The sequence below is a fragment of the Triturus cristatus genome, chromosome 7 (assembly GCF_964204655.1).
Source record: "Triturus cristatus chromosome 7, aTriCri1.1, whole genome shotgun sequence".
NCBI classification, from domain to species: domain Eukaryota; kingdom Metazoa; phylum Chordata; class Amphibia; order Caudata; family Salamandridae; genus Triturus; species Triturus cristatus.
Window position 1 is genome coordinate 1,869,985,882 of NC_140590.1, and position 72,089 is coordinate 1,870,057,970.

Here is a 72,089-nt window from a genome sequence, read left to right on the forward strand (position 1 = left end):
ATGCTGTAGGACAGCCTGTAAGTCATCATTAACAGCCTCACCAGGAGCAGCCTGCTAGCTGCTCAGCCCCTCTCACCAATTGTCATCACTCATCCAGACACACAGGCATTCCACACATAGCTCACACACCAATATTCCACTCAGAACACTCACACAGGCTGAGCAGCTAGGGACAGGATAACATGGGAGAAAAACCATAACATCAGAATACTACATTACCTCTTCCCTATCGAACAGAAGAATTACAAAACAAATGGATAAAACTATAAACATAAAAGAACAGAAATAGTAAATAGTCCACAACCCAAGGATGAAGGAAACACCGCCCTCATCATAAAGTGGAAAATAACTATTTAAATCAGAATCAAAAGCCCAGACCCAGGGATGATGAAAACACCGCATCACAAGAGGGTAAGGAACTACAGACAAGAAGGAAAGATGGATAAAGAATACCCATTCCCCTCCTCTAATAAGGAAAAATAAACATCAAGATGTAAGTTCTCCATGTAAGGAGACTAGTCATGTGGACCAAAGGGACTAAAACCCAATATCCTGCCCCCAGCTAAAACAAGGGATAACAATGTTACGTAATGTACTCTCCATGTAGGGAGACAAGTCATGTAGACTGAAGGTACTAAAACCCAATGTCCTGCCCCCACAATTAACAAGGGACAACCTGTGAAAATGAATATGCTCTCCGTGTGAGGAGGCACACAGGGACAAAACACTGCAACAAAAAAAACGTGTGGCACAAGGTGTCTTACACACACAGGGGACCCACCCCTGCAACAAACAAATACCACACAGCACAAGGTGACTTATGCACGCAGGGAACCCAACCCTGCATCAAAAGTTTATCGTGCGGCACAAGGTGTCTTACACACACAAGGAAAGTATCTCCTTGCAACAACAAAACTCTATAAGATAACCCTCATGTAAGGGTACAGTAGATCATCCATATACCCGCCCTGTGTAGGGGTCACAGAGTGTGAAAAACTATATGGGATTGTTGCCCAAAGCCATCCCTCATGTAAGGGATCAAACTGTAATGGGGCTATAACCCAAACCCCACCCCAGATAAAACTGTGACTGCCAACTAAAAAACACATGGCCACCCAATGTAGGCAAAAGTAAACTGTGGCATCATGACACACGAAAACTTCATTCATAAGTATGAAAAAACATTTCCAATTATAGTGCATTAATAAACTGTGACCCTTCGGTGAGCGATCGCTCGCTCGAACAAATATGCACAGAGCACACCATTTGACAAAACAACACCCCCAGATGAATTACATGAAGCATAAGAAAACATCCTTTAGAGGTACAGGACTGTATGTAACACAAGTTCCGTCGTAAATTTGTGTGAAGAAAGAGGTATCTTTTATCACAAATGTCTCCAGAAAACATCCATTCTGTTGTAAATTTGCATGAAGAATGAAGTATCTGTAAATATCTGCTTTTGGATAGAACAAACCAAGATAAGTGAGCAGAGATAAAATGCAGCCGAACACAGAAATGCAAAATCCTGGCAATGTTCGTTGAACTTTATTGGAAACACAATGTGGTTGGCAAAACGTGCCGGATGAAGGATCTTTGTGGAGTGTAACTCCAAACTCAAAATGGCGGCACGCACAGTGACACCACACCAGATGGCTCCAGGTGTGTTCATGTTAGACAACGTGTAAATGCGGCGCGATGCTTGTGGAAAACGTCACGCGAACATCATAAAACAGGTAAGAGCGCGCTCAGCTTGTGACACTCACCCCTGTTTTTTCAAACTTGCAAAAAGCGGTTGAACTGGCAAAAATGTAATGAAGACTCAAGGAACCCTAATCATAAACGACGATAACAATATCACGTCATTGACCCGCTCTGCGTGCCAACGCCGGACCAGAATTGTAAAAATGCCGAACACTCCCTACAAGAGGATGAGCCAAGTTGTGAAAACACATTTTGTAATGTTTACAGCTGTAGTGCAGTAAACACATCAGTTTGTAGACACAGCAACACAAAAAGCTTCTTTACAAATCTCTCCAGAAACAGGTTGCGAATAGCATGAAAAGAAATAGTGCAGGCGATCCTTCCTTGCGCACACATCCAGATGACAATCACCATGTCCATGAAAATCTTGAAGTGCGCAATGTTCATGTTAGAAATGCCAAATAAAATGTCACAAATTTTGATAGTTACATTTCTTGAAGGTACATTGGTTGAAGCCAGACGTGTCGAACCAACACCACCACATACCAAAATGTAGCAAGTACACACCGCACATGCCTGTCCCCTCCAAAGCACACATCTTATGGAAACGCAGGTTGGCATGGAGGATGACACTCAGCATAGTGTCCATGAAGTAAGAGTGGTGGCATACCTTACATGAAAGCATAGTTCTTGTCGTTGTGTCGGCATGAGATGAGGAACATGTAGTAGCTTCTTCCCAACACATTGTAGAAGGCATCTTTGCTACTTGTACCAACTGTAGAGCGTGGGGTGGTCTCCAACTTGTCGCCAAAATTAATGTAGTAATGATGACACGCTGGTAAGATGTAATCCAAGTAGGTTTATTCAAGTAGGTAAAGAGGTAGTATAAATCTTCAACAGGCCATATCAACAAGTAGATGTATGCTGTAGGACAGCCTGTAAGTCATCATTAACAGCCCCACCAGGAGCAGCCTGCTAGCTGCTCAGCCCCTCTCACCAACTGTCATCACTCATCCAGACACACAGGCATTCCTCACATAGCTCACACACCAACATTCCACTCAGAACACTCACTCGGGCTGAGCAGCTCGGGACAGGATAACATAGGAGAAAAACTATCACATCAGAATACTACACACTGCTCACCACTGCCCGAGAGCTGGACCTCTTGCCCAGGAGCCTAACCAACCCTTCCATCACCCCCTCCTGCCCTTAAACCAGTCACCTTCAGCTTTTCATCGATCAGCAACTGTATACCTGCTACCACCAGTACAAGAGCATCACCTATCCAACCAAGGATGATCAATCGTCACAAAACAACGCACCACAATTTCATCCCCACAATTCCCTTATTTGGAAATGGGTGAATGCAATGCAGGCAGTGAGAGAGATCCAGCCGGATTCTGTTTCCGTCAGTTATATCTGTGGCCAGTCAGGGAACTAGCTGACCTAGTGAATTATGCTTAATTTGTCCCAGTGTCATTTTCAGATACCAGGACACATTTCAGCAACCGCCACACGTTCTCTGATTTCTGGTCGGAGCAGCAACGTGTAGGCAGACAGGGAGCTTTCTTATATTTACTTCCAGATCGGCCGAAAACAAAGGCCTGGTTTAAATGGCCATCAGCTCTTTTTTTGTTCCAGTATCATCCTGGCTGGGAGTGATCTGGAGCCTCACATCTAGATGCCAATGCAATGGAGGGAAACAAAAGCACACACGTTATCACTTCACAAGTACTCTAGATAAACTCTGATTTGGAGGCAGGTTTTTAACTTGTTTACCCCCTTATGTAAGAGATATGGATGTACTGCTAGAATGCAAGATTTATCTGTGTGTTTCAGCAATTACAGAGACTATGATTTAAAGTGCACTTACTAATTTTTTAATGTATTTCTTTAATAGCCTTCCTCATCTCGGTCTAGGATGCCATAAAAGTGCAAAAAAAATCAATGTACAGGAAATTTGACAAAAGACAATAAGTTGTATAGTCCATACTTGTAGACATCATATGTGCATGGTCAGGAGAAACACAAAGGCAAGATTTTAACATGTAAGGCAGTGAGTGGTGTTGTCAGTACTAATAAGGATGGACTCACACCCTGTGTGCAGGATGGGCTTACACCCTGGGTGCAGGAAGGGTTCACAACATGCATGCATGAATGGCTCACACTCTGTGGAGAAGTGTGGCTCACTGGTTAGAGTAGGCAGACCTGGAAGCAGAGGTCAGCCCGGGACCAGGGTTCAATTCCTGTCTTGGCTGGGTCTTGAGTCCATAAATTGTCCATGGACTCGATAATTCTTGCTCCAGTGCATACTCGATTCATGGGTTCACACTCTGCGACTCTGGGCAATAGCTTGCTTAATCTCCACAATGGCCCCTCGCGGCGGGATGCCTGGCTTTCACCTTGTGGATGCCCTGCTGGGTTATCTCACAGGGGAATACCAGGACGGGTTCCCTAAGCAAGCGCTTAGAGACCGGTTGGTGATTTGCGCTATATAAATATCTGTACATTTACATTTACACCCTGCATGCAGCACTGACTCACACCGTGCATGCAGAACTTGCTCACACCCTGCATGCAGCACTGACTCACACGTGCATGTAGCAGCTTTATTTCTAGAGTTACAATTGAAGCCTCAGTAATTCTAATAATTGTTAACATATGTGCCATTTTCACAGAGCATCTGTGCAAAGTGCACAGATTTAGACGCACGCATAATGTGAACAGTTACAATGTCTTCAGCGCCTTGAGACCCTCACGGGTGAGTAGTGCACTTTATAAATGCTCTGATTGATTGATTGATTGATTGATTCAGTGCTTACCAAGCTTTTTAAGAACCACCGCCCAGTTTTTAGAAGGATAAACTTTCCTGACACATCTAGCTTTGATGGACACGAGACAGCAATTGGTTTTAAACTTCACCACCTTAACCAAGCCTTTCGATACTGGACTGTGCCAAAATATTGATCTGTCCATAAAAGTGGCAGATGGTGAATGGTATTGGAGTCTGGAGCTGGAACACTTTTCAGAGTGGGGTGCTGATATGTGGCATCCATTCACAAAAATTACAAGGATTCTGAAAAATCTTTGTGTTGATACCATTGATTTTAGCTAGTTTGAAAACCCTCTGCTGCAGCAGTGTCGTGTAGTTCTTATAAACCCATATAAGATCTGCAGGTTTAGACAACATACACTATAGGATTGGTGTTTAGACTGATTCTAGACACCGCTACCGGGTATGTTTGCCTGTATACCTGCTAGCTCACAGTGCCACTAGAAACTCCTCCTATCAGGGAGAGAATAGTTCTTGGCAACTATCGAACATGACAACCCTGATCCCTCAGGACCGTGGAAACAATGTACTACTTTTCATTCAGTCACTCGTGCTCACTTAGTTTGTCTTAGAGAGATACACTGAACCAACGGTCTGGACGTTTTCCAATAAGCATTTATTAAACAGTCCTTATTCTAGTGTAAATAGATGAGCAGCAACAACCACTAGACAGTAACAGATATAAATGATTAGAAGCGGTATGAAAGTAAAAGGATGATAGAGTTCTACCATCTTGCAATAATCATGAATACATACAAGTATATAAAATACATGATAATAAAAGTGCGTACTCCTTCAATGCCTCCCTAACGAGATGTACCGACGTGTACCTAGCATGGGTGTAGGTGTGAAGCCAAGAATCCCTCTAGGATAAAGTAAACCGCATTACCTGGATTGAGAGACTGTGGGACACCGTCCTGGTCTCGGGTTGGACACCCCACGAGGGATGTAAGCTCACCTCGAGCTGGGGTATCTGCATGCAGGAACCTCAGCGTCTGTGTGTCGGCCTGGAAGTCCTGGTCTCCTCTTTCTGTCTTAGCAAGATGTGATGTATATATACCCATAGGTCTCCCCAGGGGTTCTACCTCGCTGTATTACTGTGTTGGACTTAGGATGACATCGGGAATGAACTTTGTACATAGACATTATACAGGTGATGGTAGTCCTGCTGTGCTTCCAAGAATCCTTATGCATAATGTATGAGGCTTTTACCAGGGAAAATCCCGCGTTCCGCGAGCAGTGTTGCATCTAGGTAAAAGGTCAGTCTCTAAGAACCGTTATGTATGTAATGTAGGGGATAATATAGGTGAAGGGTTATGATGTTACTTGAGCCTATATTAGGGTACCTGTATGTAATATAACAGCAGAACATGGGGTAAGACATCATGTCAATCTTTGTTTTAAATCAAGACAAGTACCAGTCATGTGTTGTGGAATACATCACAAACGCACCCCAAGGGCATTGGAGCACTTTACATGGGCATCAGATTAGATTATACCTGTTAGACCTGGCACCTTGGCGTGGGTCTCCCTTCCCCTTTTTGTCGTTGTGCCTCATGTTTTTGCTGGTGTTAGCTGCTCAGAGCACTGTGCCACTGCCAACCAGTGCCACAGTGCAAGTGCTCCCTGTTGTAAATTGCTGTATTGATTGGATTCCACGATTGGCTTATTTGGTTTACTGTCAGGCCCTAGTACAGTACACCAGGAGTGCCAGGGCTTGTAAATCCAAATGCTGCTGGTGGGCTTGCAGCACTGGCTGTGCCACCCACAGAAGCAGCCTTGTAAAATATGTCTAAGGTCTGCCATTGCAGAGCCTGCGTGCAGTCTGGTACTGTCATGCTGACTGGGCAAGTGCACCCTCTTGCCAGTCCCTAAACCTCCCCTTAACTTCATGTTAGTCACCCCTATGGTAGGACCAAGGGCAGGGTGCATTGTAAGCATAAGGTAGGGCAAGCCCTGATGTGTGTGGCATGTCCTAATAGTGAATTACAGCCATTTTCGTTTTTCACTATTGCAAGGCTACCTGCTCTCCATAGGCCAGAATGGGCTGCTGGAATTATTACACACTATCAGCAGACTCAGAGAACATGGTAGAAATTTGAGTTTAGTATGCCTGAACTCAGAATAAGAAAATGCAACTTTTAGTAAGGTTTATTTTAGTATTCTGTGTTTACAAATACCGCTTTTAGGAAGTTGGTCTTTGCTGCCTAACCATTTCAGCCCGCCTCTGCTAGGATGTGTATCTGCTGTCTGGTTTCTGTGAGTGACAGGGATGTGCATCTGCTGTCTGGTTTCTGTGAATTCCAGGAGACAGGCTGGGCAGCCAGGTGGTGAATAGAGAGATTACATCCAGATGGGTGGGAGGAGTACACCTGGACTCTGAATAAGGCTGTGCCTTTCCACCACAATGCTGGCTCCACCCCCTGGGGAACGTCTGATGTCTCTGCCCTGCACACTGAAAAGAAAAGCCAGAATCCTGTAAACAAAGTACTCCAGAACTGGGCTGAACTGGACAAAGGCCCCCTGGCCTGAAAGGAAAAAAGAATTGCAATATAATTATTGGGACCCTGAGCCCAAGAAATTAGATCCTGCTTTGACAAGAAGAAACCTCTGCCCGACGAGAACGAACTGGGAAATCTGTAAGGAGGAATACTGTCCCTGACCTGGGGGATTGGCCTGCAGTAGTTGCCTTGCTGCTGAAGGAGAGGAGAAAGACTACAACGACTTTATTTTCCAACTTGTGCTTAAAGATCTCCAAGGGCTTGTGAGTGAGCTTGCCCCCTGAACGAAGTCCCGGGACCAGTGGACTTCACCGGTCTTGAGAGGAGCAGCTGAAAAACGCCGTTCTCCCCGTAGCGCTGAAGCAGAGAGAAGTGTGCGCCTCATCAAGGTCGACGCGTACACTGGGAAGCCCGTGCCAAGCTGTCCGGCCCGAACAACGCAACTTTGTGGCCCCCACGAGCAGTAGCTCGCAACGTGAGGGAAGGACTTTGCACCGCACCTCGCTTTCCCCCCCTCCGAACCGCACTACTCAACGCGCACCCTGCCACTGATTACCCGAGCATCAACTCTCAAGGTACGGCTCGTACGCCGCAATGAACAGCAACCGCACCGTCCTCTCAAGCAACGCGACTCTGGGCCTCAACGAGCCGTAGCTCGCTCCGTGAAAGAAGGACATCGCCGCGTGCAACGCTTTTGTTGTCACCGCTTCGTCCGTGACAAACTCTTCCATCTAATGTACTGTGTACGACTCGCACTCCAGGTTTGAGCACATCGGACAGAAGCATCCGCTGCGTGCGTCAGACTCTTTGGGTTCATTTTATCACCTTAAGGGCCGAACCGAGGAACACGAATCGCACAGACTTTTTTTAAGATACGCTTTACACAAGAATTCTTTTTTTGCTCATAGTATTGTGGATACGTCTGTCGTTATATGGTCTTGTGCTAAGCCTGATATAAAATATACTTATTTTTGATAATCCTAGTGTGGAGTCCATTTGTGGTGGGTCACCTGATTACTGTATGAGTTCACTAATGCTTAACCCATAACACCTCTGAAATAAGTCTTGTCTGCTCGCGCCAAGCTACCTAGAGGGTGAGCAGGGGTTATTTTAAGAGGGTAAAGCCCTTATCCTGACTAGAGGAGAGGGTCCCTGCTTGTCACAAGTGCCTACCTGTGCCAACCAGAGACCCCCAATTCTAACAATACCAGATTTGATTCCTTTTATTTTATTTTAAGCACAGAATATTAAGTGATGTGCCAATACCGAGAGTCAAACCTGGCTCCCCAGATCCAACTCAGGGATCACTGACGAAAAATCGAGAAGAAGAATATCGAATTGCCAAAATATCGAAGGAAAAATATAGAATGCCTGTTAGAAGGCGACCTCAGAGGAGCCCGGAGGGGGCCCTGACTATTCTGAGACCAACCCTCGAGGTATCGTAGCCGGGCACTGGCGGGAGACTCCTCAGGGGAGGAATCTCGTATCTAGGATCGTACACTCGGCAACACACCACAAAGAGACACCACACCGGGAGTTCTTAAGAATAAATCTTTATCAGATCGGAGGTGTAGGATCTTTATGATCAGCACGGCAAATATATACAAGTGGAGCGCGGGCTCACAGAGTCTTTGAGGGGGGTAAGAGGTAGCGGGACAGTCTTTGGGGGATATGGATCAAATGCAGGAGCGTACCCGGCGCACAGCTCACAATCCTCGAGCTGGGGGATATGCTTGTCGTCGTGGGGTCCGGCGGGACCAAGAGAGTCTGTGGGAGCCGCGAGTCACTCAGCAGGGCTCAGGTACAAGTTCGGAGGTCTTACGATCTTCAGGGAGCCGCGAGTCACTCAGCAGGACTCAAGCACGAGTTCGGAGGTCTTACGATCTTCAGGGAGCCGCGAGTCACTCAGCAGGGCTCAAGCACAAGTTCGGAGGTCTTACGATCTTCAGGGAGCCGCGAGTCACTCAGCAGGGCTCAGGTGTTTCCAAAGGCGAATCTGCCGGACAGTCCCAGAGCACCCCTTGTAATAGGACGACTCCTCTTTGATGTCCGGAGTCTATGCAGGCAGGGGTCTTGTCACCTGGGGGTCGCTTGTCGGGGTTTCCTGCCATTGTCTTTTGATCCTTTCAGGGCCGGGTTGGGAGGAGTCCCAGACACCCAGCAGGCGTGGAGCCAGCCCTCGGGGAGGCCGGCGGGCCGATCGAAACCCACCTTCCCAGGGAAGCGCAGAGGTGTGATAGAAACTGCTCCTCCCTCTCTCATCCCAAGGGGAGCGCGATGTCCTCCAGCCGGAGTGGCGCCTCTAGGCCAGGGTCGCGCTGGGGCCAGGCAGCCATCTTGGTGCACGGTGTGGCCGAAAGGAGGAAGGCCACGGACGGGAAAGTCTGGGTCGGGTGTGTGTGTTCTGGTGGGAAGGATCGGCTAAGTCGTGGGCTCGGGGGCTGTGTGAGGTGCAGGGGTCAGGTATGGCTATGTCACGAGGGCCGGGTCTAACACGCGTCCCCCCCAGCTGAAAGCCGGAGAGAACTACCCATCCTCTTGGGGGTTCTCTTCGCTGAGGCGGAAGAACCGGGAGAGGCCATCGGCGTTGGCGTGGTCAGTCCCAGGGCGATGTTCCACGGTGAAATCCATCCCCTGGAGGGAGATTGAGCACCGCAGTATCTTGGGGTTTTCTCCTCGCATCTGCATGAGCCATCGCAAGGGGCGATGGTCGGTTTGGACCTTGAAATGGGTGCCGAACAGGTAAGGGTGTAACTTCTTGAGGGCCCAGACTACGGCGAATGCCTCGCGCTCGATGGTGCTCCATCTTTGTTCCCTGGGCAACAGCCTTCGGCTGAGGAAGGCCACGGGCTGGTCTAGGCCTTGGTCATTCACCTGGGACAGGACGGCCCCAATTCCATGCTCGGAGGCGTCCGTTTGGACCACAAACTCCTTGGAGTAGTCGGGGGCCTGGAGAACGGGGGCAGTGCACATGGCCGCTTTCAGGGCCTCGAACGCCTCCTGGCAGGCAGGGGTCCACTGCACTTTCTTGGGCTGTTTCTTAGACGTGAATCCCGTGAGGGGACCGACCAGGCTGCCGTAATTCCGGATGAATATCCGATAGTAGCCCGTGAGGCCCAGAAAGGCTCGGACCTCCGTTTGGGTAGTGGGGGGTTCCCAGGCTAGGATGGTGTCGATTTTGGGCTGTAGAGGAGCGACCTGACCGCTTCCGACCTGGTGCCCCAGGTAGATTACCGAACCTTGCCCAATCTGGCATTTGCTGGCTTTCACGGTGAGGCCTGCCTGGCGCAGGGCGGTTAGCACCCTCCGGAGGTGCTGGAGGTGCTCACTCCATTCGGAACTAAAAACTGCAATATCGTCGAGATATGCAGCGCTGAATTTTTCCAGCCCGGCCAGGACTCTATTTACCAGTCGCTGGAAGGTGGCCGGGGCATTTTTCATCCCGAAGGGCATCACGCGAAAGCGATAGTGCCCATCCGGGTTGGAGAAGGCGGACCGCTCCTTGGATCCTTCTGTGAGCGCAATTTGCCAGTAGCCGCAGGTGAGATCGAAGGTGTTGAGGAACCGAGCAGCCCCGAGTCGGTCAATGAGCTCGTCAGCTCGGGGAATGGGGTGGGCATCGGCTCGGGTGACTTCATTGAGTCCTCGGTAGTCCACGCAGAAGCGGAGCTCTGGGGCGACACCGGGGGCAGCTGCTTTCGGGACCAGGACCACGGGGCTGGCCCAGGGACTGTCTGAGGGTTCGATTACTCCCAAGGTCAACATCTTCGAGACCTCGGCCTGAATGCAGGACCGGACCCGATCAGGGACTCGGTAGGCTCGGTGTTTCACCGGTGGGCTGTCCCCGGTGTCCACGTCATGGACACACCAGTCGGTGACTTTGGGGACCAGGGAGAAGAGGTCAGAAAACTGCCCTAGGAGCTGGCGGCACTCCTCATGTTGCTGGGAAGTGAGGGACGGGGAGAGGTTCACTCCCTCTACGGAGCCGTCCTTCTCTTTGGTGCACAGGAGATCAGGGAGAGGATCCGATTCCTCCTCGGACCCGTCATCAGTGGCCAGTAGGAGGCTCAGCTCTGTCCGCACAAAGTGGGGCTTGAGGCGGTTCACGTGGAGGACCCGGAGGGGGTCCCGTGGTGACTGGACGTCCACCAAGTACGTGACCTGGCTCTTCCGCTCAACCACTTTGAAGGGCCCGGTCCATTTATCCTGGAGGGCGCAGGGTTTCACGGGGGCCATGACCCATACCTGCTGGCCCGGCTGAAACTCGATCAGAGTGGCATTCTGGTCGTACCAGCGCTTAATCTCCTCCTGGCTCGCCTCCAGGTTGGCCTCGGCCATCTCTCGGAACTTCCGAGTTTGGTTTTGGAGGGTCAGGACGTACCGGAACACATCTCGGGGGGGGGGCCTCGGGGCACCGCCTCCCACCCTTCCTTGACCAGGCTGAGGGGCCCCCTGACGGGGTGCTCGTAGAGCAACTCAAAAGGGCTGAACTCCAAGGATTTCTGGGGAACTTCTTGGTAGGCGAATAGGAGGCAGGGGAGCAGGACGTCCCACTTACGCCGGAGGGGCTCTTCCAAGCCCGCGAGCATCCCCTTCAGAGTCCGGTTAAACCGCTCTACCAGGCCGTTCCCTTGGGGGTGGTATGGGGTGGTGACTTTATAGGACACCCCGCATTGTTGCCACAAGGACGTCATGTATCTGGAGATGAAGTTGGTCCCGCGATCGCTCACGACCTCGCGGGGAAAACCCATGCGGGAGAAGATTCCCATCAACGCCCGGCCCACCACGGGGGCTGTGACTGTGCGCAGGGGGATGGCTTCAGGGTATCGGGTGGCATGATCCACCAGGACGAGGATAAAGCGATGCCCTTGGGAGGTTGGGGGGTCCAGAGGCCCCACGATGTCGATCCCGACCCGCTCAAAAGGGGTACTGACGACAGGGAAGGGTTGGAGGGGAGCCTTGCGCTTTCCTCCGCTCTTCCCACTGGCCTGGCACGTGGGACAGGACTTGCAGTGGGCTTCTACATCGGCTTTCATTCTGGGCCAGTAGAAGTGAGTCACGAGGCGACTGTAGGTTTTGTCCTGGCCCAAGTGGCCTGCGAGGGGAACGTCGTGGGCCAAGCCCAGGAGGAGGTTTCGGAAGCTTAGGCTTACCACCAGCACCCGGCCGGATCCTAGCTCCACCGACTTCTGCTCGCTGTACAAAAGGTCATCCTCCCAATACACCCGGTGCGTCCCAGTCTGGTCGCCCGCGGCCTGGCCCTCTGCCTGTTGCCATGGTCTGACCAGGGAAGGACAGGTAGCCTGCTCACGGCAGAACTCCTCTCGGGAGGGGCTCCCCTCGTGGCGCCATTGGGCCAGTTCGGGCAGATCGCCTAACTCGGTGACCTGGGCGGAGTCGGAAGGTGGGGGTTCGTCACTGGCGATCGACCCTTCTTGTGGGGGAATGTGTGGACCCTCGGCGGGGACCATCCTATCTTCAGTGGTCGGGGCGTCGTCGACTTCCCCCAGGGGGGTCAGTCGGGCCGCCATGGATCGGGTGGTGGCGCACACCCACTCAGGGAGGCCCATCATCCCTAGGTGGGTCTTGTGCTCGACTTGTTTCCAGGGGGAACTTTCCAGGTCGTTCCCCAGGAGACAGTCGACTGGCTGGGAGGTTCTCACTGCGACTTTCAGTTTACCGACCACCCCTCCCCCCTCAAAAGGCACCAGGGCTACTTTACACAGACTTTCCGTGTTGTCAGCGGAAATGACTGGGCAAAAGACGTTGGGGAGGACCTGGTCTTCGTGGACTAAATGACTGAGGACACCGGTGATGCTGGCCCCGGTGTCGCGGAGGGCTTCTACTTGGTGGCCATTGATCGTTACGAGCTGCCCATATTTCTTCGTGTTGGAGGGTAGGAGGCTTCCAGGGACCATTTCTCTATCTCCTAAGGATACTAGGGCCATGGCTGCGGGTTCCCACTCTTCGGTCTCCTCAACCTCCTCCCCCAGTGCTACATTGGCTATCTGTCTAGCGGGGGGTGCTGCCTGGGTGGGGTGTGGGGCCATGGGGTATTCAGGGTCGTTAACGTAATGCCCGGGCTTCTGACAACGGAAACAAGTGATGGTCACCCGGTGCCCCCGTCTCAGGGGGGGGGGCGGATACAGCTGGTGGGGGTGCCGGGAAAGGCGGAGATTGCGTCTTCGGGGAACTAGACTGGGACTCTCTCTGCCCTCCCTGTTTTCGCCCCCCTCTCTGGCGGGGTGGTCCCTGACTGGCTCGGGGGTACTCTCCTACAGGGCCCCGGGAGACCCGGGTGTTGGTCCAGTGATCCGCCTCGACAGCCAGCTTTCTCGGATCCGTGAGCTTGCTGTCGAGCAGATGCTGGCGCAGTTCCACAAAGCAGTTTGCAGCCAGGTGTTCCCACAACATAAGGTCTGTTAGTTCTTCCAGGGTGGTTACCTTGTTGCCCTTGATCCACCCATCGAATGCGCGGCTGAAAAAGTTCACATATTCCACCCAGGTGGTACCCGGGATCTTCCTGCAGTCCCGGAACCGCTGGCGGTACATCTCCGGGGTGAGGCCATACCTTGTGAGGAGGGCCTCCTTCATGTGGTCATAGGAGGTCTGCATGGAGGTTGGTAGGTCGAGCAGGGTGTCTCTCCCTTCGCTCAGGAATCGTCCCCACAACCCGGCCCCCCAATCCTTCTGCGGGACCCGATGGGAGGCCATGGCGACCTCGTAGGCCCGGAACCACTGTTGAATGTCATCGTTTTTGTAGTATTCTTTGACCACATCCTTGGGGATGTGGACCTTCTGCTCCGCCGGGGAGGCCGCCCCTCGGTTCCCCGGGGGCCGCGCTTCTTCGCTTTTCGCTTTTAGCTCCATTTCCTTCAAGCTGCGTTCATGTTCCAGTTGAAGTCTCCTTCCTTTGTGTTCCTGTTGGAGTTTCTTCTCTTCTAGTTCTCCTTGCACCCGCATCTGTTCCACTGCTAGCTTTTTCTCGGCTAATTTCAACTCGCCCTCAATTTTGAGTTTGGCTAATTCGAGTTCGTGATGGCGACTTCTTTCTCTGTCTGCGAGATCCTCCGGGGATAGGCCCCCGTCTGGTACGAAGCTTCGCGCCTGGTTGCTGCTGCGTTCTCCTTGGGAGGGTCCAGCTTTGTCGTGGGGCTCCACCGCTCCTTCTGTGCGGGGGGCTCCAGAATCAAGTTTCAAGTTTCAAGTTTATTTTATTATGATAAGGAACTCTTTATGAGGTCCACATAAAACAAGATATACATACAAAACAAAAAATACATAAAATATTATTCCATCACAATTACACGAGACATCTTAATACAGGTCCAAAAAACATTTAAAAAAGTTGTACAGTTTAAAAGCAAACATTTCATTAGGTGGGTTAATCAAGGCTGCCTTAAATGAAGAAGCAGATAATATGTTGAGTTGTAAGCAAATTGGTCTTAACCATCTACGCCTGCAAGACATCAGTGCAGGACAAACAAACATGACGTGATCTAAGTCCTGATCATACAATTGACAAAGATCACAGCATGCCGAATGACCATACCAGCTGGCATGTAGAACTTTCAGCGGAAGCAAATTATGTCTTAATAAGTACACAAGGCGTCTGACGCCATGGGAGATGTTCTGTGGAAATATGGATTTTTCTGATCAGTTATGTCCCCTATCTTGGACCCCAACGGTTTCATGTATGAATCACAAGTACATGTATGTTCCCTCCAGTTCCAGTTATGAAGACGCAAACACATGTGCGTCCACCGTCAACATGTCCTCTTTCAGATCAGCCATGAATGGGCCGGATATTCCATTCCTAAGTACGAAAGGCCACTGGCTTTATATGGTTCACTTATGCCATTTTACAGTCCAGACAAGTAGGCCCTGATTCTGTCATCAAGCTTTTCTTTCTTTCTTCCTCTGAAGCTCCAGTCTGAGCCTGCATCTGTGACCATGAACTTTGTCTCATTCCCTGCGCGGCCCACGAAGCCTGACATCAGCTCGCTGCCTGCCAAGAAACTGTATTTCACCTTCGAAATTATCTGCTCCGCTCCCTGCCCAATGCATTCCTGTCTAGTAGTTTCAGTAAACATTCTTCCAGCTACCAAGCAAAGGCCCGGCTTCTCTGTCTTTATGCAAGTAATTCATAGCCTTATTATTATGGAAGATTTCTGCCCTCGCATCTAGTGTAGACACTTAGACGCTTGTACACGCACTAACAGTCAGTATAGTCAGTATAGAATAAGATTCTATTCTAAGAGACCTCTCTTTTGGATAACATAGTTCTTTAAACATAGGATGTTAGATATGATTTGGGGATTAGGTTGACTTGACCCTCCAGACATCTGTCGCCACATGTAGAGCTAAATGTCAAGTCCCCTTCACCCCCTGGTCGCACGTCAATCATACGTCATGCTGCTGCGCGCGCATCTCCGCCAAATATTTCTGCTGACATTGCGAAATTATTTCATAGGTCCACCCATATGTGACATCACAACCAATGACGTTTCCTTGTTACTCCCAATTACGCCTCCTTCAGCTACGCATGTGAAATGTTATCTTTGCTATCAATTGTTACGCCTCTTGCATTTGCTTCGCTGTAATGCCTATTGTATAAAAGTGATTAATTATCAATAATGTATGTACTTCACTTCCTGAACCTTCGTGGTGATGGAACTTGGAGCAACCGATTCGAATCGTCCATTGGAATAAAGCCCATTCCGAACCTCTAATACCACGGATTCTGCCTCTTATTTATTGAGCTATTTTTATTATGTTCCTGTATCAAATTAAGTCCCGGTAATTAAATTATTTACCACATGAATGGCGCCCGAACAGGGACACTTTCTCATCTCACGCGCCGGCGGTGCGTTGCAGGCCCGGTCTCCTGCCACAGCTGGACGGACAACAACGCGTACCAGCAGGATTTCCTGTATCTCCCTCCGGTTAAGCGGGGGCGACTGAGGCTGCGATCAACACCCAGACGAGGCGGTGAGAAGTGCGAAGTATCCCGACCAGAGCCTAGCTGAGAGAACAAGATCCGAGGTATACAGAGGCCCACCAGGTTTCCGAAGCTCAGAAGTGTCCGAAATTGTCGAGTCGAGTCCAGTCCGGTCCAGTTCAGTTCAGTTCCGTTCCGAGGCCTTCCGTTCCGAGCTACCCGGTGAGTACCATTACTGGGGAGGCGTTCTGGCGTGCACATAAGTTGTGCCGGTCCAGACGGGTTTGGGTACACAAATCCGGTCTGCACTGTTTTAGCAGTGTATCTGTACTGTTTAGCAGTATATCTAGTATATCAAGTATATAAATTCAGAATAATCCAGATAATGCCGACTATTATGTTTAGTGATTAAGTTTTCCTTAGATCATCATCATCATTGTTTGCTCATTTAAATGTTAAATGTTAAATGTGTTAATACGTTCTGCATATTGTGGTATGAATGACTGTTCATTATCGTGTTTATTGTATTAAGTTTGTTCAAAATCAAGTATCAGATCAGTTCTCAATATGCCGCTCTTTTCGAAATTAAGACAGATCACAACTAGAAAAGGGGTACTCGAAGAAGCTGTTCCTATTCCTCCTAGGGACACTCCAGGGTACTTCATGTATCATAAACACGGCTTAGACGCTATATTATTTCTTGATTTATGGGTAGACTACACCAAGGAATTACCAGAAAGTCAGAGATGGCCCGTAGCTGGGACCTGGGATGCAGATTGCATCGTGAAAGTAGAAGAAGAGTTATGGAAAAGGAAAGCCAGACAGTCACAGAAGGACGCCGTTGAGTTATGGCGTAAAGAATCGTATAGACGTACAGAAAAAGCACGTAGACAGGAAGAGAAGAGTAAAGAGAATTCAAATAAAGTCCGAGAAAATCTATTAATTGAAGAAGGTACACGAGTGAAATCAGAACAAGTAGACAGACAAAGAAATGCCCTTATGAAGGGTATGTATCCCCTTCTGGCCGAGGGATTACCTAAGGCTACTCCGGGGATACCAAAAGACTTGCCACCCCCATTATTTCCAATAAAAGTACATCCTAAGGGGCATCCTAGAACCGCAGAAGATGTTTTTCTTTCCTCATATTTAGATGACGCAGTTCCCGAGTATGCTAACCCCGCCCCACATAGACCGTCGGCCGGGGAGGTTCAACGCCAAGATCCTGTATCTGTATCTCTACAACAACAAATCCTGACACAAGTTCCGGCAAGCACACCTGTTTCCACGTCTGTTCCTACAGCTGCTTCTACAGCTGTGCCCACACCTATAGTTGCTGTATCGCGTTCAACGAATCCTTTCACGCCCGATACCCCAGACGGGGCTACCGGAGGTGCTACCAACATTTTTTCTACGCCACCCAGAATAAATAAACTTACTTTTCAAGAGTCAGCACATCCACGTACCCCCAAACTCATAAATGCCCGCACGCTTAAGGAACTTCTTGTAGATTGTAGATATGACCCTGTGCCCGGCAAAGAGGACGAAATGATCATGGCATCATTACGTATCAGACGAGCCGCGGTGTATTTAGGGAAGTTACCAGGAATGACTGTGCATCTAGATAATATATATCATTTTGTCCAAACAGGGCGAGATTCTGAAAGTATTAACAGAGCTATGGAATACCAGAAAGTGGAAATACAGGGGGAACTGTTACGTTTCCTCATAAATTGTGTGATCAGAAATCAAGACCGACCGGGGGTAGACCCGGAAGCAATGCAAATTCTTACCAGATGGAGCCAGAATATATCAGAAGGGAGACATGATAAGCAAAACTGTATAATAGCCATGTGCCGAAAGATCCGTAAAGAAATAGAACGCCTACACGAAGAGAGATTAGCGGTAGACCAGTTCGAACAAAGCGAGGAGGAAGGATCAGGACTGCCCACAGGACAGTCAGAAACCATAGCCTATGTAGGTAGAGGAAGATCTTGTGATAGTACTAGATGTTTTACTGACCCGATACGTCCGATATGTCTAGAAAATAACAGGAATTTCCAAACACCTATAATAAATATAAGGTCCCCCGAGCATTCGTTCCAAGCCGCTGACAAATTACTGCGAGAACGAAGGGGTTATCATTTTCTCGATTCTATGGATGAACAAGAATTAGCCAGGTCAGCCGTTCACTGGGTTGACAGTCCCGGAAAGTATGATGATGATACCGTAACCCACACATTTTTGAACCTCACCCCAGATGAACAGCGTTTAGCTGGGATTTATATGATTCAACAACTTCTTATACTATATAAAAGCCAACATTCAGATCCTGGTCCCTTACCGGATATATTGACTGAATTACTCACGAATAGATGGAGAGGTTCAGGTACTAAGCTAATTAAAGAAATACTAGAATCAAGAAAGCAGTACATTCTTTTTGTATGTCCAGAACATGTCTCACTGCCCATCAAGGAAAGACCGATGTATTACATGGACAGACAGAATCCCTTACGAGAAGTACACCCAATAAAGGGCGAGGACAATCAGTTTAAACGTGTATTTGTATATACGCCCATATCGAAAATAGAATTGTTAGAAATGAAGAAAGTGGTACCCAGTCATGACAAAGACCCAGCGGGTTTCCACCGAGAAATTAAAGACATGTTACTCATGGGAGAGTATACCTATCCCGACATTATGACAATATTAAAGGTATTGATGCCTGCTGGCATTTATGAAAAACTCAAGGAAAAAGAGTGGGAGGTGGGAGACCAAAAGATAGACTGGACAGCATTAGAAAATGAAGAAAAGGCCCGAGGTCCAGGTTCGGGACTTGGGGACAAAACTAAAGCACTACCAGGTTTACTAGTACAGGTACTGCCACGTTTATTAACTACGAAAAAGGAAGACTGGGGTGCAATTTCAGCCTGTAAACAAAAGCAAGATGAAGACACTAGTGATTTCTATGCACGATTTGAAAAATGTTTTGGTATAAATAGTGGCATAAAAGCAAGTAGCGAATCATACCCACATCTGTTTGTGACAAAATTAGTTGAAAATTCCTTACCCCAAGTGAAGAATAGAGTATTAAAATTCGAGAGTACCTGGCAAGGTAATACCCCATCACAAATGTTACAAATGTTACAGTATCATCACAATAGAATTAGAGAGGAACAAGATCATGAACAAAGACGCATGAAAGACACGAAAATGAAAATGCTAGTCTCCCAGACAGTTCCAGCTGAAGGACATAAAAAGGGTACGACACATTCCGGTGATTCAGCAGGACCTGTAAAAGGGACATGCAACTATTGTAAACAACCAGGTCATTATATACACGATTGCCCAGTCCTGAAGCGTAATATCGCCATAGGTATTACAAAAGAAAGACCACGGCCACTTAGACAGGATCAGAATGAACAAGGAGCCCCGCAGCATGCACAGTCCATGCCAGCTCCACAACAGTCTATACAGTTCGTGCCAGCTGCACCAGCGCTGCCGGTTGCTGCCACACAAACCACGACACGACAGCTGTACCAGACCGCACAGTATGACTATCCTGATTATCAACGATATGCATGAACCAGCCTAGAGAGGGAAGTTGACTTACCCCTTATCGAGGTCCCAGTAGACCAAGAAGGACCTTATGTACATAGTGAATTATTAGGCCAAGATAGAAAATTTTTACTTGATACAGGGGCAAGTCGAACAACTATAAAACGTAGTGAAGTTCCAGGGGCACCCCTCTCAGGCTCACAGAATATTTCCCTTGGTTTTTCAGGAAAACCTATTGTTAATGAAGTATCACAGCCTCTTCCACTTACGATAGGACCCTTGACCAGAACTACAGATTTATTGCTTACTAAATCATGTCCAGAAAACTTGTTAGGTATAAAAACACTGAAAGCTCTAGGAGCTATAATATGTTGTTCTCCGGAAGGAGTAAGATTGTTTTTACGTGATTTCAAAGGTCACTATGTGTCTCGAGACATGGATCCCCGACTGCAGACTTTACCTACACATCTATGGGCACAAGGCCCTACTGATGTTGGTTGCATGAATATTACACCATATCGAGTTACACTAAAGGCAGGAGTGGTACTACCACGAATGCGACAATACAAGTTACCACCAGATGCTGTAGTGGCTTTACTACAAATCATTGACGAGCTCATTGCCCAAGGAGTGGTTGTAGAAACAGACTCCAATGTATGTAATTCACCGATAATTCCGATTCTTAAACGAACAGATCCAAAGGCCCCGCCAGTATATCGATTGGTTATTGATCTGCGCGAATTGAACAAATGCATTGTGCCACAATTCCCTGTGGTCCCAGATATCTCGTCATTACTGACAGCTATTGATTCCGAAGCAACATTCTTTACTGTAATTGATCTCAAGAATGCCTTTTTCAGCGTCCCTATAGATCCGGAAAGCCAATACTTGTTCGGATTTAGTTTAAATGGACGTAGCTTTAAATTCTCACGCGCACCTCAAGGATTTACAGAAAGCCCCAGCATCTATAGCCAAGCACTGAAACGAGAACTCGACAGTATCCACATGCCAGTAAACACTGCCCTGCTTCAATATGTCGATGATCTGCTGATCACCGCTAGAAGCGAACCTGAATGTGAGAAAGCATCACTGACAGTTTTACAATTTCTAGCCGAAAAGGGGCACAAGGTGTCCCCTTCTAAGCTGCAATTCTGTGTCCAGCGAGTTGTTTATCTTGGTCACTCGCTGTCCAAGGAGGGAAGGCAGCTTACACCCGACCGCATTCAGTTAATAGCTAACATGCCAATACCCAAGACACAAAAGGAGGTGCGGGCTTTTATAGGCCTCACTTCATATTGTAGGCAGTGGATCCCTCAGTATGCATTTCTAGCAAAACCACTCATTCAATTGACAACACAGGAGGCAGCCATATCGACTGTTCTCCCTTGGACTCAGGAACATGCACACGCTTTTGAAAGCCTGAAGAAAGCCTTATGCCAAGCACCGGTTTTAGCAACACCATGTTACAATAAACAGTTTACACTCTTTGTTACAGAACGCGAAGGTACTGCCTTGTCAGTACTCACACAGGAACAGGCAGGATCCCACAAACCATGTGCTTATTTTTCTAGTACATTAGATCCCGTAGCTCAGGCTTTGCCTGCATGCCTGAAATCGGTGGCAGCAACAGCTTTAGCAATAAGACAAAGCAATGCCATAGTGTTAGGACATCCATTGACAGTTCAAGTACCACATGCAGTAGAGGTTCTTGTGAATAGAACGCAAACACAGCACTTGACTATAGCGCGACTTACAGGGTATGAATTAACATTGTTTCAGCCACATATAGAAATCAGACGTTGTAACACATTGAATCCTGCCACACTTTTACCCATAATCGGAACAGACCCACTAGCTCATGATTGTATTGATGTTATTACAATCACGACGAAACCCAGACAAGACTTGACAGATGTCCCATTGTCAGACCCAGACCTAACGTTGTATGTAGATGGTTCGTGTATGAGAACAAGTACAGGAGAGTTAGTGGCCGCTTACGCAGTCACAACAGACACTGAAATCATTGAAACAAATTGCATAAATACCTTGTCCGCTCAAGCAGCAGAGCTCGTCGCTCTGACACAAGCCTGTATTCAAGCCACAAATAAAAGAGTCAACATATACACTGATTCACGTTATGCATTCGGAGTTGTACATGACTTCGGCGTGCTGTGGCGAGAGAGAGGTTATTTAACTTCTCACGGTGCCCACATTCAGCACGGACCCCTCATTCATGCCTTATTAGATGCAATACATCTACCCACTGCAATATCAATTATGAAATGTAAAGCTCATACGAAAGTTACTGATATCATTTCTCAAGGCAATGATCTAGCTGACAGAACAGCTAAACAGACTGCTCAAACTCAAACATCCGACATGACAAAGACAATAGTCCCGACGCCAACACATTGTATGACGATTAAAGACCCCGCTCTTGACGTAATTGACATACAGACGCATGCTACACCAGACGAAATAAAGAAATGGACTGAATTAGGAGGGATTCAAACGGACCAAGGATGGATGACGAAGGAAAAATCTGTGTGGTTCCTTCCTGATTCAATGGTCCAAGTTATTATTAACACTATACATAGTCCAGCGCATCTAGGAGAAAAAGCTATGCTGGACAGCATCCAACACATTTGGGTCAATAAACATTTACGAGCAGCAGCCAAGCAAAAAGTTCGTACCTGTATGATCTGTTGTCAGTTCAACCCAGGAAAAAGCGTTCCCGTAGAACAGGGTGGATTTCAGCCTCCTGATCACCCTTTTGAAGTGCTCCAGATGGATTATATCCAGATGGAACGATGTCGAGGATTCAAATATGTTCTCGTAGTTGTCTGTGCTCTTTCCCGTTGGACAGAGGCATACCCGGTTTCAGATTACACTGCCCCGACTACTGCCAAACAGTTAGTTCGAGAATTCTTCCCACGATACGGTTTACCACGTGTTGTCTACTCAGATAACGGCCAGCCGTTCTCATCCGAACTAATGAAACACGTTTCACTTTTGTTAGGCTATCAGTGGAAATTCCACTGTGTCCGACACCCCGAGGCAGCAGGTCTCGTAGAAAGACATAATCAGATCCTGAAAATCAGATTGTCCAAAATATGCAGAGAGAAAGGTGTCGACTGGGTAGTAGCCTTACCAGTTGCACTCTTTTACATGAGAATGGTAGCACACTCTCGAACAGGGCTATCCCCGTATGAGGTGATCTTTGGCAGACCACCAAATATGTGGGGGACGCCTATACCACGAAAAATAACTGATATTGACTGTAATATGCTGACAGATTATTTGGCTTCCTTGATGTCTGCACTACAATCTTGTCGTTCACAGGTAGCTGCAGCCTTTCCCGACAACACTGAGGTGAAACCCCATGATATAATTCCGGGGGACCTGGTCCTCGTGAGGAACTTTGATCGAAAGACTCAGCTGGATCCTAGGTGGAAGTCACCGCAACTGGTCTTGCTCACCACAAGGACAGCCGTGAAGATCGAAGGCAGAAAAGGCTGGGTACATTCAAGTCATATCAAGAAATTTCATGGACTACCATCGGATGTAAACACCACACCTTGTGTGTCTTCACCCATTGACTCAAAACTTCCTTTTGTTGAATCAAGTAGTCACGAACAATATAAACTAAAACTCAGATCTAACCAGTCGGGAAATTTGACTGTTTAAGTCCTCTCCAAGGTGAAGCGGTTGAATTTGTCTCTGACATGTATCCCTTAGATCTGAATAGAGAAAACACCCGAAAAATGTTGAAACGACATGCATACTGTAAATCACTACGTAGTCATTGCACAGTGACGTTATTAATTTTGTTTTTCTTAAGTCTTTTAATAATTACTGCAAGTATATTGTTGCACATATATTATCCTATTTCTAGACATGTTTATAATATTACTGCTGAACATTCTTTTAGTGAATTACCTCCGCATGAGTTGTCTTATAGATTTGCGCTGCGCAATAATACGTTTATTAGTATGTTACACCATTCCCATCAGGTTAACAATGCTACAAATTGTTGGATATGTGGCCGACTCCCTCCCTATCAGAATTATAAAGGAATTCTACCTCTCTTTCCATACCCATTCACACACAACGGCTCCTGTGGAGCATGGTTTAGTTTAATTAATCCCCTAGATTCAAATTCTGCAGTTTATCAAGACAACTGGGTATGGGGAAATTTAAACTTAGTTTTACTTAAAGTCTGCTACCCTAACAAGGAGGGACTTCCCAAGAGAACAGGAACTGATCTAGAAAATGAAGTATATGGATTAGGTAATTTTACGCTTAATCTTATGATCCTAAATGTCGAATCCGAAGCTACTCCAATTTTGCCCGCCATGTCAGTATTTCCAGTAAAAGGTGAATTATGTGTAAGAAAGAATGGTTCCATACATATGGGCCATAGTAGATGCACCACTGTAATAGAATTCAGTGATCAAGGCAAGTCGACATTTAGAGCTTCCCGCCATTCCTATTTTATATGTGGTCAGACGGCATATGTACGTTTGCCTCTAGATTGGGATGGTACCTGCTACATTGGATTCCTTTTGCCACCTGTTTTCCTAGCTCCTCCCGATTATCACAGAAATACTCATTTAGTACACAATAGAGAAAGGAGAGATCTCCCAATTGTCGATTACACTGAAACAGCATGGGAAAAATACACAGATTTCAATAAAGGTCTCTTTCCCTATATAGGTACCGTTACTAATAGTAAGCTGATACGTAGATTAACTAGAACCCTTGAAGCAGTAGTGAACGAAACTATTTCCGCCTTAGGCAATTTAACAGAAGAGCAGTCTGCTATGCGGATTGTTGTGCTTCAAAATCGTCTTGTCCTTGACGTCATCCTGGCCGATAGGGGCGGAGCTTGTAGGGTCATCGGATCAAGTTGTTGCATTTTCATACCAGAAAATTCGCCATCTGTATATAAAGCCATAACTCGCCTTCATAAGATTGTAAGCCAGATACACCAGAATCCAGGCACCTGGACTTGGTCCGGTTGGTTTTGGAGTGTATTATCTACCTTTGGATGGAAGGTCCTATCCTTCCTAGGTATTGGCTTTCTCATACTATTCAGTTGCTGTCTATGCCTACAATGTGGACCAGCGATTTGTGGTCTGTGTGCCACATCGTGTATTCCATCACCAAGATTTCATTCGTCCCAGAAGAAAAAAGAAGAACAAATGATGCTATATGAACAGATCAATGGATTGATGAAGATTGATATCTCTTGACGGGCAAGTAGGGGACAAGGAGGGAATGTGGAAATATGGATTTTTCTGATCAGTTATGTCCCCTATCTTGGACCCCAACGGTTTCATGTATGAATCACAAGTACATGTATGTTCCCTCCAGTTCCAGTTATGAAGACGCAAACACATGTGCGTCCACCGTCAACATGTCCTCTTTCAGATCAGCCATGAATGGGCCGGATATTCCATTCCTAAGTACGAAAGGCCACTGGCTTTATATGGTTCACTTATGCCATTTTACAGTCCAGACAAGTAGGCCCTGATTCTGTCATCAAGCTTTTCTTTCTTTCTTCCTCTGAAGCTCCAGTCTGAGCCTGCATCTGTGACCATGAACTTTGTCTCATTCCCTGCGCGGCCCACGAAGCCTGACATCAGCTCGCTGCCTGCCAAGAAACTGTATTTCACCTTCGAAATTATCTGCTCCGCTCCCTGCCCAATGCATTCCTGTCTAGTAGTTTCAGTAAACATTCTTCCAGCTACCAAGCAAAGGCCCAGCTTCTCTGTCTTTATGCAAGTAATTCATAGCCTTATTATTATGGAAGATTTCTGCCCTCGCATCTAGTGTAGACACTTAGACGCTTGTACACGCACTAACAGTCAGTATAGTCAGTATAGAATAAGATTCTATTCTAAGAGACCTCTCTTTTGGATAACATAGTTCTTTAAACATAGGATGTTAGATATGATTTGGGGATTAGGTTGACTTGACCCTCCAGACATCTGTCGCCACATGTAGAGCTAAATGTCAAGTCCCCTTCACCCCCTGGTCGCACGTCAATCATACGTCATGCTGCTGCGCGCGCATCTCCGCCAAATATTTCTGCTGACATTGCGAAATTATTTCATAGGTCCACCCATATGTGACATCACAACCAATGACGTTTCCTTGTTACTCCCAATTACGCCTCCTTCAGCTACGCATGTGAAATGTTATCTTTGCTATCAATTGTTACGCCTCTTGCATTTGCTTCGCTGTAATGCCTATTGTATAAAAGTGATTAATTATCAATAATGTATGTACTTCACTTCCTGAACCTTCGTGGTGATGGAACTTGGAGCAACCGATTCGAATCGTCCATTGGAATAAAGCCCATTCCGAACCTCTAATACCACGGATTCTGCCTCTTATTTATTGAGCTATTTTTAATATGTTCCTGTATCAAATTAAGTCCCGGTAATTAAATTATTTACCACAGTTCCAATACATATATGGTTGAGCTTTCCGCAGGGTATAAGATTCGATAACAGGCGTACCACCTTTTTTCGCTAAACAGAAGTCTCTATCCTGACAAAACCCCAATTCCCAGGAGGCTGACTTCAGAACAGTTTTTAATTGATGAGAGGATAATAAAAATAAAGTCTCCTCATCCAATTTCAATTGCAGCACGGCAAATCTGAAGTTTTTTACAATCAGGGAGAAATCATTAAAAGATCCTAATAATTCATTTTTTATAAGATCTCTTAAGGTATTAGGTTCACCTTTAGATAAAGCTACTACCCAACGTATGATACTTGCCAGGCCTTGAACCCAGCTGCTACGTAAACCCAGTTCCTGTCTCAAGGAAGCAGTCGAATTTGCTGTACCTACAGACATTAAACTGCGTAAAATTTTCCCTTCCGCAGAGTTTAAAAAACTCCACTTTTTTACATCAATTAACTCAATTCCGTATAACAGGGAGGCCGGAACTTTCGCTCTGAAAACATCTAAAAGAATAGAAAAATGCCTTCTACCTGTGGCTTTATACAGGGAAACTAAACTCTTTCCCTGAGAAATAGCCTTCCGAGAGTTATTGTCAATGTGTAATTTGTCACTTAAATTATAAGTGACAATTTTACCTAGGAAGGTGTAAGATTTCACACATTCCAGTTTTTCCCCCCCACAACCCATGGATAATTAAGGCATTTAGGCTTCTTTCTACCAGGAAAGCAAATCACTTTGCTTTTTGCCGTGTTTATTGATAAGAAATGACTTTCCGCATATTCAGAGAGTGCTTGCAACCGATTGTTCAGGCCCTTTGGGGTGAGATCCAAAATCAGGATGTCGTCTGCATACATAAGGCATGCAATTGGAACTCCACCCAAGGACGGGGCAATACCGGCGCAAGCAGAAAGTGTGACGGGTAAATCAACTGTATATAAGGAAAATAGCAATGGAGCCAAAAGGCAACCTTGCTTCAACCCATTGGAAGTGGGAATAAATTTAGATACACCACGTTCACCTCCAAGTAGAACTCTGCACCAGGTGTCAGAGTAAAGGGCGCGAATTAACTTAATCAGGAATGGGGGCATACCTAAGTTAAATAACTTTCTCCACAGCAAAATTCTATCTACTTTATCAAAGGCGGTGGAGAAGTCAATAAAGGCGCCATATACCTGACCACCACGGACTTTCACATATTTTTCATTAATAACTTGCAATGCAGTCAGGTTGTCTAAAGTTCCATGATTTTGTCTAAAACCTGTTTGCTCCATGGGAAGGATTTTATGTTCAGATACCCATTGATTCATTAAAATAAGCACACATTTTGCGAAAACCTTACCAATGGCATCAAGCAAAGCGATTTGACGGTAATTTTGCGGTAGATCTCTTGCCCCTTTTTTATATAAAGGGACAATAATACTTCCTTTCCAGGAGGGGGGGACTGTTCCACTAGAAAAACAAAATTTAAACACTGGAAAGAGTATTTTACTCCAAAGTTCACTCTGGTGTTTTAATACTGAAATTGGGATTTTATCAGGACCCATCGCACCAGAGGAGCGCATATTCTTAATGGCACATTCAATTTCCTTTTCCGTTGGACAGTCAAATATACGTGAGACATTATCAGATTCAACATTAAAAACTTGAGAATTATTGTTACTGTACAACTTCTCGATATAATGAACCCACACCTGTTCCTCAATGGCAATAGGCGTAGGACTGGCTCTGGTACCACAACCTTTGCCGATTAAGGACCAGAATGTCTTGGCTTGGCCATTATAAGAAGCTTCCCTCAGTTGAATCCAGAGGGCATCTTCCTTAGAACGTTTTAAACGGGCCTTAAGCCTACCTCTCCTTCTTTTTAAGATAAACAACTTAGACTTAGCTTCTTGGGTAAAGAATAAAAATTGTCCCCTTACCACTTTGTTTATTTCTCTATTTATAGCCCGTAGAGGATGAGGGACTACGAGGGATTGTTTCACACCTGGTTTCTTTTTTGCACTAGCAGTTACAGAATCTAAAAAATTAATAAAACTCAACAGCTCTCTCCCTTCCCAGAGGGGTAAATTCTCAACAGTAAAATACAAAAGAGGCACCACATTTTCAACAGTACAAGGGTTCCAAAAACATTTCCCTGAGCTGGAATCAAAATTCACAAAATCTATATCCAGACTCCACGGATCCACTTTCTGAAGATTAACGGAGACAGAAAGCATCAATGCATTATGGTCACTGAGAATAGACTCAATGACCTTCATATCCTTCAATAGGTGAACACCGGCATAATCTACCATGATAAAATCAATAATAGATTTTCCCTTATTAGATTTACGAGTATAAGCTGCCGGGGTGTCAGACGGAAGCCTCCCATTTACTATTAAGCATTCAACTTTAAGTAAACCATCTAAGATAAGTTTACCTCTTTTGTTAGTTTTAATTTTGGAGGGAAACTGGGCAGATGGTATATTCAAAGACTCTTCCAATTGAATATTTCTAAACAACTCCGACCCACAGTTAGATATATTACAATTTAAGTCCCCAAACATTAACACATGCGGAGTTGGGGAGACATCCAACGCATTAGTTAAAAAGTGAACAAAGTTTTTAAACCAGCATTAAAACTACAATTGGGGGGAATATAAATGTTAACCACAATCAACAATCTATTAGGGCAATCCTCAAATACATCTTTTAGGATTATTGCTTGAAACAGTTTCCCTGGATCTAGATAGTGTGAATAGTTCCATTGCAATCTGTTAGATAACAAGCATGCTAACCCTCCCTTAGCATGGCCTCTTCTAGTGCTGGTTGCGCTGTATTCCAAAATAAAATAGTCTTTTTCCAAGGCTAATCTTCCTTCAACCCAGGTTTCTTGCAAACAGATTATATCTGCCTTTTGAGAATGCAAGAAACCCAATTTCTCCTTATAATCCTTGAATCCGGCAGTGTTCCATGAGATAAATTTCAGCTCTCTGTTAAAAATTGGAATGTTGTTTAGAACAGGGAGCAGATTTACTCGCTAGAACTCCAGGTAACCAACTCCATTTAGATTGGTCATCCTTCACTGTCTGCTTAAGGGGAGGGTTTTTGTATGAAACTAGCCTTTCATTCCTAGCCACACAAATTTTTAGGTCCTCTGATCTGAGATTAGACCAATCCGACAACAGCACACCCGTATTAGAGGGAAGTGATAGTGAAGAATTGGCGAGAATACTTTGAGTACATTTTTCCCCAAAGTGTGGCATGACATCTATCCCTCTAACTTGTAATTCCTCTGCCCACTGTAGAACAAGATTTAACACAACTTTCGAATGGAATTTCACCCTTGTTGATCTTATTGGTTTCCCCACAAAGGAGTTAAGGAGAAATACAATATCTAAATCGGACGTTTGAATTAATTTCAAACTTTCGATCTCTTTAAAACAGATCAGTAGGGCAGATCTATTTAAAATTAAATCTGGTTCAAATAAGGGAGAAAAATCAAGATATAAAGTATCCACATTTATTTTTTCTTTTGGGAGAATAACTGTCATTGAGGATGGAACCTGGAAGGGTCTTGCTGAAGGATTTCGGGAAGTAGGGGACGGGATGACAGAAGAAGAGGTAACCTTAGAAATAACTTGGCAAGATCCTGCTTTAACATTACAATATGCTGAAAAAGGATTGGCGGAAGGGTGGGAAACCTTGGGGAGGAAAGGATTGGTAAAGCTTATAGGACCTAGACCAGAGGAAGGGGCGTCTTCTTTAGGCGAGACAACCCTAGCTTCTACATGAGAGGTAGGAGACTGCTCCACCTGCGGAGAATCTTCTAGACTTAATTCAGCATTCTTATCAAAAAGAAGTTTCCTCTGTCTTTTTTTAGCGAATCTTCGGATGGGTTTCCTCTTCTTCATTCTAATCTTTTTGTGTTTCAGGGGACTCACTTTTCCCATCAATCCAGTATTTACTTTGGGAATCTCCTCTTCTTTGCTTGATGGCAAGGAGAATATCGGAAAGAGAGATGGAATTTCGGATTTGGGAATGAGAGGAGATGTTACTATTACCTCTATCTTATCACTGATTGGGGCTATACAATTAGCGCCAGCCGAAACCACTTTGGAAGGATTGGGGACAGCAGGAAGAACTACAGGCTTCTTTTCCCTTTGACCTTCTGTCAAAGGAGAAGATTGAGCTGAATCCAAAACCGCCGAAGCGGAAGGAGCGCTTATTTTTGGGGGCACCAACAGAGAAGCCGATGGTATGGGAAGATCTGACACTAACTCATTTTTACTTAGCAAGAGAACTTGCAAAATTTGCGTTACAGTGTCAAAAATACATTCCGAACCTCCCACAAACTTTTCAAGTAAACTCAAAATCGAAGAAAGAATTGATTCCAAAGAGGACAAAGAATTAGAAATTAGCCACCCATTAATATTTGGAGAACCCTCAGCTAAATTGTTCAACACTGGACCTGAACAAGATGTAAAGTTTAATTGTGGAAGGGAAAAATCTAGTTTATTAGAAGGTGTGCTACTTAGAGGACCGGTACTCGAAATAGTTATTGCTTCCTCCAAAGGCACACCTTTAGGGTTCCCATGTAACGATCCCACCCGCGCCCTATGAGCTGTTAAATCAATGTCAGGCAGTGTAAAATCATTCCCTACTACAGGGGATTTAACTAACGCGGCTGACAAAAGATCAGTATTCACTGAAACTTTAGGAACATCCATTAGTGCAACTTGGGAGGGGACAATTTTATCAGATTTTGAGGGCATATTACCCGAAGATTCAAGGGGAGCATTCTGTTTCAGATGTACATTGTTTGACGCCGAAGGCGAGCCCCTTAGTACTTCGGGACTAACTAGAATAGGCAAAGATTGACTAGCAACCAAGCTTAAACTAGAGGAAACATCAATGACCCCATTAACAGGCACCGAATCACTAAACCCTGGGATTTCATTCGGGGGCTGCAGATCAGTGGGTTTATCTTTCCCTTTGTCCCATAAATTGAAAAGCTGACATTGACCTTTCAATTGCATAGAAGTTGCAATTTGGTTCCGTAGGGGGTTAGATTTGGTTTTAGACCCAGATCTCCCTACAATCACTCGCCCAGAGCGTAGTTTTTTAGCCGTCATGAGACTGTATTAGAAGGGGAGTAAGAATCAATTAATAACAATTGTAGAATAAGAAACCTAAGAATCCTAAAATACAATACGAATCTATAGAGGCAGTGTCACACAGATTTAATACCGGAGAACCAAGGGAGGGGGCCCAGCCCAGCCGTCTTCAGCCTCTGACGGCCTCAGACGGTCCCGCCCTTGTCCCAGGCTTCTCCCGGCGCGCTCCCGCGCGCTCCCGCGTTGCGGTGTCACAAGGGAGGGTTATAGCCGCGCTGAGGCGGGGGAGGAGCCAGCAGGGAGAGCGGGTCAGCTGCTGGTGATGCCGAGGGTCAGGCGCTCCTGGGACTTGAAGTCCTCGCCTGACCACGCTCGCAGCCCTGCCCACACCACCGCCACAGCCCTGCCCACACCACCGCCACAGAGGCTCTGTCTGATGAAATACCTCACAGTCACAGCGCACTTCCAGCAGCGCTAAACAGAGAACCAGAGGCGAAGCGGGACCCGCGGAGCGGGTTCCGCGAGGAGTTGATTGAGGAGATTAAAGGAAGAGCAGCTCCAGCGTGCTCGCAGTCCAAAGCTCCCTCTTCAGTCCACACAGACAACAGGTGAGAAAACCCAGAATCCACCCAAGCTTTCAGTGCCTTTTGCATATCTTCTTTGCTGTTGAGACCAGTGGTAGCGATTTTGAGTTCCTTGCAGAATTGCTTCAATTCTTTGTGTGTGTACTCTTCCAGTTGTTCCGCCTGGAACACGGTACTGGTGTCGTTTTCGGTGAGAACCACGGCTTTTCCTTCTGCCATCTTTGTCGGTAGTGCGTCAGCCGTTCACGGTACGATCTCTAGATTATGGGCCCGAATCCCACCGCTGCCATCAATGTTAGAAGGCGACCTCAGAGGAGCCCGGAGGGGGCCCTGACTATTCTGAGACCAACCCTCGAGGTATCGTAGCCGGGCACTGGCAGGAGACTCCTCAGGGGAGGAATCTCGTATCTAGGATCGTACACTCGGCAACACACCACAAAGAGACACCACACCGGGAGTTCTTAAGAATAAATCTTTATCAGATCGGAGGTGTAGGATCTTTATGATCAGCACGGCAAATATATACAAGTGGAGCGCGGGCTCACAGAGTCTTTGAGGGGGGTAAGAGGTAGCGGGACAGTCTTTGGGGGATATGGACCCGGCGCACAGCTCACAATCCTCGAGCTGGGGGATACGCTTGTCGTCGTGGGGTCCGGCGGGACCAAGAGAGTCTGTGGGAGCCGCGAGTCACTCAGCAGGGCTCAGGTACAAGTTCGGAGGTCTTACAATCTTCAGGGAGCCGCGAGTCACTCAGCAGGGCTCAAGCACGAGTTCGGAGGTCTTACGATCTTCAGGGAGCCGCGAGTCACTCAGCAGGGCTCAAGCACAAGTTCGGAGGTCTTACGATCTTCAGGGAGTCGCGAGTCACTCAGCAGGGCTCAGGTGTTTCCAAAGGCGAATCTGCCGGACAGTCCCAGAGCACCCCTTGTTATAGGACGACTCCTCTTTGATGTCCGGAGTCTATGCAGGCAGGGGTCTTGTCACCTGGGGGTCGCTTGTCGGGGTTTCCTGCCATTGTCTTTTGATCCTTTCAGGGCCGGGTTGGGAGGAGTCCCAGACACCAAGCAGGCGTGGAGCCAGACCTCGGGGAGGCCGGCGGGCCGATCAAAACCCACCTTCCCAGGGAAGCGCAGAGGTGTGATAGAAACTGCTCCTCCCTCTCTCATCCCAAGGGGAGCGCGATGTCCTCCAGCTGGAGTGGCGCCTCTAGGCCAGGGTCGCGCTGGGGCCGGGCGGCCATCTTGGTGCATGAAGTGGGCACGCGGGCCCGGTGTGGCCGAAAGGAGGAAGGCCACGGACGGGAAAGTCTGGGTCGGGTGTGTGTGTTCTGGTGGGAAGGATCGGCTAGGTCGTGGGCTCGGGGGCTGTGTGAGGTGCAGGGGTCAGGTATGGCTATGTCACGAGGGCCGGGTCTAACAATGCCAAAATATCGAAGCCCTATCTCCAAACAGGTAAGTACAAAAATATAGAATCCAAAATATCGTTGTAAAAAATATAGTTAGTCACAATATCGAATTATTGTAAATGTCTTAAAATTAATGCAAAATTAATTAAATAAAACATGTAATTATCTGAAACATACTTAAAAATACTTAAATTACTTTAAAATTAATAAATAATTAATGTAAGTAAAAAAAATAAAATAATACATATATATTAACGTAATATTAATTAAAAAAATGTAATCTTTTTTGCGTAGGATAGCGGGCGGGTAAAATTTACTATTACCACTCCAGTAAGTGCAATAGTAGGGAAAACGTTGGATAGCGGGAGGGTAAAAATTACTATTCCCACTCCAGAGAGTGCAACAGTAGGGAAAGCGTTGGATAGCGGGAGGGTAAAAATTAGTATTCCCACTCCAGACAGTGCAATAATAGGGAAAGCATTGGATAGCGTAGGGGTAAAAATTAATATTCACACTCCAGAGAGTGCAACAGTAGGGAAAGCGTTGGATAGCGGGAGGGTAAAATTTACTATTCCCACTCCAGTGAGTTCAACAGTAGGGAAAGCATTGGATAGCGTAGGGGTAAAAATTACTATTCCCACTCCAAAGAGTGCAACAGTAGGGAAAGTGTTGGATAGAGTAGGGCTAAAAATTACTATTCCCACTCCAGAGAGTGCAACAGTAGGGAAAGCGTTGGATAGCGTAGGGGTAAAAATTACTATTCCCACTTCAGAGAGTGCAACAGTAGGGAAAGCGTTGGATAGCGGGAGGGCAAAATTTACTATTCCCACTCCAGTGAGTGCAACAGTAGGGAAAATAGTCAGATGGCGTAGGGGTAAAAATTACTATTCCCACTCCAAACAGTGCAACAGTAGGGAAAGCGTTGGATAGCGTAGGGGTAAAAATTACTATTCCCACTCCAGAGAGTGCAACAGTAGGGAAAGCGTTGGATAGCGTAGGGGTAAAAATTACTATTCCCACTCCAAAGAGTGCAACAGTAGGGAAAGCGTTGGAAAGCGTAGGGGTAAAAATTACTATTCCCACTCCAGTGAGTGCAACTGTAGGGTAAGCGTTGGATAGCGTATGGGTAAAAATCACTATTCTCACTCCAGAGAGTGCAACAGTAGGGAAAGCGTTGGATAGCGGGAGGGTAAAAATTACTATTCCCACTCCAAAGAGTGCAACAGTAGGGAAAGCGTTGGATAGCGTAGAGGTAAAAATTACTATTCACACTCCAAAGAGTGCAACAGTAGGGAAAGCGTTGGATAGCGTAGGGGTAACAATTACTATTCCCACTCCAGAGAGTGCAACAGTAGGGAAAGCGTTGGATAGTGGGAGGGTAAAATTTACTATTCCCACTCCAGTGAGTGCAACTCTAGGGTAAGCGTTGGATACCGTAGGGGTAAAAATTATTATTCCCACTCCAGTGAGTGCAATAGTAGGGAAAGCGTTGGATAGCGTAGGGGTAAAAATTATTATTCCCACTCCAGTGAGTGCAATAGTAGGGAAAAGAATAATTTAATATTTTATTAAAAATAAATAAATTATTAATACCAAATAAAAATATTAAAATTAATTACCAATCAAACAATATTTAATAATTACTTTATTATAAATACCATTTTTTTTATTAATAACCTATTAATAATTAATTAACAACCAATTAATTTTCAATGCCAAAAATAAATAAATAAAATTAATACCAATAATAATTAATTAAGAATAAATTAATTAGCAATATACAAAAATTATTTCAATAATTAATTATTTACAATTAAATGAATTCCCACCATATTCCCCTATAAACCCACAGCCCGCTACAAATAATAAATTAATACAATTAACATAATTATCAATTAAACAATGAATACCAAATTAATTACCAATTAATACAAAATATTTACCAATTAATAATTAATCAACAACCAATTAATTTTCAATACCAATTAATAATTACCTAATAACAATTAAATTACTTCCCACCCTATTCCCCTATAAACCCACAACCTGCTACAGAAGTAAAACACAAAATTAAATTAAAAATAATTAATAATTCCTAAAAAATATGATTTAATGTACTATAATTAAATTACTTCCCACCCTAATCCCCTATAAACCCACAACCCGCTACGGAATTAAATTACACAAAAATTAAATAACATCAAATTCATTACTTTAAAAATATTCAAACATACATTCCAAAATTTATACATACTTTTAACACATTTACTAACACTTAAAACACTATAAAAAAATCGATTTTTTTAACAACTATATTATGACTGTCGATATTACTTACTTCTATATTATTTAAATCGATATTTTATTTCTTACCTGATTTTCGATATTCTTCACCACTATATTTTGGCAATTCGAAATTCTGTCCATTCTATATTAAAAACTCGATATTCTGTCCTGTCGATATTTTGAATTCGATATTATGTCTGTTTACCCCAACTCAGCAGTGCTGGCCTTAGGCCACATCGATATTTCTTAGTTTATCTGTGAAATTCATATGCAAGTGGCCTGGTTGTGTACGCTCACATATAGTGAGCACATTCTCTGTTGAAATGGCTCTGTGGAGTAAAAGAAACAGCACCACAAATGCTCAAGGATGGCCCGGACTCTTGCTAAGGGATACTTGCAAGAGTGTGTTTTATAATGTTACTTAGGAACACAGTTCAGCTCCTTTGCACAGGTGCACAAACAGAGCTAATCATCTTAGATCACCACTTATAGCCAGGATCTCGCAACCCACCAGAAACTGGCTCATGACCCACGAGTGGGTCTGAAACCACAGTTTCGGAAACATTCTAGGGAATATCTTACAGTTGTGGCCAGACGTGGAACCATTACTTGGGGAATCATTTCCACACTTAAGGAACCGGTACCTTCAAGTCTTTGGTCTGCCTTACTACATAACGCAAGGGATCAATGGTTCAGTTTGTAAATGCTTTGCAGCTTATACAGTGAGACTGATCATCTTTGGACATTACCTGCTGCTGGTGACCATCTGCTGATTGCTTCAAGGGAGTCTGTTTAATGCTCACATTAGAGATGAAGCAGCTTCTTCAGGAAACATCTGGAAACAGGTCAGATTGAGGAGTCTGGTGAGGGAGCCACAGACTGCATGAGGAGCTCTTCAATGCTGACCGCCACCAGTGAGCAGAGCATTGTTAGCATTTCACTGTTAGGTGTCTCCGAAGAATTAGGTCTCTACAGGATGCCTGTGCCAACCTCTCCGTGTTGAATGAATCCTGCTCTCTCAAGTGCAAGGAGAGCCTTTATATCATTTACAAATAATTGATGGTGTCCCAATCTGAGTGAGCTAGAGCTGCATGGAGACCAGGCACAATATTAGAAGGAGGTTATTCTCTTTACAATACAATCTTATCACCAGGCCTCATGATAGAAGGTAGTTACGTCTCTTTACACTACAATCTTGTCATCAGGCACCATGTTGGAAGGAGGGTACATCTCTTTACACTACAATATTATCACCAGGACCCATGTTGAATGCATGTTACGTCTCTTTACACTACAATCTTATCACCATACCCATATAAGGAGAAGGTTACGTCTCTTTGCGCTACAATCCTATCACTAGGCACCATGTGAGAATGATGTTACATCTGTTTACACTACAATCTTATCACCAGGCCTCATGTTAGAAAGAGGTTACGCCTCTTTACTCAACAATTTCATCACCGGACATCATGTTAGGAGAAGGTTATGTCTCTTTACAATACAATCTTATCACCAGGCCTCATGATAGAAGGAGGTTACATCACTTCACACTACAATCTTATTACCAGACACCATGTTAGAAGGACTTTACATCTCTTTACACTACATTCATATCACCTAGCACAATGTTGGAAGGATGTTACTTCTCTTTACACTACAATCTTTTCCCCAGAACCCATGTTAGGAGGAGGTTACGCCTCTTTACACTACAATTTTATCACCTGGCACAATATTGGAAGGAGATTAAGTCTGTTTACACTACAATCTTATCACCCAGCATCATGTTGGAAAGAGATTACTTCCTTTACAATACGATCTTACCACCAGGCACCATGTTAGTAGGAGGTTACATCTCTTTATACTACAATCTTATTATCAGGCACCATGTTAGAAGGAGGGTGCTTCTCTTTACACTACAATCTTATCACCATGCCCCATGCAAGAAGAAGGTTATGTCTCTTTACCCTACAATCTTATTATCGTACTCTATGTTAGACGGATGTTACTTCTCTTTACACAAAAATCTTATCACCAGACCCCCTGTTAGAAGGAGTTTACAATACAATCTTTTCACCAGAACCCATGTTAGAAGGAGGTTACGCCTCTTTACACTACAATCTTATCACCTGGTACAATGTTGAAAGTAAATTATGTCTCTTTACACTACAATCCTAAAACCAGGCACCATGTTGGTAGGAGGTTACAACTCTTTACATGACAATCTTTTCCCCAGAATCCATTAAAATGGAGGTTACTTCTCTTTACACTACAATCTCATTAGCATACTGTGGAAATGTGGATTTTCCTGGTCAGTTATGTCCCCTATCTTGGACCCCAACGGTTCTATGTGCATGTCGCAAGTACATGTATGTTCCCTCCAGTTCCAGTATTGATGACGCAAACACATGCGTGTCCACCGTCAACATGTCCTTTGCCAGATCCGCCATGAATAGGCCGGATATTCCATTCTTAAATATGAAAGGCCACCGGCTTTATATGGTTCACTTATGCCACTTTTCAGTCCAAGCAAGTAGGCCCTGATTCTGTCATCAAACTCTTCTTGCCTTCTGCCTCTAAAAGCTCCAGCCCGAGCCTGCATCTGTGACCATGAACTTTGTCTCATTCTCTGCGCTGCTCACGAAGCCTGACATCAGCTTACTCTCTGCCAAGAACTGTATTTCACCTTCGAATTATCTGCTTCCCCCTCAGCCGATGCATTCCTGCCTAGTAGTTTAAGTAAACATTCTTCCAGTTACCAAGCAAAAAGACCCATCTTCTCTGTCCTCATGCAAGTAATTCATAGCCTTGTTACCATGGAATATTCATACCCCCTCGCATTCAGTGTAGACACTTAGACGCTTGTACACGCACAGTCAGTATAGAATAGATTCTGTCCGAGAGTCCTCCTTTTTGGATAACATAGTTCTTTAAACATAGGATGTTAGATATGATTTGGGATTAGGTTGACTTGACCTCCCAGACTTCTCGTCTCCACATATAGAGCTAAATATCAAGTCCCCATCACCCCCTAGTTCCACGTCAATTACACGTCATACTGCTGCGCGCGCATCCATGCCAAGTATTATCTTACAAGATCCACCTATACATGACATCACAACCAATCATGTTTCTTTTTACTCATTATTACACCCATTTTCGGTTACGCAAACCAAACATCAAATGTCCTTATCAATTGTTACGCCTACTGTATTCACTTCATTATAATGTATGTATTATAAAAGTTACTGCTTGTCAATAAAGTATGTACTTCACTTCCTGAACCCCCGTGGTGATGGAACTTGAGGCATCCGATTATAATCGCTTATTGGAATAAAGCCCATTCCGAACCTCTACTATCACGGATTCTGCCTCTCATTTTACTGAGCTATTTTATAATGTTTCTGTACCAAATTCAGTCCCGGTAAAGGAGAAATATTTACCACAATACCCATGGAAGAAGAAGGTTACGTCAATTTACACTACAATCCTATCACCAAGCACACGTTGTGAGGAGGTTACATCTCTTTACACTACAATCTTTTCCTCGGAAACCATGAAGAAGGAGGTTACCTCTCTTTCCACTACAATCTTATCATCAGGCATCTTGTTAGAAGGAATTTATGTCTCTTTACACTGCAATCTTATCAACAGGCACCATGTTAGAAGGAGGTTACATCTCTTTATACTACAATCTTATCACCTGGCACAATGTTGGAAGGAGGTTAAGTAACTTTACAGAATAATTCTATTACCAGGCATCATGTTGGAAGGATATTACATCTCTGTACACTGTAATCTTTTCACCATGCACCACGTTGGAAGGAGGTTACGTTTCTTTACACTACAATCTTATCACCTGGCACAATGTTGGAAGGAGGTTACAACTCCTTACACAACAATCTTTTCTCCAGAAACCATTAAAAAGGAGATTATGTCTCTTTACACTACAATCTCATTAGCATAGCCATGAAAGAAGAAGGTTACCTCACTTTACACTACAATCCTATGCCTAAGCACCATGTTGGGAGGAGGTTACATCTCTTTACACTACAATCTTATCACCAGGCACCATGTTAGAGGGAAGTTACATCTCTTTATACTACAATGTTTTAACCAGATATTTGCATTACTGACTAGGTGTGAGAGTACCTGTATGGATGATTGGTGGTGTGTGAGTGTCTATGTAGGTGTATAAATGCATATGATAGTGCTGTACTGAGTGACTGTAAGTATGAGTGACTGTACAGGTGAGTGAGTGGATATGTGTGTAGATCTAAGAGTCAATGAGTGGGTATGTAGTTATTGGTATTGGAGTATCTATGGTTTTGAGAATGGACGTTTGAAATTTTGATTGAGTATATCAAAGGGTGTGAGAAGATGCACTAATTTATCACATGGATGACGTCATCAGTGATGTCATCAGTGATGTCATTTCAGATGTCATCAGTGATGTAATCAGTGATGTCACTGACCATGTCATGAGTGATGTAATATGTGACGTCATCAGCAGTGCATTGCGGGGGCGCGAGTTATAGTTAGCTGAACTAACTACAACGGGGGAATTTCTAGGGTTTTGTACGAGGGAAATGTCCAGCTAACTATAACGCCCCTGAAACCTATGGTTTTTTCAGTGAATTTCTAAGGTTTTTTAAATGCCAATTCCTAACTATAACGTGCATGAAACCTATGGTTTTTTCAGTGAATTTCAAAGGTTTTTTAAATGCTAATTCCTATCTTTAACTTATCTCTGAAGATATCATGTTTAATGATTTTGATTGGATGTCTATATTTTTCAAATTCAGTGTGTCAATTTCATTATTTAAAAAAAAAAAAAAATACTTTTTTATCACCATTTTTTAAACTTATTAAAAAATATTATTTGAATTTAATGGGTTTTTGAAACATAGTTTTTTTATATTTTTCAAATTTTTTTTTAACTATATGTTCAAAACTTTATTTTATATATATTTTTTCCATGTTTTTGGATCCGCGCACCCTAAACGCACCGTTCCCGATCCCTACGCGATAGCATCCGCGCATGGTATGCGTTGGGTACGTGTTTAGTGCGCGATCGCAATGCGACAGGTACGCGACTCCCAGTCTATACGCGACACGTTCGATGTACGTAACGCGACGTTTACGCGCTTCCGTGATGCGTCATCTGCATCTATGACGCGGTAGGTGCGCGGATACCGCAAAATATTTAACATTTAAAAAAACATATATATATGTATTTCATGTGAATATTAATTGAAGACAAACTCTAAACTAGTCTTAAAACTAATATATTTTTACATCTAATCCTATTATTTTTTTTAATTCAATTACGCGGATGCGCGCTGGGTGCGTGCTGCGTAAGCGCAGGGTGTGCGGATCCCATGTGACCTGCAAAAAAAGAGATTTGATTGGTTCATTACACTTCCTATTCTAACTATTGAAAGACCCCACCCATTTCAATCATTCTTTGAGCTTCTTTGGAGGAGCATCTCACACCTTAGAACTAGAAGAAACGTTTTGGGGAAGATTTCCACAGCTGCAATTTTTCTGAAGACAATGGCTTCTGCACAGCAGCCACCATCAGAATCAGACCATTCGTCCGATGAGGAATTTGTTGTGGAACCTCCACGCCCAGAAAGATACACCTCTGTGGTGTGGAAATTTATTTCCTTCCCAGAAGGACAAAATAAAACTAATTCAACTAAAGTGACATGTAAAATATGTCAAAGAGTGCTTTCCAGAGGAGATCCAGCAAAAAAATACTCTTGTGGGACTGCAAGTATGTTAAAACACCTGAAGACTCTGCATCCCGTGAACCTGGCCAAGCAGGAATGCAGAAGACTCCGACAGCAGCCTCAGCCAGCAGTGGCAAGCACTTCTGCAGCATCACCATCAAGCACTCACCCGGACATGCGTCCAGAATTTGGAAAACTAAAAATGAGTTGCATTAAATGCAACAAACTACTATGGTACGGCGAACAGTCAATTGAAGTAATCTGCTGAGCGCAGCAAAACCACAAGTGCTAAACATGTGTTTATTTTATTTTTTTGCAGAAGTTGACTGTTTTGTTCCTCCTGTTGTCTTTTTTCCTTTTGAAAAAAACAAAAAAATAACAAAATTGTTCCAAAAAGTACAAAAAAATTAAAAAACAAAAAAGAAGAAAAAAAAAAGTTCTTCTAAGAACTAACTTTCCTGGTTTAAAAAAAGAGCTAAATGTATTTGTTAGTGTGTGAAAGTTTGATGAATGTATGTGTAGTACGTAATTGACTGAATGAATGCATTAGTAGCGTATGGTGAATGTATAAGTGCAGAACTATGAGGAAGTGCTGCAGCATCACACAGTAACCTCTTTAACTGCTGTGTGCTGTAGTACTACCGAAGCACAGGGATGCAACATATGTACATAAATATGTTGCAAATCTATGCTTCTCTCTGCATGGCTACTTAAACTGCAGCCATGTGGTGACACAGGCACCCTTGCACCATAGTGCAAGGATATCTGTGTCATGTGCTGTTTGTTTTTCTACAGGAAGACACACCTTCCTGCACAAAAACAATAAGAGAATGCATTTTTCTCCTTCAATGTATGCTGAACATTTCAGCATACATTAAAGATATAAAAATGTGGAGAAATTAAAACAATTCTCCTTGTTGTGCTTTCCTACACTAATTTTAGAATGGTGCAGCATTCACATACATATCGACATTTATGATTTATGATAAATCTAGACAGGTGTCTTCTTCTATGAGTATTAACTGCAATCATGCACAACAACACTTATAGAACACCCTTTCAACACAATGTGGTGTGCATGCTGAGGTTGTATTTACATGAAGTATAAAAAGTGCACAGAGTGCCTTTCCCTTTCTTTGTAAATATGAAAGAGTATCTTGCACAATAACAATGTTACAAAAAGTGACATATTTCCGTTTTTAAAATTCCTTGCGAATGATAGAAGGTAAGCACAGAGTTTTGTCTGCAAAGATGTTCAAAGACGAATGATTGAAATAATTGCGGTCCTTCAATAGCTAAAATGGGAAATATTATGAACCCCTCAAATCTCTTTTTTTGCAGGTCACATATCTGATTATGGTCAGATTTCAAAACTACATAAGTATAAACAGAGTGTTTTTAGAAACGTGTTTCAACTTTGTAGCTTCTTGCAGACCTCCTCATTCTGCATATTGAGACTTAGTTAAACTTACCTTCACAGTAATAGGAATAAAAAATGGTATGCATTTTTTTCTGAATTTCATTCCAATCTAAATTCATATAAATTGCCTATTTTAAAATTTGGATCTGTGAAAGAAAAAGGAAAAAAAAATTATAACATGTAATAACACATTTTTTAAAACACAGCATAATTTCCACAAAGTCATTTGTTTGCCTTTTTTGCTGTTTTCAGAAAATATTAAATTTCACTAAAAATAGTGATTTCAATCGTACTCATCACTTAACAGCGGGCAAAAAAAAAACAATCACAAAGATTGTTAAAAAAAAAACAACATGCTATTCTCAACAAAATACCGCAAGATACAAATCACAGATATATAAAATGCTTACAGCTAACAACATTTTATAAGTTTAACTTACAAAAACTGTAAATGTTGTCGCTTTAAAATATTCACCGAATCTAAGGATGAATTTTTGGAGGACGCACCACGTCCACAACGTTTTCCTTCAGTGGTGTGGACATTTTTTACTGTTCCCGAGGGGCAAACAAAGACCAATGCCACATTGGTCACGTGCAAGATTTGCAAAAGAGTTCTGTTGCAAGGGGATCCTAACAAGAAATACTCGTACGGCACGGAAAGTATGATGACACACCGAAGGACCCTTCATCCAAACAATCTTGCACGAGAAGAGTGCAAACAGATGAGAAACACTCCTGTTCTGTATCTGTAAAAAAGAATCACAAATAAGTGTATATTAATAACTTTCAAATGTATACTATTCCATTACTGTACAAACACATTTTATATAAAAACTGACTAAGAAACTATAGCCCTGAACCACAAGTGTGACGATCGTTAAAACACTACATGCATAGTGTATACTACTTTGCAGCAGTTCATGCCCTAAAGCCTACCTCGTGGAGAAGTGTGGCTCAATGGTTAGAGCGGCAGACCTCGATGCAGAGCACTGGTCCGGGACCAGGGTTCGATTCCCGTCGCGGCAGAGTCTCGGGCTATAAATTCCGCGGACCGGATATTCTCGCCTCAGTGCCTATTCTAATCATGGGTCCCACGCTGCAACTCTGGGTAATAGCTTGCTTAATCTCCACAACGGCCCCACAGCGCTGGGGATGCCTGGCTTCACCCTGGGGATGCCCAGGAGTGGACATTTCACAGGGAAAAAGCCAGGAAGGGTTCCCTAGCGGTATGAATACAGCGCCGGGAGACCCCGGACCGGGGTAGCTGTGCGCTATATAAGTACTAGCACATTTACATTTACCTCACTATAAGACTACATGCCTACTGACTACATCATTACAGTACTATAAGGAGACACACTGGGTGAGTGACAGGGTGTTTGCTAGAAGTGTATGAATACTGACTGGGGAATTTAAGGTGTGAAAGACAACTGTGTAGGTGATTAGAGGCCTGCATGCATAGTGAATAGGCATTTGAAGCAGTCCAAGTGCTAAGGCCTGGCTCACTGCATGAGTACTTGGGTAATGACTGAATGATTAGAGTACTGCAAAGAGAGTGTCTTGGTGAATTTATAAGTGTTTGGGTTTTGGCACAGTGAATGGATTAGTACATGGTGCTGAATGGGTCACTAGTGGACTGCAAAGGGAGTTACAGGGTGTTTCCTGGAAGTGTATGGATACTGACTAGGGAATTGAAAATGTGAAAGACAAGTGTATAGTATGTTAGAAGACTGCATGCATACTGCATAGACATTTGAAACAATCTATGTGGTAATGTATGGTTCACAACATGAGTACTTGGAAACTGACTAAATCATCAGACTGCTGCCAGGACAGTGCCTGGGTAAAACTTTTAAATTTTCAGTTCTGGCACAGTGAAGAGAATAGTACATGGTACTGCACTTTAGTGTCAAACCCTGACTCATTTTATCAATGCATAAGCAAAGGATAGCTTCTAAAGCTACTAAAACTTGACACCATGGCCGAATTTAAAACAGTTATCTGTCAGCAAATACACTATGTTACCAGATGCTTCTCTCACAATGGTTCCCAAATGCACACAGACTCACAGTGTGATTCTAGACAAGCAACACTATCCATAGCAGCTTACCAAAACTCATTCACTACTGTGGAAGGGGTAAGGGGACTGCACACAATCTACATATTTCAGTACTGCACTTTAGTGTCAAAGCATGAATCATTTTATCAATGCATAACCAAAGACTGGCTTCTAATGCTACTAAAATTTGACAACATGACAGGTTTTAAAACAGTTATCAGTCACCAAATACACAATGTTACCAAATGCTTCTCTCACAGTGGTTCCCAAATGCACACAGACTCACAGTGTGATTCTAGACAACAACCACTATACCTAGGAGTTTACCAAAAATCATTCACTACTGTGCAAGTGGTAAGGGAACTGCACACAATCTACATATTTCAGGACTGCACTTTTGTGTCAAAGCCTAACTCATTTAACCCCTTCAGCGCTGGGCGAATTCCGCCGCGGTGCTGAAGGGTTCGTGCGCGGGCGGGCCGATGACGGAACGGTTCCGTCATGAGCACAGCTCAACCGTGGCTCATGACGGAACCGTTCCGTCATGAGCATGGAAGGGGTTAATCAACGCATAAGCAAAGACTGGCTTCTAATGCTAATAGAACTTGACAATATGACAGGTTTAAAAAAAGTTATCTGTCAGAAATTACACGATGTTACCAAATGCTTCTCTCACAGTGGTTCCCAAATACACACTAACTCACAGTGTGATTCTAGACAAGCACCACTATCTCTAGGAGTTTACTAAAACTCATTCACTACAATGGAAGTGGTAAAGGAACTGCACACAATCTACATATTTCAGGACTGCACTTTTGTGTCAAAGCCTGACTCATTTAATCAAAGCATAACCAAAAACTGCCTTCTAATGCTACTAAAACTTGACAACAAGACAGGTTTTAAAACAGTTATCTGTCAGCAAATACATGATATTTCCACATACTTCTCTCACAGTGGTTCCCAAATGCACACAGACTCACAGTGTGATTCTAGACAAACAACACTATCCCTAGCAGCTTACCAAAACTCATTCACTACTGTGCAAGGGGTAAGGAGACTACACACAATCTACATATTAAAGTACAGCACATTAGTGTCAAAGCATGACTTTTATCAATGCATAAGCACAGACTGGCTTCTAATGCTACTAAAACTTGACAACATGACAGGTTTTAAAACAGTTATCTGTCAGCAAATACACGACGTTACCAAATGCTTCTCTCACAGTGGTTCCCAAATGCACACATACTCACTGTGTGATTCTAGACAAACAACACTATCCCTTGCACTATACCAAAACACATTTCTTCATCTAGAAGGAGTACTACATTTTAGTATAGAATCATAACTCATTTCACAAATTCGTAAACAATGACTGGTTTCTAATTCTATCAAAATATAAAAACAGCGCAGTTATCTGTCTGCAAACACATGAAAAACACAAATGCTTATCACAGAATGGTTTCTACATGCACACACATTGTCAATAAGATTGTAGAGAAAAAAAGTACTCCCTACACTTTAGCAGGAGAAATACATTAGTCTGATTAAAATAAAAATAGTCTACATACATCCCCTCACAATTAAATAACTCACCTTTCAAGTTGTTTTGTAGATTAAGAAGTATATCAGTCACACACCAGATTTTCTTTTACAGAATCTCTGCACTGTGCACCTCTCAGCAAAACAAAGAATGGAAAAGTTTCCCTTTCATTTTCCACACATATACATGTAAACATCAAATCACAATCCTTCACACATAAACTCAAAAGCAAACATACATTTCTATTGGTTAAACATGTCAACCCTTTCCAACTGAAATACATTTCAACCCTTCCCCCAATCTGCCTTCTGCCTGTTACCATAGAAACAGGTCATGGAACACTGCACTGAGATCACAGGTCACAAGTTCAGCACACAATGTTACTAAACAAGACAGCAAGTGTGCTTGACTTTTCAACATATCAGCTTATCATATATAATGTTCCTTACAATCTGTTTTTGTTAACCAATAAGAATCATACCTTTAAAAAACAGAAATATACACCCTACCTTTCAGTGTAGAAAGTAGTCATACAGCCAATGATTTTTTGTCTTTTTTCAATTTTTTTTCCCATGGATGCGCGCACCCAACGAGGGAGAATCCGAGCACCCAACGCGATAGGATGCGCGCACCGTGCGTGCATTTTGCCATTTAAAAAAAAAAAAAGAAGGGGGCCCCAGGGGGTCCTTCTGGGACCCCCTAAGCAGGTCTAGAGCGTCAGAGTATTTCCACTCTACCCCCTTTATATGTTTTACACACTTATTTCTCTTGCTTCTTCAGCCTCGCTTCTACCGAGGCAGAAAATGGTCACCAACAGTTCCTGTTTTCGAATGTAGAAAGACACTCGACAGCCAATTAGTAATCAGCGCGTGATCGGGAGGGTGCGCGCTTGGTTCGGGGAGGATGCGCATACGGTTTGGGTAGGGTCCGCGGATCCTCCCCGGCCATAGATATATATGTACTTTTAACTCTAATTTTCTCAGAAACTACTGAACAAATTTACACCATTTAAGCAAAAGGCACAAGTCTGAACTGAGGACTACCTCTTTGCCAAATTTAGTGTCATTCCATTCAGCAGTTCGGGCTGTAGCTGCGACAACAGATCCTATGGGAAATTGCATGGGGAAAGCGTGTTTTGGGACCCCCCTTTTTTCTCGGCCCCCGCTTGACGAATCACCACAAAACTTTCAGGGTAGGAGCGGAGCGGAGCTGGCCAAAAGTTTGGAAAATTTTGCGAGGATTCATCAACCGGCGCCAGACTTATTGGGAATAGAATGTTAGGGATTTCCTATGGAAAATAGGTCCTAACTATGACTATCTACTGGCGACCGCCAGTAGATAATATATCTATATCTATATCTATATCTATATCTATATATATATATATATATATATATATATATATATATATATATATATATATATATATATTATCTACTGGCGGTTGCCAGTAGATAGTAATAGTTAGGACCGAGTTCCCATAGGAAATCTGAAAATTCTATTTTAAATAACTTTGGCGCCGGTTGACTTATCTTCATGAAATTTTCAAAACTAATGAGGCGCTCCGCTCAGCTCCTACTCTGAAAGTCTCGGGGTGATTCGTCAAGCGGGGGCTGAGAAAAAAGGGGGGTCCCAAATCACGTTTTCCCCATGCATTTTCCCATAGGACCTTTAGTCGAAGGTACAGCCCGAACGGCTGAACAGAATTACTTGAAATTTGGCAAAGAGGTAGTCCTCAGGTCAGGCATGTGCCTTTTGCATATATGGTGTCAATCTGTTCAGTAGTTCCTGAGAAAATTGCAGTTAAATGTACATAAATATCTATATGCGCGCACCGTGCGCGCACGGGGCGCGCACCAAATGTCCGCGAGTGTAATTCTGATTGGTGGTTAGATGTCAGTCAACATTCCAATCGGTCGAAATCAGGAAGTGTCGGACGCCATTTTGTGTGTGACAGTGAAAAAGAAAGGTGAAGAACGTGAAAAGGGGGCAGGGTAGAGAGTTCCTGACCCCCTAGCCTTTGTCAGGGGGTCCCTGAAGGACCTCGAAGGGTGAAAAAAACATTTTATTTTTTTTCAAAAAATCGCGTGGTGCGCGCATGGTGCGCGCATGGTGCGCGCTCCCCCCAGCTGCCATTTTGAGTTTTAGAGGCAGAAGAGAGCTAAAAACACAAGTGGAGAACGTAAAAAGAGGGCAGGGTAGAGAGTTCCTGACCCCCTAGACTTTGTCAGGGGGTCCCTGAAGGACCCCGAAGGGTGAAAAAAACATTTTATTTTGTTTCAAAAAATCGCGGGGTGCGTGCACGGTGCGCGCACCGTGAAAAACCCTTAAATTAAAAAAACATTTTAAACTGTTTATAAGTTTATAGAAGATATTAACTATGCTGTTCAACTTTTCCAAATTCAAAAAAAAAGAGCTGAGCCATTCCATATTACAGGATACAGTCAATCTATAACTATATACATAGGTAGTTTATTGTAAAATAAATATATAAAAAATATAATAATACATACATAAATTAGCATTTACAAAACCTTACCAATTCACTAAAAAATCCATGGGTTTCACACACGTTATAGTTAGAAATTAGCATTTAAAAAACCTTGCAAATTCACTTTAAAAAACCATAGGTTTCACACACGTTATAGTTAGGAATTAGCATTTAAAAAACCTTGCAAATTCACTGAAAATACCATAGGTTTAACACATGTTATAGTTAGCTGGACATTTCACTTGTGAAAAACCATTGAAATTCCCCCGTTATAGTTAGTTCACTTATGACAAAAGTATGGCACACCTGAAGCCATCTTGATTGGAATAAAGTGGTAACACTTAAAACATTTCATTTACAAAGGAACAAAATGAGGGGGATCATTTTGCCATAGAAATTATGATTACTTCTGCAGAAAGAAAAATGAGGGCACATTTTGACTTCTCAAATCCTCTTCTATTTCATAAACAAATTCTGACATGCAGACTGAAACATGCACTTTGAATACCAGCAGCAGACTTCCCTGGTGAGCAGTAGCTTTACTACAGTGATCTAATGAGCAACTAGAGTGCTAACATTCAGAATTTATGGCAAATGTGTGACACATCTGAATGCCTTCTTGATGGAACCAAAATAAAAAACTGAAAGTATTCCCACTGAGGAGGCTGCAGTAAATGAGGAAATTAGGAAACTTCATAACAAATAAATCTCCCAAGATGGCCACCAGAGACAAAAGAGCCCAATTGGAGCCCAAATATCACCCAGATGTAGCCCAAGTATAGCCCAATGACAGAATGTCCCAGAGTGTTCTAACGAACAACTAGAGCGCTAACAGTCTTACTTATGACAAAAGTATGGCACACCTGAAGCCATCTTGATTGGAATAAACTGGTAACACTTAAAACATTTAATTTAAAAAGGAACACAATGAGGAGGTTCATTTTGCCATAGAAATTATGATTAGTGCTGAAGAAAGAAAAATTAGGGCACATTTTGAGTGACTTCTCAAATCCTCTTCTATTTCATTAAAAAATTCTGATATGCAGACTGAAACATGCACTTTTAATACCAGCAGCATGCTTCCGTGGTGAGCAGTAGCTTTACTACAGTGATCTAATGAGCAACTAGAGTGCTAACATTCAGAATTTATGGCAAATGTGTGACATATCTGAATACCTTCTTGATGGAATCAAAGTAAAAAACTGAAAGCATTTCCTACTTAGGAGACTGCAGTAAATGAGGAAATTAGGAAACTTCATAACAAATAAATCTCCCAAGATGGCCACCAGACACAATAGAGCCTAAATGCAGCACAAATATCACCCAGATGTAGCCCACATGTAGCCCAATGACAGAAGTGTGCAAAACACTTATTTTTTGTGTATTTGCAGTTTTATATAGTGCAGACTTGTCAGGTATTGGAATGCTTTACATGAGCATTGGTTACATCACACAAGATCAAATTGATTTTGGTTGTAGACATGGGGAGATTAAGTGATTTGACCACAATCACAGAATGTTGAGCTGAAGCAGAAACTCCAACCTGGTTCCCCAGTTGCAAAGTCTGCAGCTCTGGAAGTAACACCACATCCTCTCGCCAAGGTGCAACATTTAATCAAGTGGTCAACTGGATAAAAAAACATAAAGATTACAAATAATTTAAAAGTTCTTTGTCGCTATTTGAAAACTCAGAAAATATGTCCTCATTTTAGTTTTTTAGAGCACTAACCATAATTTTGATGCAAATAAGACCCTCTCATATATGTAGTTTCTAAAGGAAATACTCTAGGTATAACAGTTTTGATTACATCAAGATGACGTCAGGTGTTCCACACTTTGTAATAAATATAGAATGTTAGCAATCTAGTTGTTCATTGGGATACTGTTGAGAGGCAGAGGCCAGGGGCACGGACTCTGAAAATTAAAGGCAGGTAGGAGAGTGCAGAGGCAACAATTTGACCACACTGGGCAGGCAGAAAGGGCAGTGGCAGCACAACAGACTATGGAGGGCAGTGGAAAGGGGGGCAGGGGCAACAAACCAACAATACAGGACTGACAAGAGAGGCTGTGGCAATATAATAGACCATTGTGGGCAGAAGGAAGAGGCAGTGGTAGTACAACCTTTCTTTCCAATCTTTATTTCGGCCATTTGGCCATAAAAGAAAAACAATGCACATATACAATCACAATAAATCCAAACATTAAAACATTGGAAGTACATATGTTAAAAATACAATAAAAACTGTGCATCTAAAATTTTAAGGGGGACCCAACACCTTTAAAATGCGGTTGCGCGTATGCCAAACATTAGTAAGAAATTTTGATAATGCGAGGACAGTTGGACCAGAGAGATCAGATTTTAAAATCCTATACATTGGGGCATATTCCCTGCCGCCCATATTCCTAATCAAGGGAAGAAGCCAGTATTTCCGCGCTGCCCTGTAGGCTGGGCAGAAGAAGGCCACGTGTAAATCGGTTTCCTCCAAGGCATCACAAGCCGGGCACTGCGTCGTAGTGGGGTGCGATGACCAAGTACTTGTAAAGGACCGAAAGGGCAGTGAGCCGTATCTCCATTGGAGAAACAGCTTCCTAGCAAGTACCGGAAAGATAGGATCCAATACCCTCTCAAACCTATAAAGGTCCTTGCTTTGGAAAAACACAGAGGATAGAGACCCTTCTGCCTGGGTAACTCGGGCCCTAGCTAATTTGCGTTCGTGGTATACGTTAGTCAGGGACCTTTTAGAGATATTCAGTGCGGCATTCGCAGGGTCAGTCCATAAGTCGGGGAGCCCTAGTTCCATGCAGGTGGATTGGATGTTTTTGACCCAGGGGATACGGAGCGCTTTTGGGTGGTTCAATAATTCTGCCAGTTCCGCCCTGTATGCTGCAAGATCATTACTGCTCCACAACCTACGCCAGAAGGCTATTGGTCTCAGGCTTATTTCATCAGATAATGGTCGTAGACCGAGGTCAAGCCTCAAGGGGAGGAGCGGGGTACTGGGGGGAAGCGCGGTTATCTGTCTTATAAACTTGTTTTCTGTTAATGACAGGCTATGGCATGGTGTGTGTCCCCACAGTTCCGCCCCATACATGATCGCTCCCCTGTCCTGGGCCTTGTATATCTGAATTAGGGCCCCCAGCGGGCGGTATGAGGAGCCGGTCATCATCCGGGCGATACCCCCAGTAATTTGTGTAAGTTTGAGGTTCGCCCTAATCTGGTGGGATCCCCAAGTCATGGTTTCATTGAGAGTCACACCTAGATATTCAAAGGTGACAACCCTCTCGAGCCGTGCTACTCCCAATTGCGGATTCGGCCGCAATTTTTGGCTCGGATTTAAAACCATGAATTTAGTTTTGGCCGCATTGATTTCTAGCCCTCTGTCCGTACAGAAGGCTACAAATGAATCAAGGATCCTCTGTATCCCCATAGTACAACCATACATGCCAACAGACCCGTTTCAGCCAGGAAACGTCCAATGTTTTTAAGCTCAAATGGGTTTTATTTGATCTGTCTCCTGTCTACAATCTCCTCTTTTTCAATGTAACTCAAAGGGGAAAATCAATACCCCAGTTTTTTTTCAAAATCTCCCTCTTGCCAAGTTCAAAATGTTCGCAAGTATGGTACATTGAATCATGGTAGGCAGGAGGAATTGGGGTAGGGACATGGACTCGGATAACAGAGGACAGGAGGGACATGGAGAGGTGCACCAAACTGACCCTACAGGGCAGGCATCAGGGTTTGCAGCAGCACAATACACCACACAGCGCATGCGGGACGGGAGTGCAGCGCAACAATCCATAGAAAGCAATAGGGAGGGTACAGGACCATGCACATGGACAACAGAGAACAGATGGGAAAGAGGCAATGGTAGCTAGCTGACCATAATGGACAGACAGGAGAGAAAGCTGCAGTATAACAGACCATAAAGGGCAGAAGGGACGGATCAGGGGCATTACAATGGAACAGACAAGCCAGGAGGGAGGGAATAGGGGGATCTGCACATGGAAACAGAGGGCTGGGGGCAAGGTGGCAGGGCAGGAGCAGCAAGATGACCATGGAGGTCAGGCAGGGTGGGCACTAGAAACAAGACACACCATGGAGAGCAATAATGAGACTATGGTGCCATACACACAGACCATGGAGGGAAGGTGGGAGGGGGTCAGAGGCAGCTAGCTGACCACACAGGGTAGGTGGGAGGGGCCATGGAAGCACAGAAGACCATGCATGGCAAGCGGGAGGGTTAGTGGCAGCACAATGGCTATGATGGGCAAGAAGGAGGGTGCAGGGGCATGCACAAAGGACCATGGAGGATAGAAGGGAGGGTTAGGACCTGGGCACAGACAAGAGAGTTCAGGGGAAGGGGCCTCACAACAGACCGCGTGGGGCAGGCAGGAGGAGCAGTTGCAGCACAACAGATCAGGGAGGGCAGAAGGGTGTGGCAGTAAAATGGACCATGGAGGACAGGAGGAAGAGGATAGGGGCATGGCATGTGGACAGGCAGGGTGGAGGTGGCAGGGACAGGTTACAGTCATCTGACAATGCTAGGCAGGTGGGAGGGGAGTGGCAGCTCAACAGAACACTCAGAGTAGATAGGAGTGGCAGGTCCATGGAACATAGTGGGCAAAAAGGATGGAGCAGGGGCATGAACAAAGACATCAGATGGCAGGGGGAAGGAGAATAGGGGCAGCAAGCTAAGCACAGAGGCTAAGCAGGAGGTCAATGATGGGCCATAGAATTGGGCAATGGAGGGCAGGAGGAGTGGACTGGTACATCATGCTAAATGGAGGGCAGTGGCAGCACATCAGACCATGCATGGCAGGTGGGAGGAGGCTAGTTCATGGATTCAGACAACAGAGGATAAAGAGGAGGTGGATGGGGCAGCAAGCTAACTGTTCAGAGAAGGTGGGTATTAGGAACTTTATTGTTTTTAAAATGTGTGTCTGTGCGAACTACTTAAAATATGAACAAGTATGCAGCATAATCTCACTTTTATTCAGGAAGAAGAGGACGTTTGTGACTGTGACTCCGGGCTCACTTGGCAGAAACACCCCCTGACCCTCCACCCCCATCGCAAAATGTAATGCCCGTGAAAAGGGTAGGTGAACACAGTGTTATTCAGAGCATAGTCCTGAGAGCATGATTGAAAATGAAAACTAGATGTAGTATATGGTATAAACTATGGCCCAAAAAGTGTGATATAAGATGAACCGGGGCGTGAAATATAATATGCAATACATTGTGCGCAATGACAGATTCATTGGAGAGCATGAGATAGCACAGGCACTAGCGCGTGCTATGCGATATGCGCCTTGGAGTGTAATATGGACAGGGCAGTGCTGTGTAACATAACTAGTCTCTAAAGTTGTAATATAAAATATGTGCTGGGCAGTGTAACGTTGCATATGCACTGTGACAAAGATATGGATCCCAGATTGTAATATGTATGGCATAGCGCTGTGCGTTATAACATTCACATCGAGGAAGGCACGTTAGATGGGGCAATATAACCCGGGCGAAGGCAAGTGTGGCATGACATATTCACGAGGTGGTGTTACAGTGCACATGGGCTAGAGAGTGTCATAGCATACGCACTAGCTGGTGGAATACAACACAGAGGTGTGAGGCAATCGGCGGGCACTGGTGGGTGTAACACAGCATTGGGCTCAGCCAGGAGCACGCTGTGACTCTCAAGTGAGGTTTGTCTCCTTTCCAGAGAGTAAAATAAAAAGTATTACACATCCGGCGGTGGATGTGTTTTTTATTAACCGTGAGGGGGGTTTCTTGCATAGTTTGGTCGAATATTTGTCAAATCCCCTTTGAATGGCTTGGTGTGCGTGTATATTAAATGTGCCCGTCAATAGCTACCCATGTTTGTATAAATAAATGACAAGGGTGTCTACTTGGAGAGTACCCACCGGCGGGGGCGCCGGGATTAGGCACGGTAGGGCGTCAGACACGTCAGAGCTTCATTAGCGGTGTAAATACATTCCATGTGGATTCATTCTATGAATAGTCGCCTTTTAATGAATATCACGCAAATAGTCATGGTGATAGGTACATACTGTTTGTCCAGCATGTCCTAGGTGTTTCTATAAATATATATATTTTTTAAATAATAAAAAACAAAGACCGGCCCCGGGTAATGGGGTCCCCGGAGCCATAAGTGGCCTGAGGAGGGGGGCAACGCAGCCCCCTCCTAAAGAATTTAAATTAAAAATAGGCCATGACCTGGGGGTTGGGGTCCCCGGGGCCGATTAAGGCCATGGGATGGCCAAATTTATTTTTTTCAACAAAAAAAATTAGGGTGCAGGCCCTGGGGGATGGGGTCCCCAGGGCCAGTAAATTAGAAAAAGAAGGGGGCCACACAGCCCTCCTTCTTAAAAAAAAAAAATAAATAAAAGACCGGCATCGCGCTGGAGGCCACGCCCCCTCCTTGCAGAACTTTGCAAACGCGCCCCCTGGCCAGTTGTAAGTTGGGGAATTAATTCCCCTTCAATACTGAGGGTCCCTGAGGGCCAACTAGCCCAACAGGTATCTCCAGTGTGCGCCAGGGAGCTGCGTTGCAGACAGGTGTTCTGAGGCCACGCCCCTTTTTACACCTCTATGCAACACAGCTCTGTTGCACTTACTGGAGGTACCTAGTGGGCTAGTTTGACCCTAGGGACCCTTAGGATTCAAGGGGAATTAATCTCTCAACTTAGAACGGCCACAGGGCGCGTTTACACAGTGGTGAAGGGAGGGGACGGGGCCTGAGGTGACTTGTGCAAACACGCCCTGTGGCGCGTTTTAAGTTGGGGAAATAATTCCCTTTCAATCCTGAGGGACCCTGGGGGCCAACTAGCCCACCAGGTGCTTCCAGTAAGTGCCACTGCTCTGCGTTGGAGAGAGGTGGTGCAGGCCCTGCCCCTTTTTACACCTCTCTGCAATGGCGCTTACTGGACATACCTAGTGGGCTATTTTGCCCCTAGGGATCCTCAGGATTCAAGGGGACTTAATCTCCCAACTTAAAAAACGGCCACAGGGCATGTTTACACAGTGGGGAAGGAAGGGGACGGGCCCTGAGGTGACGTGTGCAAACACGCCCTATGGCGCGTTTTAAGTTGGGGAAATAATTCCCCTTCAATCCTGAGGGCCCCTGGGGGCTAACTAGCCCACCAGGTGCTTCCAGTAAGCGCCACTGAGCTGCGTTGCAGAGAGGTGGTCCAGGCCGTACCACTTTTTACACCTCTCTGCAACGCAGCTCTGTGGCGCATACTGGAGGTACCTAGTGGGCTAGTTGGACCCTAGGGACCCTCAGGATTCTAATTAACTTAATCTCCCAACTAAAAATGGCCACAGGGCGTGTTTACACAGTGGTGAAGGGAGGGGACGGGGCCTGAGTTAACGTGTGCAAACAAGCCCTGTGGCGCGTTTTAAGTTGGGGAAATAATTCCCCTTCAATCCTGAGGGCCCCTGGGGGCTAACTAGCCCACCAGGTGCGTCCAGTAAGCGTCACTGAGCTGCGTTGCAGAGAGGTGGTCCAGGCCGTGCCACTTTTTACAACGCTCTGCAACGCAGCTCTGTAGCGCATACTGGGGTACCTAGTGGGCTAGTTGGTCCCTAGGGACCCTCAGGATTCAAATGAACTTAATCTCCCAACTAAAAACGGCCACAGGGCGTGTTTACACAGTGGTGAAGGGAGGGGACGGGGCCTGAGTTAACGTGTGCAAGCAAGCCCTGTGGCACGTTTTAAGTTGGGGAAATAATTCCCCTTCAATCCTGAGGGACCCTGGCGGCCAACTAGCCCACCAGGTGCTTCCAGTAAGCACCACTCTGCTGCATTGCAGAGAGGTGGTCTAGGCCGTGCCCCTTTTTACATCTCTCTGCAACGCAGCTCTGTGGCACTTACTGGAGGTACCTAGTGGTCTAGTTGGACCCTAGGGACCCTCAGGATTCAAGGGGACTTAATCTCCCAACTTAAAACGGCCACAGGGAATGTTTACACAGTGGGGAAGTGAGGGACGGGGCCTGAGGTGACGTGTGCAAACACGCCCTGTGGCGCCTTTAAGAGGTAGTTTTAATCCCCTGCCCTATTATATACTAGGGGCTTACAGAGGAGATCATGCTGATCACAGGGGGACCCCAACGCATAGTGTTCCCTAGTGTATGTAGGTGTTTTTACTGTATTCTGAGTGTCTTTTAACATAGCACTGGCTCTAGGACTGGTTAGTCAGACTCAGTTACCACCAGTATCCATCTGAAAAAGTTGAGGGTACAGGATGATTTTGCAACAAGGCTTCTTTCTGCTCTTCTGTTTGTTCTTTCTGCACGTTATCCTTCTTCCTGCACTTTTCTTCGTCTTTGAGGACTTCTGTTGCTTCTTTCTGCATTTCTTTTTTTTCTCTGTGTATTTTTACTTGTTTCTTCACATGTCCTATCTCTGTAGGCATAGTTAGAAATTAGCATTTAAAAACCTTTGAAATTCACTGAAAAAACCATAGGTTTCAGGCACGTTATAGTTAGGAATTAGCATTTAAAAAACCTTAGAAATTCACTGAAAAAACCATAGGTTTCAGGGGCGTTATAGTTAGCTGGACTTTTCACTCGTACAAAACCATTGAAATTCCCCCGTTATAGTAAGTTCAGCTAACTATAACTCGCGCGCCCGCAATGCACTGCTGATGACGTCACATATTACATCACTCATGACATCACTGATGACATCTCAAATGACATCACTAATGACATCACTGATGACATCATCCTAGTGATAGAGTGGCAGACCTCCTCTTCCCCTAATATAACCCTTGATACACACATTCAAAAATAGAGACTACAATGTTCAAAACAATGGACATACCAATACCAGTTACAACAACCTATTCAGTAATTCTAAGATCCACATACACATCCACTCATTCACCAACAGTCCTATACAGTCACTCATACATGTACTCACTCATCATATGTACTCACACACCTATACATCCTGTTACACAACACCACTCATCCATAGAGTTACTCACACACATAGTCACTCATGCTAATAAAGAATCAAACATCCATTTACTTGCATATACAGTTATACACACACCACCACACTTACTTTTACAGAAACTTACACATACTTAGTCTTTTAAACAATCACTTATAGAAACACATACTTATTCATACAGGAACTCTTTCAATCTCTCACTCTCACATATACTCACTTATATACACCAATAGTCACATATACTAGTTTAAAACATATGTAGTTACTCATAAAGACACTATTGAGACAGTCTATCACGCACTAACACACCCATGCACACACTCATCCACCCATACAGTCCTGCACACATGCTGTCTTCAACACATACAAACAGTGAGTCACTCATTTATGCACCTATGCACTACGTAATACACCCCACCGAACCATACAGACACTCAGACACTCATACTGATACTCAAAAAAACAACTAATAACCTATATAGACACTCATGTAGCTACTCACCAACCCATGCAGCCACTTATACACAAAGTGAGAGACTGATACAGATATTTACACATTTAAACATTACTCACTAAGCCATGTATTCACTAAGATACACTTAATCAGTCAGTTATACAATCAATTTTTCAAAAACAAATCATCCATTTAGACACTTATATACCCATTTATTGTTCCATCGACCTTGAGATATACATATATAAAACATATGTAATTTTCAGAAAAACACACATTCACTGGATGATGTCATCAGTGATGTCATTTGAGATGTCATCAGTGATGTCATCAGTGATGTCACTGACCATGTCATGAGTGATATAATATGTGACGTCATCAGCAGTGCATTGCGGGCGCGCGAGTTATAGTTAGCTGAACTAACTATAACGGGGGAATTTCAATGGTTTTGTACGAGTTAAAAGTCCAGCTAACTATAACACCCCTGAAACCTATGGTTTTTTCAGTGAATTTCTAAGGTTTTTTAAATGCTAATTCCTAACTATAACGTGCCTGAAACCTATGGTTTTTTTCAGTGAATATATAAATGCATATGCATATATATATATGTGCATATGTGTGCATGTACAGCGAGGTAGATAGTTAGAGGTGCATAGGTAGAGGTGTAGAGGTAGAGAGGTAGAGAGTAGTAGAGAGAGAGGTAGAGAGAGGTTGAGAGGTAGAGAGTAGAGAGCGAGTAATAGAGAGTAGAGAGTGAGTAGTAGAGAGTAGTAGAGAAAGTATCAGAGAGTGAGTAGTAGAGAGTAGTAGAGTGGGTAGTAGAGAGAGAGTAGTAGAGAGTGAGTATTAGAGAGTGAGTAGTAGAGAGTAGTAGAGAGTGAGTAGTAGAGTGAGTAGTAGAGAGTAGTAGAGAGTAGTAGAGAGTGAGTAGTAGAGAGTAGTAGAGAGTGAGTAGTAGAGAGTGAGTAGTAGAGAGTAGTAGAGAGTAGTAGAGAGTGACTAGTAGAGCGTAGTAGAGAGTGAGTAGCAGAGAGAGAGTATTAGAGAGTAGTAGAGAGTGAGTAGCAGAGTGAGAAGTAGAGAGTAGTAGAGAGAGAGTATTAGAGAGTGAGTAGTAGAGAGTAGTAGAGAGTGAGTAGTAGAGAGTGAGTAGTAGAGAGTAGTAGAGAGTGAGTAGTAGAGAGTAGTAGAGAGTGAGTAGTAGAGAGTGAGTAGTAGAGAGAGAGCAGTAGAGAGTAGTAGAGTAGTAGAGAGTGAGTAGTAGATAGTGAGTAGTAGAGAGTAGTGGAGTAGTAGAGAGTGAGTAGTAGAGAGTAGTAGAGAGTGAGTAGTAGAGTGAGTACTAGAGAGTAGTAGAGAGCGAGTAGCAGAGAGCAAGTAGTAGAGAGTGTGTAGTAGAGAGTGAGTAGTAGAGAGTAGTAGAGAGTGAGTAGTAGAGAGAGAGTAGTAGAGAGTGAGTAGTAGAGTGAGCAGTAGAGAGTAGTTAAGAGCGAGTAGTAGAGAATGAGTAGTGGAGAGTGAGCAGTAGAGAGTAGTAGAGAGTGAGTAGTAGAGAGTGAGTAGTACAGAGTGAGTAGTAGAGAGTAGTAGAGAGTGAGTAGTAGAGAGTGAATAGTAGAGAGTAGTAGTAGAGAGTAGTAGAGAGAGAGAGTAGTAGAGAGTGTAGTAGAGAGTGAGTAGTAGAGAGTAGTAGCGAGTGAGTAGTAGAGAGTAGTAGAGAGTGAGTAGTAGAGAAGTAGAGAGTGAGTGGTAGAGAGTAGTAGAAAGTAGTAGAGTGAGTAGTAGAGAGTAGTAGAGAGAGAGAGTAGTAGAGAGTGTAGTAGAGAGTGATTAGTAGAGAGTAGTAGCGAGTGAGTAGTAGAGAGTAGTAGAGAGTGAGTAGTAGAGAAGTAGAGAGTGAGTGGTAGAGAGTAGTAGAAAGTAGTAGAGTGAGTAGTAGAGAGTTAGTAGTAGAGAGTGAATAGTGGAGAGTAGTAGAGAGTGAGTAGTAGAGAGAGTAGTAGTAGACAGTGAGTAGTAGAGAGTAGTAGAGCGTGAGTAGTAGAGAGTGAGTAGTAGAGAGTGAGTAGTAGAGAGTAGTAGCGAGTGAGTAGTAGAGAGTGAGTAGTAGAGTAGTAGAGAGTGAGTAGTTGAGAGTGAGTAGTAGAGAGTGAGTAGTAGACAGTAGTAGAGTAGTAGAGAGTGAGTAGTAGAAAGTAGTAGAGAGTGAGTAGTAGAGAGTGAGTAGTAGAGAGAGAGTAGTAGAGAGTGAGTATTAGATAGTGAGTAGTAGAGAGTAGTAGAGAGTGAGTAGTAGAGTGAGTAGTAGAGAGTAGTAGAGAGTAGTAGAGAGTGAGTAGTAGAGAGTAGTAGAGAGTGAGTAGTAGAGAGTGAGTAGTAGAGAGTAGTAGAGAGTAGTAGAGAGTGAGTAGTAGAGAGTAGTAGAGAGTGAGTAGCAGAGAGAGAGTATTAGAGAGTAGTAGAGAGTGAGTAGCAGAGTGAGAAGTAGAGAGTAGTAGAGAGAGAGTATTAGAGAGTGAGTAGTAGAGAGTAGTAGAGAGTGAGTAGTAGAGAGTGAGTAGTAGAGAGTAGTAGAGAGTGAGTAGTAGAGAGTAGTAGAGAGTGAGTAGTAGAGAGTGAGTAGTAGAGAGAGAGCAGTAGAGAGTAGTAGAGTAGTAGAGAGTGAGTAGTAGATAGTGAGTAGTAGAGAGTAGTGGAGTAGTAGAGAGTGAGTAGTAGAGAGTAGTAGAGAGTGAGTAGTAGAGTGAGTACTAGAGAGTAGTAGAGAGCGAGTAGCAGAGAGCAAGTAGTAGAGAGTGTGTAGTAGAGAGTGAGTAGTAGAGAGTAGTAGAGAGTGAGTAGTAGAGAGAGAGTAGTAGAGAGTGAGTAGTAGAGTGAGCAGTAGAGAGTAGTTAAGAGCGAGTAGTAGAGAATGAGTAGTGGAGAGTGAGCAGTAGAGAGTAGTAGAGAGTGAGTAGTAGAGTGAGTAGTACAGAGTGAGTAGTAGAGAGTAGTAGAGAGTGAGTAGTAGAGAGTGAATAGTAGAGAGTAGTAGTAGAGAGTAGTAGAGAGAGAGAGTAGTAGAGAGTGTAGTAGAGAGTGAGTAGTAGAGAGTAGTAGCGAGTGAGTAGTAGAGAGTAGTAGAGAGTGAGTAGTAGAGAAGTAGAGAGTGAGTGGTAGAGAGTAGTAGAAAGTAGTAGAGTGAGTAGTAGAGAGTAGTAGAGAGAGAGAGTAGTAGAGAGTGTAGTAGAGAGTGAGTAGTAGAGAGTAGTAGCGAGTGAGTAGTAGAGAGTAGTAGAGAGTGAGTAGTAGTGAAGTAGAGAGTGAGTGGTAGAGAGTAGTAGAAAGTAATAGAGTGAGTAGTAGAGAGTTAGTAGTAGAGAGTGAATAGTGGAGAGTAGTAGAGAGTGAGTAGTAGAGAGAGTAGTAGTAGACAGTGAGTAGTAGAGAGTAGTAGAGCGTGAGTAGTAGAGATTGAGTAGTAGAGAGTGAGTAGTAGAGAGTAGTAGCGAGTGAGTAGTGGAGAGTGAGTAGTAGAGTAGTAGAGAGTGAGTAGTTGAGAGTGAGTAGTAGAGAATGAGTAGTAGACAGTAGTAGAGTAGTAGAGAGTGAGTAGTAGAGAGTAGTAGAGAGTGAGTAGTAGAGAGTGAGTAGTAGAGAGAGAGTAGTAGAGAGTAGTAGAGAGTCAGTAGTAGAGTAGTAGAGAGTAGTCAGTCAGTGTCAGTCAGTCAGTGTCAGTCAGTCAGTCAGTGTCAGTCAATCAGTGTCAGTCAGTGTCAGTCAGTCAGTGTCAGTCAATCAGTGTCAGTCAGTGTCAATCAGTGTCAGTCAGTGTCAGTCAGTCAGTCAGTGTCAGTCAGTCAGTGTCAGTCAATCAGTGTCAGTCACTGTCAGTGTCAGTCAATCTGTGTCAGTCAGTCAGTCAGTCAGTGTCAGTGTCAGTCAATCTGTGTCAGTCAGTGTCAATCAGTCAGTGTCAGTGAGTCAGTGTCAGTCAGTCAGTGTCAGCTAGAGAAACTCTGCTGACCTGGTTCTCTGGCTCTAAAGCAGCTCTGTTGACCTGGTTCTCTCTCTCTAAAGCAGCTCTGCTGACCTGGTTTCTCTGGCTCTACGGCAGGTCTGCTGACCTAGTTCTCTGGCTCTAGAGCAGCTCTGCTGACCTAGTTCTTATGCTACAGAGCAGCTCTGCTGATCTAGTTCTCTGGCTCTACAACAGCTCTGCTGACGTGGTTCTATAGCTCTAAAGCAGCTCTGCTGATTTGGTTCTCTGGCTCTAGAGTAGCTCTGCTGACCTGGTTCTCTGGCTCTAAAGCAGCTCTGTTAACCTGGTTCCCTGGCTCTAAAGCAGCTCCGCTGACCCAGTTCTATGGCTCTGAAGCAGTTCTGCTGACATGGTTCTCTGGCTCTAGAGCAGCTCTGCTGACCTGGTTCTCTCCCTCTAAAGCAGCTCTACTGACCTGGTTTCTCTGGCTCTGCAGCAGCTCTGCAGACCTGGTTCTCTGGCTCTAGAGCAGCTCTGTTGACCTGGTTCTTAGGCTCTAGAGCAACTCTACTGACCTGGTTCTCTTGCTCTAAAGCAGCTCTGCTGACCTGGTTCTCTCTCTCTAAAGCAGCTCTGCTGATCTAGTTCTCTGGCTCTACAACAGCTCTGCTGACCTGGTTCTATAGCTCTAAAGCAGCTCTGCTGATTTGGTTCTCTGGCTCTAAAGTAGCTCTGCTGACCTGGTTCTCTGGCTCTAAAGCAGCTCTGCTAACCTGGTTCTCTGGCTCTAAAGCAGCTCCGCTGACCCAGTTCTATGGCTCTGAAGCAGTTCTGCTGACCTGGTTCTCTCCCTCTAAAGCAACTCTACTGACCTGGTTTCTCTGGCTCTGCAGCAGCTCTGCAGACCTGGTTCTCTGGCTCTAGAGCAGCTCTGCTGACCTGGTTCTCTCCCTCTAAAGCAACTCCACTGACCTGGTTTCTCTGGCTCTGCAGCAGCTCTGCAGACCTGGTTCTCTGGCTCTAGAGCAGCTCTGTTGACCTGATTCTTAGGCTCTAGAGCAGCTCTACTGGCCTGGTTCTCTTGCTCTAAAGTAGCTCTGCTGACCTGGTTCTATGGCTCTAAAGCAGCTCTGCTGATTTGGTTCTCTGGCTCTAGAGTAGCTCTGCTGACCTGGTTCTCTGGCTCTAAAGCAGCTCTGCTGACCTGGTTCTCTCCCTCTAAAGCAGCTCTGCTGACCTGGTTTCTCTGGCTCTACAGCAGGTCTGCTGACTTGGTTCTCTGGGTCCAGAGCAGCTCTGCTGACCTAGTTCTTAGGCCACAGAGCAGCTCTGCTGACCTGGTTCTCTGGCTCTAAAGCAGTTCTGCTGCCCTGGTTCTCTAGCTCTAGACCAGCTCTGCTGACCTGGTTCTCTGGCTCTAAAGCAGCTCTGCTGACCTGGTTCTCTCCCTCTAAAGCAGCTCTGCTGACCTGGTTCTCTCACTCTAAAGCAGCTCTGCTGATCTGGTTCTATGGCTCTAAAGCAGCTCTGCTGACCTGGTTCTCTGACTCTAGAGCAGCTCTGCTGACCTGGTTCTTAAGCTCTAGAGCAGCTCTGCTGACCTGGTTCTCTGCCTCTAAAGCAGCTCTGCTGACCTGGTTCTATGGCTCTAAAGCAGCTCTGCTGACCTGGTTCTCTGGCTCTAAAGCAGCTCTGCTGACCTCGTTCTCTGGCTCTAAATCAGCTCTGCTGACCTGATTCTCTTCCTCTAGAGCAGCTCTGCTGACCTGGTTCTATGGCTCTAAAGCAGCTCTGCTGACCTGGTTCTCTGGCTCTAGAGCAGCTCTGCTGACCTGGTTCTCTGGCTCTAAAGCAGCTCTGCTGACCTGGTTCTCTCCCTCTAAAGCAGCTCTGCTGACCTGGTTTCTCTGGTTCTACAGCAGCTCTGTTGACCTGGTTCTCAGCCTCTAAGGCAGCTCTGCTGACCTGGGTCTCTGGTTCTAGAGCAGCTCTGCTGACCTGCTTCTTAGGCTCTAGAGCAGCTCTGCTGACCTGGTTCTTTGGCTCTACAACGGCTCTGCTGACCTGGTTTCTCTGGCTCTACAGCAGCTCGGCTGACCTGGTTCTCTGCACTCACGATGCACGCACCCAACTTGCCGAAAATATATTTAAAAATAATATAAGTTTATTTCATCCCCTCCCACCTCCCAGCTGCTCCTCGCTCCCGCCTCCCCTTCTAATGGCGGCCGCTGTGCTGCTGCGCCGCTGGCGCACCGAAGGCACGCCTAAGGCAAGCCTGTCTGTGCCCTTCTGCGCCTGGACCGCACCCAGCGCCAGAACCCCTGGCCCCGCGAACGCCACGACGCCCGACACCGCTACGATGCCAGCACCCTCCACGCACTCAACACCGGACGATCACACACCTGCTTCCTGGCCGCCCGAAGCACACCCAAGGACCCTTCTCCTGCTGGAACTGCAGCTTCACCAGCATCCGATCTGCCAATCCACCCACCATGAAGGAACGCAACCACCTCTGATGCATCCTTGTCAACACCTGCTCTGCCCGCAAGCACGCCGTTGAACTCTGGGACCTACTCGACTCAACCTCCCCAGCCGTCTCCTTCCTGACAGCGACCTGGATGTACACCTCCTCGGTACCCAACATTGCCATAGCCATCCCGGACGGCTACAAGATCACCCGCAGGGACCGCACCAACGGCACAGGAGGAGGAATCGCCATCGTCCACAAGAACACCCTCATAGTCTCGACCTACACCGATGACACCCTCAGCACCGCCGAACACTTGCACTTCCAGATCCACACCGATCCCAACACCACCCTCAGAGGAACCCTCGTCAACAGACCCCCTGGACCCAGGCCACAGTTCAGCGACTCCATTGCCGACTTCGTCAGTACACACACCATCGCCTCCACAGACTACATCCTCCTCGGGGACCTGAACTTCCACCTCGAGAACAACAACAACACCAACTCCACCACCTTGATCGACAACCTCGGACTCAGACAGCTCGTCACAGCACCCACCCACTCTGCCAGCCACACACTTGACCCCATCTTCTCCGCAAGCTCCCTCGTCTCCTTCAGCCACACCACCGAACTCCATTGGACCGACCATCGCTGCATCCACTTCACCTTCTGGAAACCCACCATGCACCACCGCACCCAACAGATCCCTCGCCGCTGCTGGAGCAAAGTCACCGAAGACCAGCTAACCACTCCTCACCCAGAGCCCACCCGTCGACTCCACTAACCCCGCCACGACCGCACGCAACCTCAGACAGTGGATCAACGACTGCGCCAACACCCTCGCCCGATCAAGAAACCCTCCAACAGACACACCAGCAAGAAAGCCAGCTGGTTCACCGAGGACCTCCAGGCCTCCAAGCAAACTTGCAGAAATCTAGAGAAGAAATGGCACTGTGAACCGACACCGGACAACTACGCAGCCCACAAGACCGCCACCCTCAGACACCATCACCTCATCAGATTCGCCAAAAGGGCCTCCTTCAAAGACCGCCTAGACAACAACGCACACAACAGCAAAGAGCTCTTCAACATCTTGAAGGAACTCTCCAACCCCAGCTCCAAAACCAACGACATCCCACCCTCACAAGACCTGTGTGACTCCCTTGCCACCTTCTTCCTTCGCAAGATCGCTGACATCCACAACAGCTTCAACGTCACGAGCGCCCCGACAGCTACGGATGCCTCCGCCCCCACAGCCACCATCCGCACCAATCCCCTGCTCTCCTGGACCAACATAAGCGACGACGACACCATCAAAATCATGAACACCATCCACTCCGGATCTCTGTCAGACCCATGCCCACACCACATCTTCAACATAGCCAGCACCACCATCGCACCCCATCTCCGGAAAGCCATCAACATCTCCTTCTAGACAGCGACCTTCCCGGAGAGCTGGAAGCACGCCGAGATCAACGCCTTACTCAAAAAACCCAGGCTGACCCTAAGGACCTCAAGAACTTCCGACCCATCTCCCTGCTCCCGTTCCCGGCGAAGGTCATCAAAAAGACCGTCAACAGACAACTGACCCGCTACCTTGAGGAGAGCAACACCCTGGACCCATCCCAATCCGGGTTGTGCAGCAACCACAGCACCGAAACTGCCCTCATCGCCGCAACCAATTACATCAGGGCCCTGCTGGACAACAACAAAACCACGGCCCTCATCATCCTGGACCTGTCAGCCGCCTTTGACACTGTCTGCCACCACACCCTATGCACATGCCTCCATGACGCTGGGATCCAGGACAAGGCTCTGGACTGGACCACCTCCTTACTCTCTGGCAGAACCCAGAGCGTCCGCCTCCTCCTTTCCGCTCCGAAGCCACCAAGATCATCTGCGGCGTACCCCAGGGCTCATCCCTCAGCCCGACATTGTTCGACATCTACATGGCCCCGCTCGCCCACGTGGCCCGACTGCATGACCTCAACATCATCTCCTACGCTGACGACACCCAGCTGATCCTTTCCCTCACCAAGGACCCCCTCACCGCCAAAACCAACCTCCACGAAGAAATGAAAGCCGTCACCGAGTGGCTGAAGAACAGTCGTCTGAAGCTAAACTCGGACAAGACGGAAGTCCTCACCCTCGACTCCACCCCCTCGGCCTGGGACGACTCCTGGTGGTCCACCGCACTGGGAGCAGCACCTACATCCACCAACCACGCACGGAACCTGGGGATAATCCTCGACTCTACTCTCTCCATGACAAAACAGTTTAACGCCGTCTCATCCTCCTGCTTTAACATCCTCCACATGCTCCGCAAGATCTACAGGTGGATCCCCACCGAAACAAGAAGAACGGTCACCCAGGCCCTTGTCAGCATCATGCTGGACTACGGAAACGCCCGCTACAGAGGAGCCTTGGCCAAACTCCTGAAACGACTACAACGCCTTCAGAACGCCTCTGCACGCCTGATCCATGACATCCCTAGCCGCAGGCACATCACACCCCACCTGAGAAACCTGCACTGGCTCCCCGTCAACAAGAGGAGCACCTTCAAGCTCCTCACCCACGCACACAAGGCACTCCACAACACCGGACCAGCATACCTCAGCAGATGACTCACCTTCTACACCCCCAAACGCCGGCTCCGCTCCGCTGACCTTGCCCTTGCCACCGTCCCCCGCATCCAAAGAGCAACCTCTGGCGGCAGGTTGTTCTCCCACCTCGCCACCAAGACTTGGAACACCCTCCCCATCATCCTACGGCAGACCCAGGATCTTCTAGAAGACTACTCAAGACCTGGTATTCGAGCAGTAGCAGCTTCCCCCCCCCCAGGGCCTTAAGACCCCTACAGGTAAGTAGTGTGATTACAAATGTTCTGATTGATTGATTAATTGAAGGCTTATGTAAACAGTTTGAGTTGCATGAAAATCAATAATAGCAATAGAGAACTCAAAATCAAAGGGAGCTCTGACTGTGGCAAAGACTTCGGTATCAACTGTCTTATTTCTCCTTGTGGGAAGTACTACATTGGCAGTACTATCCACAAGGTTAAGAAAAGAGTGCTGGAACACAAACTAGCCATAAGGAGCAATGATGAACACTATCCAGTAGCCGGACACTTTAAGGAAACACACTTTCAAAATGATAGAGTTCTGAAATTTGTGCTGTTGGATTCCGTAGGACCACAGGAGAGGGGTGGGAACAGAGAACGGAAACAGGATTCTTTCATCTAAGTTTAATAGACTTCAGGACACTTACACCTACAGGACTCAACTCTGTTGAGGTGGGGTAATTTAGTATGAACTCAAACATGCGATGATGGGTCCAATCTCATGCATAACAGAGTGTGTCTCCTTCAAAATACTGACCATGTGAGTATAGACACAAAATATTTTTAATTTTTAATTTTCACCTCATTTTCAAGTCTTTTTGCAATATTTATCTGGTGATTTGGAGCTGACTTGTCCAGTCCAATGTTAACATACATTTATTTGTACTTTTATTATCTGCACACAGGTTTTGTGCAATGTTTGATATGGAGAGTAGCAAGATCATTTCCAAAAAGAGAGGGAGTAACCCTATTGCAGAGCAAAGGGACAGGGTTAGAGTAATACTGTAAAGAAAAAGAGTCCCTATTGTTGTGATCAAACAGGAGGAAGAATACTCTCCTACGTACATGTACTTATTACTATATTTAAATCCAGATTATTGAGGACAAAGTGAGCAAAAGCTGCAGTTAATCAGGTGTATCAATATACCATTTATTAAAACGAATTCATCCTAAGCCACTTTGTATTAGGTCAGTGCCTTACTAATCCTCCTATAATAGGTTACAATCTAAAAAACATAAAAAGGACAATGAGGACTGTCCACTATTGAATATACTCAATATTAAAATTTAAAAACATCAAAACATCATCGCATTAGTACATTGTTGGATATAATCAATACACATAAAAAAACAATCAAAGACAATATTTTAATCTAATTCGTAGTGTTGTTAAAAAGTCGACGCAGCGTTTCGGTGGTTTCTTTATATTAAGCACCTTCTTCAGGACTAACAACTTTATACAAAGATCTGTGTGGCAAAAGAAACTAAAATTAAAAACCATTTCTCAGATATCATACATTTTTGCAGCAATTACTACTTCATCTTACTTTATCTTGTAGACCACTACACAATTTTTTGGCAGTCCTTTCTATTCTTTTCATTACTCTTACTGCTTGAGTGTCCTATGACTTAACCTTGAGAATACTGGATAGACATTGTTTATTTTTACAATTCTTATAAAGCCTGCTTTCAGTATGCTTTTTTTATCCGCCTTTGTTTTATTAATAATTGGCAGATATGTTAAGTTATCTTTATTCTGATTGCATAGTTTATATTTTTAGCTGCTAGATAAAATTCATCAAACATCAATACTTTATAACATTTATATTTATATAACTGTGTATGTACTTTTGGTTGATTCAAAATGACAATACCTTATGTTTCTAAGAGAAAAAATTTTCTTTTAGGTATCTGCGGGTTTCTAATTCTCCTGGTTATCTGCCATATCTTGGTCTGTTGGCAATCTAAAAATTGAAATGTGGTTCTTTTTAATTAACCATCACTTGGGATCTCAGAGTAATCTAATTCCTTATACCAATTTAATTAGTTACCTTTAGACAATCCATGCATGTCTCTAGTCGTTAGAGCCACCGTAACATGTTCCTTTCAGAGAATTGATGTACAAATTATCGATCTCTTTTCTTCTAGAGGGGAGACATGAACATAAATATATATGTTTTTGTTTCTATCCCTTTATTCTCAAAAACGGTTATGGCAATTCCTTCCTACTTCTTACCCTTAGAGTTAGATCGCTTATTGATGATATTTCTCTTATTCTTCCCCCATTCAGCTTGTATTATAAAGCGGCGCTTTTTCAATTGGCGCTTTTGTGGCGTAAATTGGGCGACGGTCCGTTAGTATCCAATCTGCGAAATCAATGATACGTTTCTATTACCACTTTTGTCAATTGAAACATATTGTTTTCCGTTTTTTCAATTGGTCAGTCTGGGATGGCTTTCGACTATACCCCAGGGATACTTTCCCATTTATGTGTCAGCAATTGCTATGAATATGTTTAAAAGTTTATCAAGCTGTTTATTTCTGTACTAGACGATTATGGGGATAAATCACCCTGTGCCGCTTTTCCGCCTATGTGTCATCATTTAATGTGGATATGCTTCCTGGTTTCTCGAACATTTTGTACATATACTAGATGAATGTAGAGATAAAGCTCATTATGATTATATATCTTGCCCACTATTTGTGTGTACTCAAATACTAAAGGCTATCAAAGTACATTAGCGTATTATTTAAAACGTGAGTGTGGCCTCCCCAGCGATTAAAATAAGACGTTAAACAATAATATTAGCCATATGTTGGTATCGGGACGTCTACACCGGAGCACCAAGAATATATATTCTCTCGTTCGACGGGCTAAACGCTCATTTCGCATATTTGGAAATCTATTTAAATCAATTTGTTTTAGTTTTCCCCTTCTAATGCCGGATATTCTATTTCCCGTAAACAAGGGCATATCCCATGGAGGTTTCCCCAGTGCTTACCGGATCGCGTCTCTGCGGCCTCCCTGCTCTAACGAATTTCCGGGGTCGTGCGTATGACGAACTTCCGCGGACTCGGGCTTTTTATGCTGTGCGACACGCCTACTAATGAGTTAATTAACTCCATCGGTGTTTGCGATCTGTTTTGTATATTAAATCACTATCTATATCCTTCAAGAGACCTAAAATTATGAATATCTAATATAATTATATTCATCAAAATTGCATTCATTGTGTTACATGCTAATCTGCAAACGCGGCGGCCATCTTAAGATGTTTCGTTCGTCCGCTGGTTTATCTACTATTCAATACAGATGCCTATTTGTTCATATTGTGATCGGCGGTGTCATCACAAATCACCCAAGTATTAAGTGGCATTAACCGGCACGCTGAACTAAAAGTTTTTAATAATGATTTATATGATGGTCTATTCGTCCGGGGGTATTGTTGATAAACATGTTTGATATGAATGAAACACAAAGTTATATGTTTCGTGCTAAAGTTAATCAACTTCATATGTTTGCTGCTCGTTTGTTGATTAAATCAATCTCTCCCACTCCTCTTTATTATTCAGCCCGGTTTTGTATGTGTTAAAACTTTTTTGGTTGCTGCCAATTGGTCCTATTGTAGTTATTATAGCTATCCTCTCTGGGTCTGTCATAGAAATCCTTTACATACGCATACGCACGACCCCGGAAATTCGTTAGAGCAGGGAGGCCGCAGAGACGCGATCCGGTAAGCACTGGGGAAACCTCCATGGGATATGCCCTTGTTTACGGGAAATAGAATATCCGGCATTAGAAGGGGAAAACTAAAACAAATTGATTTAAATAGATTTCCAAATATGCGAAATGAGCGTTAAGCCCGTCGAACGAGAGAAGATATATTCTTGGTGCTCCGGTGTAGACGTCCCGATACCAACATATGGCTAATATTATTGTTTAACATCTTATTTTAATCGCTGGGGAGGCCACACTCACGTTTTAAATAATACGTTAATGTACTTTGATAGCCTTTAGTATTTGAGTACACACAAATAGTGGGCAAGATATATAATCATAATGAGCTTTATCTCTACATTCATCTAGTATATGTACAAAATGTTCGAGAAACCAGGAAGCATATCCACATTAAATGATGACACATAGGCGGAAAAGCGGCACAGGGTGATTTATCCCCATAATCGTCTAGTACAGAAATAAACAGCTTGATAAACTATTAAACATATTCATAGCAATTGCTGACACATAAATGGGAAAGTATCCCTGGGGTATAGTCGAAAGCCATCCCAGACTGACCAATTGAAAAAACGGAAAACAATATGTTTCAATTGACAAAAGTGGTAATAGAAACGTATCATTGATTTCGCAGATTGGATACTAACGGACCGTCGCCCAATTTACGCCACAAAAGCGCCAATTGAAAAAGCGCCGCTTTATAATACAAGCTGAATGGGGGAAGAATAAGAGAAATATCATCAATAAGCAATCTAACTCTAAGGGTAAGAAGTAGGAAGGAATTGCCATAACCGTTTTTGAGAATAAAGGGATAGAAACAAAAACATATATATTTATGTTCATGTCTCCCCTCTAGAAGAAAAGAGATCGATAATTTGTACATCAATTCTCTGAAAGGAACATGTTACGGTGGCTCTAACGACTAGAGACACGCATGGATTGTCTAAAGGTAACTAATTAAATTGGTATAAGGAATTAGATTACTCTGAGATCCCAAGTGATGGTTAATTAAAAAGAACCACGTTTTAATTTTTAGATTGCCAACAGACCAAGATATGACAGATAACCGGGAGAATTAGAAACCCGCAGATACCTAAAAGAATTTTTTTTTACTTAGAAACATAAGGTATTGTCATTTTGAATCAACCAAAAGTACATACACAGTTATATAAATATAAATGTTATAAAGTATTGATGTTTGATGAATTTTATCTAGCAGCTAAAAATATAAACTATGCAATCAGAATAA